Genomic DNA, 72,089 nt, shown 5'->3' on the forward strand with positions numbered 1-72,089 from the left:
AATACATTACAAAAGAGAAGGAAACGTGTGTGTGTGTGTGTGTGTGTGTGTGTGTGTGTGTGTGTGTGTGTGTGTGTGTGTGTGAGGGGGGTTGCCACTCCTCAAACAATGAGCTGTGTTAAGCTCCAGTTAATTTAATCAGTGTGTGAGCAGGTCAAAGGTTAGTATAGTTAGTTGCATCAAGACTGACTGTCTGTATAAAGCAAGATTAACATACAACTTTGATCGTAACACGTGTGTCACATAAATATACTTAAAACACACATATAACCAAATCATTAATCACAGGTCAAATCCTAGTTGCTAAAGTCCTTGCTGATTTCTTATCTAAGCCCAGTTACATTACTCACGAGTCCGGTGAAAAAGGGGGGGAAAGCCTTTTCAGCAGAAGAGTGGAAGAAGGAAGTTGAGTTCAATAATTTGCCGTCTTGCAAATTAAGTTGCTGGTTGTCCTTGTTGTTGAATTCGAGCTTTCTCTGACAGATGCAATGAACTTTGTGTTCATTTAATGCAACTTTGGTGTGCAGAGAAGGTCAGAGTTGCAGTTGTTCAGGTCTGTTAGGCCTAAATAGGCAAATAGGCCTATGTATGCCTAACAGACCGTAGGCTGTAGGCAGTTTGACGCGCATATGCAATTAGACCTAACCCTAACCCAAAGGGTCCTATGCTCCCCGGTATGTATTGCTACAGGGGAACATAGGACCCTTATTGGGAAAAACGGGGAACATAGGTCCCAGGGAACATAGGGAGGACCCTGCTGGGGGAGATGCACGTGCCCATCAGTCATAGTTGTACATTAAGCTAGCTGGCTAGTTAGCAACAATGTCTAATTGTTGGCAGCGTTTCACTTTGTGCAAAAATAAGTGACTAATTGAAGCAAAGACACTGTCCAAGATTGTGTAACTTTACATTTCAGTCAGACATCTAATAAACCTGTTATGTCATTAAACTTGTATGGCAAACTTTACAAACTAAAATTATACAATATGGAGCCAACTATGGGGTCGAGTATAGTAGATCATTTTGTCACACCATGGCGAGGTTGTGTTTTATTTTGTTTTCTGGTCTCGTCATTTCCTGTTTTATTTTGAAATAGTAACTCTCCTCTCGTTTCAGGTCACTTGCCCTTCCCCATGTGTCATCTGTCTGATTGTCTCCCCTAATCACCGATTGTGTTCACCTGGTGCTCCCTTCCCTCCATGTGTTCCAATAGTCTGTGTTCACCTGGTGCTCCCTTCCCTCCATGTGTTCCAATAGTCTGTGTTTTCCCTTGTCTTGGTCCAGTGTGTTTGAACCTGTCACCATACCAGCCATCCTACCAGTTATCTCCTTCTTGCCGCAGTCACAGCTTGTCTTGTTTTTGCCTTTTTGTATTCCTCGCAAGAGTGATTTCTCTTTTATTTTATTTATTATTTAATTTATTAGCGTAGCGCAGTTCTTAGTTTCATAGCTTTTCTAGTCAGCCGTTTGGTTTTTCCTCCCTTTGGAGCGATTTTGTGTTCATTTTTATTTCCCCCCCTTTAGTCCTGATCCAGCTTTTCATAGTGTTTTGTAGAAAGTTTTATTTTTTGTTTTGTTTTGTTTTCACCATGCGAGGATTATCTCTGCTGCCTTCTTAAATAAAGAGACTTTAAGTTCACCTGCTCTGCATCTGAGTCCTGCCTTGAGCCCAGCCTGACAAATTTGGCCTGCTAGCTTCGTGGGTATCACCATAATGTAGCTATCCATGCTGTGATTAGTAAAGACACTGGGTACAGCAGGTTCATGCAGCGTTCGCCTGCCGCCTGTGGCTCCTCTCTGCCAGGATGTTGGTCTCTGTGTGCTCCTTGGAGCAAGTCATATCTGCAGCAGTGGAGCTAGGTTTTCTGGGGACCGGCCCTTTCCAACAGTCACTAAAACATGGAATCTCAAGTGTAAAACTGCTCACTGTTCTTCTATGATGTAGCTGCATCTACTTCTTCGTTCTCTTTAAAGGACTGGAAGCTATAGTGACTCATTGTCGCCTCTTGAGGAACAAATGGTATTACAACACAGGATGGGCTAGCTTGATAGCATGCTAATTTCAGTAAATATATCTGCAACACAATACATAATGCCAACACCGTAACTTCTTCACATTTGTTGATAATGTTAGTTCATTTTGAGGAGCAGACAGTTGATTCAAAGAAGTATTTGTACCATGTCTCTTCTGTGGAGCAAGACAAAATTGGGCTTCTTACAAGATGAACCCTCTCATGACTGGATATTTCATCGTCTGATTCCAACCGAGACATTTAGTGTTCAGTGATTGTCTAAATTGTGTTTCAGAGGTTTTACTATTTTGACAAGACCAAAACTCTGACAATAAAACTCTTGCAATGCACGTAATATCATCTTTCAGCTGCTTCAAAGCAAAAATCTCAGCAAAGCTTTCAAAAGCAAGCCTCTTTTTTTTTTTTTATGGCTGTTGATAATCAGCCAAAGACGAACACTCCATCAACACACCCTGCAGTCTTTTAGTGCGTTGATCAGGCTCAGACAGCACTGGTTTGGGGGGGGGGGGGGAGTGGGAAATCCCCCCTCACCGAGCAGCTCCTATGCCGCCGACTGATGTCGTAATTTCTCACTGAAACCTTAACCAAACAATAAATATTCGACAGCTCAGTTGTTCTAAAAAGCAGCGCTGTTTGCACAACACTGCCTGCCAGAACACGCTCGCATCACACACAACTGTGTGTGATGGGGTTAGATAGTCAGACACCAGGGTGGAAATGCACAAGCTTATGGAAATCTTTTGACTTACAGAAAACAACATTTGCATTTGTGGTGGCTAATAAACACAAAAATGCCTTAAATGTTCGTACATGGTAATTTATATCTCTTTTCCTAAACTTTGTTTGTGTTCAAATGTGTCTTTTTTGGTCATTTTGTGATGTTATTATGTCTTCTTTTAGTTATTTTGTGTCTTTTTTGGTCATTTTGTGTCTTTTTTTGGCCATTTTGTGTCTGTTCTTTTTTTGACGTCATTAAGAAGTTGTGCTCCGGCGATTTCGTGGACTCCAGAGGGTTAAAGGAACAAGAACCAGTTCAGAGGAAGCGTAAAATCCCCCTTTATTTTGTCTCTGTGCTTGAAAATTTGACTTTTTTGATAACAGCTTGAGTGAAATGGCAACAAATGCCAACAGTTTGATCGGGAAAAGGGAAAAGTTTGAGGCCTGGATGGTGGAAATGACATTTTATGGCCATTTATATCTCTTTTCCTAAACTTATTGTGTTCAAATCTCCGAAAACGCCAAGATTGAATTCATTGCATGTGGAGGGACGGACCATATTGTACTCATTAATGATTGGCACACATAAAGAAAGTATGAGTTAATTGCTATGACATTCCAGCAAACATATAAACTGCAGTTCGTTCCCAGAGAAACTATTGGAAATCCAATTGGGTTGTAGGCCAGTAATCAGCACAAGATGAAACTTTTGTTTGGAAGTGTTACTCCCCTTAGTGAGACTCAATGTAGCACAGCAGGTTTCACAAACACCATTTGGCGGCTCTGGGTCTCAGTAAACAGTGCTGAGGTTCACTTATGAAAACACTCACACCCTGTTATCAGATTAGGTCTCTACAAAGAGCTCTCAGCATCAACAAAAGAGGGGAGATATTTCTCCTTTTTAAAGAATGAGGCTCGATTAGCACTGTGTCATGTTAGTCTTTCTCCTCTCCGTTTCCCCCTCCGTCCTCATTCCTTCCTTTGCTTTCATTTGTTCGAGCTGTCGACAGCAGGCTTGGCCTGAAATTAAAAACCTTTGGTGTTTGTTTGCTTGTTGTCAGCGCGAGGCTTTTTCCATCATTCCCAGGGACAGCATCGCTCACGCCTTTTGAGAACTACTTTTGGTGGGCTGGGTGCACTGCAAAAAAGGTGTGTCTAAAAACAAGATAAAAACACAAAATCTTAGGGAAATGATCTTGCTGCATAAACAGATATTTTCACTTGACAAGATTTCTTAAATTAAGATTATTCAATCTAGAAATAAGCATGTTGAACGCTTAAAATAAGAAATTAACTCTTAAAACAAGATGAATTAAAGCTGCAAGCAGCAATGAACTGGCCCTGAGCAGAGTGCACTGACAATTATTTGTTTCTTACCAGGATTTTTTTTAAATGGTGTCTTTTTATGGTGTTTTTTTTGTTTATTTGTGTCTTTTTTTGTGATTTTACATCTTTTTTTTCTTTTTTGGTCATTTTATGTCTTTTTGTGTCCTTTTTTTTTTGGTCATTTTGTGTCATTTTACATCTTCTTTTGGTCACAAAATGACCAAAAAAGACAAAAAAAAAACATACAAAAGAGATAAAATTAAAGCTGCAAGCAGCGATGAACTGGCCCGAGCAGAGTGCACTGCAAATTGTTTGTTTCTTACCAAGATAAAAAAAACCTTTAGATTTAGAAGTGTTAGATAATTTATCTTGGTTTAAGAGTTAATTTCTTATTTTTAAGTGTTCAACATGGTTATTTCTAGATTTAATAATCTTAATTTAAGAAATCTTGTCAAGTGAAATTATCTGTCCATGCAGCAAGATCATTTCCCTCAGATTTAGTGTTTTTATCTTGTTTTTTAGACAACCCTTTTGTGCAGTGTGCTAGGCTCCGAAAATATAAGAAGTATCACAATCTATTTTTTTTTAATCCCCTATGAGAGAGAAGCTGCATTTGCTGTTCAGCACAGTGTTAAAATAATACATCAGGCCCTTTATTTAAAAAAATAATAATAATTTAATTAAATAATGTACCTTAAATGTCAAACGAAGATTTTAGACCATTTTAAACGTTTTTTTACATTTTTTTAAATAGATTTTATTAATTTTTTTTATCAAAACATAAACAACAAATAAGTGCTCTCTATATTCACAAAGATATTACAACAGATAGGAAAATAAACCACCATCCAAACCAAGATGACTTCAAGTACCTCACGACTGACCTCACTCCAATAAATAAATAAATAAATAGATAAATAAATAAATAGTAAGAAAGAAAGGCAGCAATAAAAAAAAGGGGGAAAGGAGAAAAAAAAGAAAAAGGGGTCTCAGTCAGCCCCAGCTGTTGTATCGAAGTAAAATTAGAAATTATACAAATACCCAAGATAATAAGAGGGTGGATGACGTTAATAATTTAAAATATTACATCAGGCCCTTTATTGAAAAAAATAAATCATTTTATTAAATAATGTATTTTAAATGTCAAACAAAGACTTCAGACCCTTTTAAAAGTTTTATTTCTACCAATTTTTATACTTAAAAAGGTACACTCTTAAAGCTAAACAAATTATTATTATAATGATTTGCTAACAGGAATTTATATCATATCAATGTTGCAGTTTAAACCTCTGAAGTCCAGGAGATTTTGGTTGAAATTTGTCAACTTCCATTGCATTCATTTCTGTCTCTGTTTAGCATCTTTCAGTCTGTCCTTGCATCACATGCATGGCTCCTTTTTCTCCACACAAACTTGGCTATCAGTCAGATTTTTCATTTTATTTTAATTAACAAAGTATAAAGCTGCCAGGAACCCAAAATACAAACAAAAGATTTTTTACCATTTATACACACAAAAATAGCTGAAAAAAATAATAAAACTACAAAACAGTCTATTTGCATGTAAATTAAAAATAGTAATAGTTTTGATTGTAGAAAGAAAATTCACAATTTGAAAATGGTCTAGAAACATAAATGTCACACTGAAAGCTCCTATGATTGCACTTTCAACTGGCTTTCTCAGCTTGTATATATAATAAAGTTATTACTGTAAATAAAACGTGTATTTTAGATAAATAGATGGACTCCAGAGGTTTAAATTAAAAAACAGTTGAAGAGGGGTGTAAAACAGATTTATGAATATGTGTGTGTCATGGCTCATTGTCGGGGTCAAGCATACCTCAGTGCCAGTGTGTTTGACCCAGGAGTGTCTGAAGTGTTGATTCTCCAAGAGGTCAAAGGTCAGGTGGATACTGATGACTGAGACTACTCACTCTATTTGGTCTGGTTTCAAAATGTGTTTTCACACATCTGGCAGCTGTGAAAGGTATATTTTTAATATATGTGTGCACCACAAAGTATTCATTTACACGTGTTGCAGATGTTGACATTTATACTCAGTCTCTCTATTTGCTGTCATTGTTTGCTTCTGCAGTTTTCCTCCACAAGGATCAATACAGTTTGTGCAATCTTTTTAACCCAGCTTCTAGCTGCTGCCAGCAGTGTGTAATGACTGCTGATGTTACAAGAAATGTTTGTGAGACATTCAGGGTCTGTGAGGAAAACAACTTAAAGTGAGCCTATGTTACTTTTTTTTTGGTAATTATCTTTTTATTAGGAAATTTCACAACAATTGACAAGTACAACAGTTGTTAGTATCAAAACTGTACAGAGCCAAGGGTTTTGTATCAATAGCTTCTTGTTCCAAATGTTCATTGTCCATTCCCTTTTAATAATATGTATATGTAAAGAAAAACAAAAACAAAAACATACAATTTAACTGTTTACATCCAGAGGAGTATAGAGGCAAAAAGTATAACATGAACAAATAAATATAACAAAAAAAAAGGAAATTGGGAAAAATGACAAAAAAATTACTTTTAAAGCACAAAATAACACAGTCTTCTACTTAAAGAAATAACAAGTTGAGTTTAGTGAACCATATTTTAGAACACAATACACAATACAATACAGGTTTTATGTATGGAGAAACACAGTGCTGTGTATAATTTGATCACAATGGTAGCTGTTCTGTTGTTTTTACTTTACAAAAATGAATTTATGTTTAGGTAATTGGAATTTGTAGATCTTTAGTTGTGGTTTACTTTAGCCTCTTATGGTGTGTTCACACCAAGCCACCTTTTTTGTAAAGTGTGATTACATACAAAGTCAATGCAAAGATGCTAAAAGATGCTGATTCTCCCTGGGCAAAACCAAAGCCTGTATTTAAATAATGGACGTAGTTACTGTGACGTCACCCATTGGTTTGTGGCCCGTTGGAAGCGTCGAGTTCAGCGTTACGATCGTCGCCATCTTGTGTCGCCATCTTGTTTCCAATGTGGGGAGAAGACCATATTTGGACTGTGTGTTAGCATTAACTGGAGCATTAACTGGGATGTTAGTTTTGGCTAGCAAAAAAAATTAAACAAAGTATACGTTACTGACCTCAGAAAACTGAACAGCAACTCCTTGGAGTGTCTGTTTGTCCAACCAAACGCTGAACAAGACATTTTTACTGGAAAAAATGTTCAATGAAACTGTCATTAAGTGAAAATACAGTGAAAGGGTCAAAGTTATTAGACCAAACCGCTAAACGTTCCTTTTTATATCTATATAACGTTATATATAACTTTATTGACACGTTGCCATGGATACGCATTGTTCTGCTTCTCTCCTGATGACGGCTCACCTTGTTAGTGACCTGTCAATCAAAGGTTGCCACGCCCCAAATCATACGATTCTTTATCTTCTATTTTCTTCTAAATGGGGCCATTATTTGAACTATTTTTTAAAACATTTTTACTAGCGATTGATACCGTACGTAGTGTTGTCCTTAAAAAAAATTCTTAAGTAATAAATCAAGTGAGAAATTTTCAAATTTTGCATTGAAATAAACGGACAGATTTTTGTTTGCAGCCAAACTTGCGATCTTGCAAACTTTGCGCCCCCTGCTTCAACTTGCCAACTTTTTTGAGCTGTTTACCACAATTAAATCTCCACAAAATCGATTTATTTTTGCATGCATGTAAGGCGATTTAACAGAAATTATCCACCAGTCAAACTTGTGCAAACGTAAGGCATTTGCTTGCTGTTTCATGTGAACACACTATTAAAGTTCTTACAATAACCTCTATCTGTTTTCATGTACGTTTTCACTTGTGTTGCTACCTGTGCATGTCTTTATTTGCATCCTGTCTGACAGAGCTTTCCAGAAGCTGTCAAACAGGCTCAAACTAATTGAAAAGATAATTGCAGGCTGCCAACAACAGCAGCCACCATGTCACAGCTCTCTTTGCATCCAGTGAAGGAATGCAACAAGGCTGGAGCGTAGATCGTGTTGACAGGATGAGCGGAAACCACCTGGAGTTTAAACTAAACTCACAAGGTCACCTTTCCTCATTTTTCTCCTCCCATGGCTCGTAAAAATCTCCGGGGTCAACGCTCCGTCAGCCTGGACTCATCCAGGCCGAGAGTTTGACTAAAGACACAACAATTTTCTCCTTATTGGCAATTTGTATGGGATTACTTCTGAGGTGTTTGACAGTGGAAACAAAGGCAGGTTTTCTAAAAGTAGCTATGTGCAGCTACCACATTCCTGAAAATAAGTATTTGAGTGACAATATGTAAAGCTGTAAACGTAAAATGAAGAATTGTTAAAGTGTCCCAGGTGCAGGCAAACAGCTTAGCCTCTGGCGGCGTGTTGTCAGTGTGCTCATAAATCTCTACTCAGCAGTACAAGCTCCAATGCTTCAAAACACACACTAAAAAATACCCCAAATCTGTAAAGCTGCCTGGACATATACAGTCATGGAAAATATTATAATAATAACAACAAAAACAGCTCATAAGAGTTTAATTTAAGAGCTGATATCTCAGAGTCAGATTTTCCTTTATTGTCATTGCACAGAGTAACAAGTACTAGGACAACGAGATTTGCCATCAACCCGTCCAAACGTATAAAACACACATACAATATGACAGAGGTGGACAGGACAGGAAGACAGAGATGAAAGAAAAGAAATACAGCACAACGTGAGGAGAGGAAAGGAAGAAAAAACAATGAAAAAAACCTCAGCAACATAAGCCATTTTCCATGGGTTTCTTGATAAAAACCAAAATCATAAGAAAACCATGTAAAATGTCTAGATATCAGCTGTTAAATTAAAGTCTTATGAGCATTTTTTGTTGTTATCATTATATTTGTCCAAACAAATGTACCTTTAGTTGTACCAGGCATTAAAATGAACAAGAAAATGTAGGGTGGTCTCATAATTTTTTCCATGACTGTACATGTATCAGTATGAATGGACTTTGTTCTTCTACTGAGCATTTAAGCATTTTTAGTAGCTCATTATTTTGGTTTCACAACTTTCTTGCATTGATTTCAATGGAAAAGTTAAGATAAAACCACGTTGCACCATCTGCACAGCACTAAATAGCATATAGACAAAGTTAGCGAGTAGCTTGTTAACGAAGCATTTAGCTCATTTAGCTAAAGAGCTTCATATTTCCCCCAGAAGTGGGTGGAAACTCTAGCAGAGCTACTAGAAGAGTGAATCCACTAGGGGGAAAAGTCTCAGGCCACACCCTCTCAAATGTTCTCTCACTCTGCGTGTCTCCATTACAAGTTAGCCTCCAGAGGGATTTAGAGACTCCGGAGGTGATGTCTGGTTTTCGACCATCACGTAATCGATTAGCGACAGTTTAGACCGTTAAGTCACATACCCGACGGATTAAACACGGGAGACTCAACTGTGGCCGCCGTCGCTAACTGTGCACAACATCAGCAGCTGATCATAAACAAGGCAGCATGGCTAATTATGCACAGCGTCCCTGCTGATCATAAACATAGTGATCGTGAATTAACGGGCATCGCTAACTGTGCACAGTGTCTGGTGCTTGTTGTAAACAAACAGAGATCGCTAAGTGAACACCTCCTGTAGCAGCAGCACATACACACTGTACTGCTACAGAGCTAACTGTTAGCCGATTAGCAATTTGCAGTCTAGACGCTAAGGGGTTAACATCCCCTCCGGCTCTGCAGCTGGGAGAGACTGCTGCAGGAGGACTGTGCCGTTTCGACTCGTTCTTACTCTTCTTAATGAGCCACCGGCCTCCGCTAAAGGGGTCTGAAAAGTCGCTATATAGCAACAAAGTCGCGTAGTTGGCAACACTGCTTTGCCTGCTTCTACAAATGGCGCTGTTGTTGTCGTGTAGAGTACTACGTCAGATCCTGCTTATTGTTCTATCCAATCAGCAACCAGGCTTTTTTTAAGGGGAGAAAAAAGGCCCTGCTGTTCTACAGGGATGAAAAAAGTCCCATCAAAAGTCTGCTCCAGACAGCTCATATTCAAATTAGGGCTGTTTCGGCGAGTGAGACCCGCCTCATTCCGGGTATTGGGCGGTAGTGGAAACAGCCCTAATATTGAACAGTTAGTGTTGTGGTCACAGGTAGAATGGACCCACCAAGCAGCTGCAAACCGATATGTTCAGTTCACCGTTTATTAAAAACACGAGCATGTTCATGCACAACACCACCTGACACCAGATACAGCACACAGGAGTTGTTTGATCTTCTCATCTTTCAAAAGAAAAAAAACTTTGTTTGACAAAAATGTCAAACTTCTGGTGCTGGATGATTCTAATTCTGTACAAAAAAATATTAAACTTATCTCTCATATATATTTGCCTTTGACAAGACTATACTGAGACCCTTTCCTGCAGCTTTGTTATTGCATCATTTCAACTTTTGCATCAAACGTTTCCTTTATATCAATCCCAACAGGCTGATACAACCTGCAGAAAAAGCTAAATTGGACTTCGACTGTCCAGCTCACCCATCCCTAATTGGCTTTTGCCCCTTTCTGTATCAGTCTGAAACTTTTTCAAAGTACGAGGGCGAAGATTTGAGCTTTGAAAGCGCCTACAGACAGCATCTTTCTCCAGTGCCTCAGAGACCGTGATTCACAGCCCAGTCTCAGTCTCAGCCATTATGGTTGTGTGTTTTACAGGCGTTGGGGTGTCGGTTACTGCCGTCCACAGACACACAAGCAGCCTGACTGATTTAGCTCTTTAGATTTGTGTGGAATTAGTCACAGTGGAGGGCTGGCTGGGACAGCGGGGAGTTTAAGACATTGTTGGGAAAGAGAAAGCCTGGAGTGGGCGGACTTTTTTCTTTCTGCTTTTACGACCCCTCAGGTTTCCACCTGTGCTGACATGGCTGAGACTTTACAATAGTCCTGAAAGAGTTACAAGCAGACGGGTAGGAATTCCAGGCTTTTTTTCTTTCTCTTTTACTCCTTTTCTTTTTTCTCTTTTACTGGAAGGGTGGGGTGGGGGCCCCAGTTATTGTGGAACATTTGTCAGGCAGCCAGTTGCAGAGGCAGGGCCAACCGGTGATTTATGGCAACATCTGCAAGATGCAAAGCCGTTGTATATGCTTTTAATCATACAAAGAGCCCTGGCTGGATTGGAGATTGAAAAGAGATGGTCTGATAGGGTCTGATGGGGTTTTATGGAGTCCGTGCTGGGATTCACACTGATGGCAATATTATATGACCGTGGGATTTCTGCAGCTCTGGTGCTTCCAAGATGAAGTTGGCTTCAGCTCGTGTTTGCACCAATGCTTTTTCTGTGATTCGATATGGTCAAAAGATTCTCACCAAGCTTGAAGATAATCTGCGAATGATCGAAATTGTTTTGTCACATAAGAAGAGAACCCGAAGGATCAGCCAGAGAGAGCGAAAAGAATCCGTGAAAGCAACACACAAATCTTGCTGGATTTGTCTGTCAACAGATGGGAAGTCGGACCCAAAGTGAGTGTGACCTCACATACCGAAAGCTGGGGTCACCTCATTTTTAAAATCTGTATTTTAACACTGACAAAGCATATCTAATGTAGAAACAAGCTTAGCGGTCGTAAAAGTCAGACACCCATCCTCCAAGAGATTTCCTGAGCTTCATAACAGAGGAATAATAATTTCTGAGAGCCGCCTTTAGCTATTTAATATAATAAACATCTGTCTGCATGTCACCACATCTGGCAATAATGAAGGCAAATTAGCTACAAAATTCAGAGTGTCTGGCAATGAGATAAGGCCATGGCATGCTAAATTCATTTTCTTGGCTCAGTCTCTGGGGTGTGGAGAGCAGAGATGGCCTGAGGAGCTGACCCTGGATCAGTGTCTGACTGCTAACGGGAACACACCGGGGTCAGAAACTGGAGATTAGAAGCTGATCTGAGACCGGGGGGGAGCGCACTCCATCAGCCGTCTGCCAGTCATTGGTGGTCTGGAGGAATCGTCAACTTCCTGTCTCGTTTCTCTGGACGCAGAATCAAAGAGGGGAAATTATTCTGCAATCTGGCCGGTGTTTTCTTTTTCCCCCCGGCTGGAAATGTGAAGGTTGTCGCTGGCTGCAGACTCGGCAGGAGACTCCTGGATCCACAGCACCTTTTAAAAAGTGGAAACGTTCTACGCCTCAGTCGCTTGTTAGGCCACAAATTGTTTTTTGGTTGCAGCAATTTCAGAGACTTTCCTTAAGGAGTAAATAAACCATTCTGAGGGGAATTACATCCACCCGCTTAATTGTAACATGCATAGTTTAGTGAAGTGTAAAACCTTGCCTACAAAAAAAAGGAATCACGTATTGTTGAGAAGAGGGTTTGAATCCACCACACCAGCTGCTAAACTCTGAACGGGAAAGAAACTTTCTTCCCACAGTTGCAATTAAGTGACCTTGGGCAAGTCAGTTCAAGGAAAAGTTCCCCTCAGATCCTCTTACATGGCTAACTATCACTGATCTGAGATTTAAAACACAGTCCAGGAGTCATTTTCAATAAAACATATCACTTTATCTGCTTTCCCTCAACCTGCCTGACCCACTTCTGCTTCAGCCAGAGATTTACTTCATTCTGTCTACTGACAACTGGTGTAAAACATGTGTGAGCTTGTTGTATTCAGCATGTACATATGGCTCTAGAGAGAATAATACTGTGTAATGTCTGGAATTCTTAGTCGATAAAGAGCGATAGTTGCAGTAAACACTATAAAACCCAACCGGCCGTCATTCAGGTCCATATTCTTCTCTGTTGGTGTAGAAATTGGTCTCACTGTCTCCCCACATGATTTTGAAATGCTAAAAGCTTTAAATAAATATCTTTTATTTATTTACTAGACCAAATGATTTTTTGTTATTTGAAAATGATTGATCAGTGACAAACCAACAGTGGGTTATAAGTCACCAGTTCATCTTGAAAGATTTTGCAGCATATTGTTTTAGTTTTATGGGATATAACTTGACTGTTTTGGTACCATACAATGGACAGACACAGTTAGCATCTAGCTAGTGAACATTGTGGAGCATTTAGCAGCTAAAAAGACAGATATTTTGCTCAGGAGTTGGTGGAGAGCAAAAAGAGAGTGAATATTGAACACGACACCAAATGAATCCTAATGTTGCTACATGCTTACTCAATGTGTATACAAGACATTGTTTCCTAACATGTTAGCCATATTAACTTTATAAAGTATGCCAGGTTTGTCCCAAGTTTTCAAGTTAACCTTTAAACTTTACCCAGACTATGTGGACTTGTTTCGGACCAAATTCAGCCCTGCCTGCATTCAACGTCATGAATCTGCTACGCTAACTGGACTTCCTTGATGCTATTTCATGTTAGCTTGGCAATGCCAGACAAATTCACAAATGTGAATTCACAAATGTGAATTAGTCTGGAACTATCAGTTAAGTTCCAATTTCCAAGGGGTGTTAAAGGTCATTGACCAAACAATCAGATAGATCTTTTATTAAATCTGTTGCTGAACTTATGCCGTCCAGTTTGTTTTATACTGACTTGATAGTGGCTTTAGCAGAACATTCCACATCAGCGCAGTCATATTGTTTTTTTGGTAAACCTTTACAACATTTATAAATGGTAAAAAGGTAATTTATTAATGTTTAATCATCATTTATAAATCGTATATAGGCCATTTACAAAGGTAAATACATATTTTTATGAATGTTTAACTAACTAAATAATTTATAAATGGTAAATAGATGGTATATTAATGTAAGTTTATAGTTACTTTACCATTAACAAACAATTAAATTATAATTAATAGTTTTAGTTGCAGTCATTATAACATTTTTACCACCATATTAAGTATGTTAATGATTTTGAAATGATTCATATACCTTTAAGAAATTGAAGAAAAACATGTAAAGATTAAATATGTATAGCACTTTGTTAATGGTTACTAATTGGTCTATAAACCATCTACAAACTTCACTTAGTTGGTTATTGTAAAGTGTTACTGTTTTGCTTTTTTTTGGACAATGTCTCAGTGCAGTCATTGTCTAAAACCCCACCCACATTAGATAAAAGGTTGTGACTGGCCAAACCAGGGCCTGGTGGGAAGGCAATCTCTCTGATTGGGAGGGGAAACAAGGAACAACTGACAAATGAAATATGAGCTTTCAGATTTGACTGGTTCCCAGACTACTTTCATGTTGCATGTTTAGCAAATTATCTGCAGGAACAATAAACTATATGGACAATGGGTTGCACAGTGCATGATCAATAATACAACAGCAATGTGGTATTAGTCATAGCAATGCTAAGTATTTTTGGTTGGCCCCAACTGCTCCACCAGAACGATTGTGAAGCCCAAAAACTACAACCACAACTTCTAAAGTAGCCCTTCCCGTTCTGCTTTGACATCTGTTTATATGGATCTTACACGCATCATCAGCTCATCATACATCATTTCGTCCTCAGTAAGGTTTGAAAATTTACTTCTGAACAATACAACATGTCAGTCCTGTGAATATCACCAAATTATGCTGAACAAGAAGTGCAATCAGACCCAAGTCAGTTGATCATTAATCCTCTGGGGTCTATGATGTTTTTGACGTTCCGAGGTCATGTAAAACCAAAGAAATGATCGTTTTATTTGACAGTTCAAAATTATTTATTCAAGTATAAAAGTAGGATGGGATGAGGCAGGCGTGGCATTTTGCAAAAATGGAAAAAAAAGGGGGTCTAATCATCTAACACTGCTCCTATAAATAAACATGTTTTTATGGTATTTTTTTGTTTATAGTTTTATTATATTTGAATTTTACCTTTATATGTTCATATTTGCAACCTATGATTACATTTTTTAGGTCCGAAACAGTTCATTGAGCATATTTGTGGTTTTTATTGTCTTAAATAGTATAATTTTATTTCAAATTTCATGATTTTTGTGTATTTTTGGGCTCAATATATTAATAAAGTGGGTTAAAATGAATAAATAATTGTCAGATCATGTTGAAGTTGTGCTGAGAAAATAACAAATACCAAACATGGGTATAGTGAATATTATGTGGTATATAAAGAGCAAATAGGCTCAGACCCCAGAGGGTTAATCACTCCCAGGCCTCACGTATCCATCCTGGAGGATCAGGTTTAACCCTTTGATGCACAACATGGGTCTAAAGTGACCCGACAGTTTTTATGTTCTAAATCTTTGCAATAAATTATTTTCATCATTCAGTATTCCAGGTTTTCCTCAATTTGTTTGTTTTTGATCATCATACATCCTACTTTTTTATGTTTTCCTTTTTGAATAAAATCTTTTTCCCTTTTTGTGTCACTACCTTTCGAATGCAAAACATGGGTCAAAATGACCCATATCCATCTAACTTCTTGGCTAAGTAATTAGCTAAGTAACTTGCTAAGCAAACAACTTAGCAAACTTCTTGGCTAAGTAGTTAGTTTAGCAAGCTACTTAGCCTAAAGTATGAGAAGCAAAATGGAAATATAATGATCTGTTGTTATCAAAAACAAGATATTTAAAGAATTATTGGAATATTCAATCATAAAATAAGTTGATATCAAAAGATAGAGCACAGAAACACACAGCAACCATTAAATAACATTGGAAATGAATGCGGGTCATTTTTGACCCATGTTGTGCATTAAAAGGGGCGTCAATATGTTGTGCATCAAAGGGTTAAGACATGATTTCTGCTCCAATCAGAAATGACTTAACGCTGAGATAAGGTTATTAGGCAGCAGTGGACTGGTCCTTGAATGTTGCCTCAGCAGCAGAAGCAGCAGCAGCTGTTTCCCAGGTGTTTGGATGTGTGTGGCTCCACCATCTTGTCCTAATCGCAGCCTCCTCAAAGAACTGGCAAGACTTCCAACAAACCCCCTCATTCCTTTACAGTGGGGTAAAGGCACAGAAAGCAGCGCAGCGTAGCCAACAGCCAGGTGTACTTAAACATTAGTCAGCCAGAAGGATGGGAGCGAAATAACACGTGCTATGAAAGCAAATCTCATCCTCAGCATTTCCATACACAAACTGAGTGAGAATGGGAGTCCGAACTCAGACCTTTTAGGTGCATATTGTTATAACAAAAAGTTAGTTTTACTACTTTTCAGTCCAGTTTTTTTCACGCTGACACATTAAACGCATGACTGAAACAACTGTCTTTGAATAGGGGATCTGACTAAATCCCCTCTGAACTGCTGGCACCACCATCGTGAATCTGCCATTTCGTAAACACAACTCCACTGTGGCAGGCAGGGAGCCGCAAGACGCTTTCCAAGTGCAAGTTTCAACAGCTAGACCCGGCGCACAAGCACACCTTTTTCCCTCATGTTGGAGAGGAGAGGCCTGAAACAACAAACCACCAGGCAAGGAGGGCTGGGGGGGATGAGAGAGGAAGGGAGGGAGAGGGGGTGAGTCATCCAGCAAACAGAGAGAGTTTAGTTTGGGCTAAGCTACATTTTGCCATTCTGTTCGAACAGCAATTTGTGGGTTTTGCATGAATTACATACAATTATTTTAAGTAGTATTTAATTAGAAGCATTATTAATGATAGTGGTTGCAGCAATTATATTGAGAATGGTGGTAAGTAATTGGCTGCAGAAGTTGCAACGTGCATATGGGCATGTGAGTATTAATACAGACTTGAACATTTGCAACCTATATTATCTGACTCTACTCTCTTCTTTACTACTCACACTCCTATGACTTCACTTCTGGTGAAAAAGCATCAGTGGCAGTGGTCCTACTTGTAGTTAAACTAGTGCAGTGCCTGTAGGAAATATTTAATCTTATAGTGGGAGATTAAGTAGATTTTTCAATTATGGCCAAATGTGGTTGTGTGTGAAAGTGGGATGTACAATGAGGTGTAATACCCTTGCGTAGTGTTAATATACAAAGTGTATATTGGGTAATACATGGATGTACATTGAGATATAAAGAGACACAGAAGTTATTTTAAGAAAGAGAAACTTAATCATTCAACATGGTTAGGCATACAGACACAGATATAGGGGGGAATAAGTTTATATGCAGCACAAACAGATGGATGTGAATAATGTGAGTAAGAGTTATTAGGTGTGTTGTGGAATGTGTAGATTGATTGATTGATAACTATTGTGTTTCATATGTTGTGGCTATGCAGACCACTGCAACGTCTGCAACTCCATAAAACACTAACTTTTCATAAGGTACGCACACCATCCAGCACGTACACATTGAACATTGATATTTGCAAGAAACTATTGGAAAGTTATTGCAAAATCAAACCTTGTAGCGCACTTTAAAACTCCTAAAGATAGGTAGGCTAAATAGACCTACAGATGAGATGAGTCAAGGTGTAAATCCAGAGTGAATTGTGTTACTGACCAGGTGTAGGCCTAATGGGGTGGAGCTCCCCTAAAAGGCGTCCAATCAGAAACAGTGCAATGCCGCAACACGTCCTACGTAAATAATGATATTTTGAAAAATGAATTCAAAAATCTTCAAAATCAAGGATGCACACCTCCTTGCCATGCACAAGCCACATACGAAATCTGAGGTCAGTCTGACTAACAGTCAGAGAGATAGTCCCTAGACACACACACACACACACGGACGCTTCTTACTTTATAGAGAGATACTGCAATGCTGTGAACCCTCTCAATGGAGACCAATTAGTAAAGTCTTCAACAACAAAAAACAGATATATGTGAAGGCAGCTTTTAACGACCCATATCTAATTTGCTGATAGGGCAATCTCTAGTTGCAGCAATAGTTATGACAGGATCATGGGAGAAAGTCAGGTTATGGAATATAAAGAGCAACAAAGTTTTAGACCACATTGTGTCTAGTATGTAACCAAGAGTAATTTCTTAGTTTAATAACTATATATAATTATAGCCGTATTTCCACTAGGAGGAAGAGTGGCCACCGGGAAAGTTTCAAGCCACGCCCTCTCAAAAGACTGGATACTAAGGGGATAACATCCCACTGCAGCTGGGAAAGACTGCTGCAGGAGGACTGTGCCGATTCGACTCATTCTTGCTCTTCTTAACGAGCCGCCCGTCCCCGCAACTTGTTAAGAAGAGTAAGAACGAGTCTCCAAAAGTCTCCAATAACACCAGAAAAAGTCTCTGGATTTGTCACCAGTCGCTTTTTTTGAAAAATAGTTACTAAGGGGGTCTGAAAAGTCGCTAAATATCGCTAATAAGGAACACTGCTTCACTGGCTTTTACAAATGGCGCGTTGTTGTTGTGTAGAGTACTACATCACATCCTGCTTAGCGTTCTATCCAATCAGCAACCAGGCTTTGTTCAGGGGAGAATAACGGCCCTGCTCTTCTACAGGGACAAAAAAGTCCTGTCAAAAGTCTGCTCCGGACGGCTCATATTCAAATTAGGGGTGTTTCGGCGAGTGAGACCCACCTCATTCCGGGTATTGGGCTGTAGTGGAAACACCCTTAATATTAGTGGTAGAACTAGCATGTACTGTGTTTAAGCAGTACTGATATCTAATGTCTTACTTGCTTTTAACTGCAAAATACTTGCTTAATAAGAGGAACTCAATCGGTAGTACAGAAAAAACTAATTAAATAAAGCATTTTTTAAAAAGTATATCCAAATAAAAGCATATCCAAAAGCATTCCAACCTAAGAACATGTTAAACTTAAGCATTTCCCAAACTTTTAAGACCTTATATGAACCCTGTAAGGATATTTTCTTGTATTTATTTAAATCACAATGTGGCAAATGTATGAACATGTCTGGACAACAGTAAATTTAAACCACATGCTGCTGAGGTAATAAACTATTATTTGTGATCATCACTCAGACCTACATGGAGCCAGATCGTGATATCAAACAGTTAAACATCCTCTCCGTCTCTCTCTCGGTGGGGGGGCTGACTGATGACAGAGCCGAGGCGTCCTTGGCGGTCTGTGGTTGTGCTCCAGAAGGCCAGAGTCTAACACCCACCACCAGCACCACGTCCGCTAAATCTCTAATACATTTCCTGCATGATAAAGATGATGACATCATTGAAGACTCGTAACACTTCCGTGAATGTAGCAGCACACATTAAGGTGTTTTTTATTGTTTACATATGTGCAAAACATTGCTTCATTCAAAGCTGGGATAACTGAACAGGCTGCAAAATACTCGTACACAAAAGGTAAGCAAAAATAATGAAATCTGTATATATACAATTTACAAAATACAATAAACTTTATATAAAAATGTATATATTCATCTATATTATTTAACTGAAGCCATGTCCTTAAAGCACAGCTGCTAATATGCTCCTTTTTACTTTTCTCTTGGAACATCAAATTGTCCGTTACATTCACTCGTTGCACATTTCAGGAGTCCATTATTGCAAAAGTGTCCATTCAGTGAGGTAGAAGTTTTTTTTTTTTTGGTCGTCCTCTTCATGAAAAACAAGAGTCCGTGAGCTAAGTGCTCGTCCTGCGCTGTGGGAGAGGGTCAGTCCTGCGGCTGTCAAACGGCTGTTCATAAACGCTGTTGCTGTGCTTTAATGCTGAGTCCTTGGTGAAACTGTTCTCCTCGAGGTCTGAATCAGCGTCTGGAGCGGCGTACGGATTCTCATGCAGAGTTATTCCATTATGCGTCACTGGTGGTGGGGTTGAGCCTGTGTACAGGTCTTTATGAGGCCTCCAGGGAGCTTTCCCAAATGTTCCTAAGTGAGAAAGGCGCAAGAAATCAGACCAACATACAGGAAATATTTGTAGAAATTAGGGCTGGGACTTTAACGCGTTAATTAAGATTAATTAATTACACAAAAATTAACGCATTACAAAAAAAACAACCAACCACGGTGAACATGAACGAAGAAGCTGATGAGACCGCTTTGGGATGGAAGTATCGATAAGAGAATGGTTGTGTGCAAGCTATCACCGCAGCACATCGAGCCTCAAGTATCACCTCAATGCAAAACAAATAGCAGCTAGCGTGGACGCTAATGTGGTCCACTTGCTACACTTAATGGCAAAAATTGCACTGGTCTGTTGGACTTGAACAAACATAAACAATATTTTAATTGCTTAAGCTTATGTATTCAGTCATTATTCAATGGTATACTAAAAATCCATGTGAAAAAAATTACTTCTCACTGTTCTCAGGTCAAATACTTATATGCGATTAAAATGTGATTAATTTCGATTAATTAATTACAAAGCCTCTAATTAATTAGATTAATTTTTTTAATCGAGTCCCGGCCCTAGTAAAAATGTTTAAAAAAACTGATCAATTTAAGACGTACCCATGAAGGTACTGGAGGGGGGAAGACACTCGTGAGGCCTCCCGTAGTCGCTGGCTTCTCCCTCCTCCATGGATGACCGGCGTTCGTTCTGCTGGCCAGAGGGGCCCTGATGGAGACCTGCGTTGGGGAGCTGCATCAGTACAGAGGAGGAGCACAGGTCGAAATGCTCAGACAGGAAGTAGTCCCTCATTCTAGGGTTGGTCAGGCTGCCGTTGTAGGAGTCAATGCAGACAGGCTTTTGGTCCATTGAACAACCTGAAGGCAAAAAATTTAATTATTAGTTCCTTTAAGGCTACATTTACATGATGGGATTATATTATATTGTGTGTTTTTCCATTATAAATGATATCCCTCCCACATTTGTGCTTTCGGGTGAAGTTATACACTGAAGTTTTGGAAAATAGTTCCGGCATCAAAAGAAGCACTTTGGAGATAAAGAAAGGTGTTTCCGCCCAGTTTCGAACCGGGGACCTTTCGCGTGTGAGGCAAACGTGATAACCACTACACTATGGAAACCGATGAGAGTGCCCTACCTGCATGTTCCAGGTTAAATGCAGCCGTCGTATTTGACTACAAACGTTTCATAGGAATGGTGTTGAGTGCACACAATTCCGCAATGTTTAATTTTGTGGAGGAAACACAAAGAAAACTGTTTCCACCTGGTTTTCGAACGGGGAACCTTTCGCATGTTAGGCAAACGTGATGACCACTACACCACAGAAACCTAATTAAGCTTCCTTGGTGCACATTCGGCCCGAAAACCACCAGTCATAGTTTTCTACAAACAATACAGAATAGAAGACGCAAAAGTGGCGTTGCATCTTCACTTTTTATTCCGCGTTTAGACGAGCGTTTTCAGGAGGAAATCTGTGTGCATACGGTGACGCAAAAGTGTGTGAATTGGATTGGGTATGCATGCCAGGCAGCATCACTTAAAGCGATAAGAGCATCTTAGGGCATGTGGAAGTTTTCACGCCACGCATTTTCATCAGCTACTCCTTCTACAAAGTTCTCCACCATCCACTAGATCTCCCAGGTCTCGTCCAAAGCCGTCTGGCTCGCCTCCGACCAATTGTTGCATCCAAAATGTGATAGAGGTAATTACAGGTCCTTCTCTGTTCACTAATACTATCTGTACATATCCTGTACATTTGGTGGAAAGACTCCTGTAAGTTTATTAGAGCTGCCAGAGCAGCTTGAAGGTCCGACGCATTGAAATAATCCCACATGTTTGCTTATCTCCCTGTACTGGCACATGTATGTGACGTAAACGCGTATGTGACGTGTTTTGTGTCTTGGCAGTGTAGACGGACACGCTACGGAGGAGCGGATTACAGTTTTACACTCTGGAGGGTTGTTTCAGATTTCTGTGTTTTTAAGCCCCAAAAACAGCGTCACCATCTAAACGAAAGGCACTTCCGATGAAATATTTGGTTTTAACCCGCAATCGTCCTCGTGTAAATGGGGCCTAAGTGAAAAATTCCTGATTAATTCAGGAATAACTTGACATAATGATCTTCAACAAAAACAGTATTGTTGTAGGAACGTTTTCTATTTGATGGAAGATGTGTACTGACCCGTGAAGACCTCTGATGGGTCAGTGGAGTACATGTTGTCTCTGCGAAGCAGTGAGCTGATTGGACCTTGATAATGGCAGAGCAGAGGATCGATGACTGCCTCCATGTCTGTTTCACTGCCTGTGTCCAGGTGACAAAAACCTGTGTGGGTGAAGGAACAGTGTCATGTAATACTCAGGGTTTCTAGCTTTAAAAGTGAAAAACCTTTCCCAGGCCTGATACTGGAAATCTGTTATGAGACCAAGTCTGCAAGCCTGGTTTGCAGGACTGTCAAACTCTCTTGCACTTGAAAAACTTACATTTACAATCAAGGGCAAATATTCCACCTTTGATAAAATATGGGGATGCTTTATTGCTTTTCCTTTGGTCGGTCAGGATTTTATGGGTAGCAATTTCTGAGTATTTATTTCTGGCCTTGTGTGACAACTCAATGTGTAGTCCTGTTTTGGACATTTAGATTTGTATACTATGATAATGTCTTGCTGTGATTGTTCTTTATTGTACCTTGCTTGTTCTTTGTCTATGTTCTTTTTGTAATACTTGAATTATATCAAAATGCAATAAACACATGTTAAAAAAAAACAAAAAAACCTTTTCCTGTAAAGACCCAGTGAGTTTCTATAAGGATAAAGTGACGCTGTAGTGAGATTAAATTCTAAGACAGAAGGGCAGGTATTTTACCGTTCATGTCTTTAGGCTGCAGATAGAAGCCGCTAATGGACGAAGCCATGTACTGATGGCTGCTGCCGCTCTCTGATGGGATGTAGCCGTCCTGTCGGTCAGCGAGAGTTCCCTGGGAGGACAGGTAGCTGGGGATGTCAGCAGGCAGGTTGGTCTCATCTGGAGAACAAGGAGATCAAGTTATATCATACACTTTCACTGAATTACAGATACTAGTGTGGTTCAGTTGATGACCTCCAAAAACCATCATGAACCAACCTGTGTTGGTGACGCTGCAGTCCTCATTGCGTCTCCGAGTGTGGTAGATGATGACCACCCACACCAGTGACGTTCCCACCACGCAGCATACCACAGCTATGATGACGATTCCCACCGTGGTCCATCCATCGTCGTCCGATCCTGCTCCGCCTACTGCGCCGACCACCACGCCGCCCTGCACTCCAGAGTCGCAGTTGGGATTGGGTATGACCGCCAGCCGGACATTTCCCCTCTCTGTGCCCAGCGTGTTGGACATCTCGCAAGTGTACTTCCCTGCGTCAGCCTCTGCTGCATCAACGATGATGAGGAGCTGGTTGGCGGCGGCGAAGAAGTGGCGCTCAGTCACTACCAGCGGACTGTCGTCTTTGGTCCAGTTTAGCCTTGGGGGAGGGCTGCCGCCGGCTATGCACTGGAGGACGGCGGTTTCGCCCTTGGCCACAGTGCGATCCATGAGTGGTCGCAAGAAGGAAGGTGTTTCTGAAAGAAGGACCACAGTTATTAGAACAATTCATCTATATATAAGGTTAGTCGGGGGGCTTAGGACCAGGTTTTAGAAGGATGGGGACACGCCGGACAAAAGCACCAATTTTTTCCCATATACTCTCTATCGCTATAAGTTTCAGTTTTTGGTAGGAGCCAAAATATACATTTTCTGTCGGGAAAAATGTATATACAGGATCTGACATGAGATGAGAGCGTTCCCTTGATTTGTTTGAGCACTGTACATGGCAGCTAATCCGCACTCTCCCGTGAACACAGATTCCAAACATTTTCAACTCAGGATTCCCTGCTGCAGGACAAGTTGCCTACCAGTCTGGGTGAAAATGAACATATCTATTTGATCAAATAATCATCTAGTGATATTGTCAATAGCTTTAAATAATTTTTTGACCCAGAAAATGTATATTTTGACACCAAGATTGACCTTCTGAGTGGCTTGGAAGATATATTGGTTCTCATAGACTTTATATGGCTGCCATCTCCGATCTGCAATCTTGATGAAGTGGCTCCTACCAAAAATGTAAACCTATAGTAAAAGACAGCATGTGGAAAACAATTTGGTGCTTTTGTCCGGCATGTCCCCTTTATTTAGCTAAGCCTCCTGACTAGGTTAATCTATCCTTCATACAAGCCTTAAAATGCAAGTCTTCCTGTTTCTCACCTAGAACAGTTAGCGTAGCATTTGCGGAAATAGCTCCAGCTGTGTTCTGAGCTGTGCAGCTATAAACGCCGATGTCCTCGGTCTTGACATCCACTATGAAAAACACGTCATCCTCTGGCATGACGTGCATACGGCGTTCCCGGGCGGCAGGGAAGTCGGTACCTCCGTCTTTCTGCCAGGCGATCTGAGGGGAAGGGTGACCAACAGCGGCACATTCAAGCCTGGCTGTTGCTCCAGCACGGATACTCAGGTCCATTGGCATCTTGGTGAAGGAAGGGAGCACTGGATAGGAGAAAAGACCCTTAGTTAGAATCAGTTCTAATACCTTATTAGGGCTGTTTCCACTACCGGGCAATACCCGGAATGAAGCGGATCTCACTCGTCGAAACGCCCCTAATTAGAATAGGAGCATTCTGGAGCCGGCTTTTGTCTGGACTTTTTCCGTCCCTGTGGAAGAGCAGGGCCTTTTTTCTCCCCTGAAAACAGCCTGGTTACTGATTGGATAGATCGCCAAGCGGGATGTCACGCCATTTGTAAAAGTTGGCGAAGCAGTGTTCCCAACTAATGGACTTTGTTGCTAAATTTAGCGACATTTCAGACCCCTTTGCAACTATTTTTCAAGAAAGCAACTGGAGACAAATCCACAACTCTTACTTACTTACTTCTTACTCTTCTTAACGAGCCAGAGGCCTGCTTTTAAAGGAGAGACACTTTTAGCTACAGTTAGCACCAGACACTCTGTGCACAGTTTTGCGATGCCATTCATTCACAATCACTATGTTTATGATGAGCCAAGACTCTGTGCATAATTAGCCATGCTGCTTTCAGCTGCTGACGTTGTGCACAGTTAGCAACGGTGAAAACCATACGTCACCTCCGGAGTCTCTAAATCCCTCTGGGGGCTAAATTGTAGTGGAGACACGCAGAGTGAGCGGACATTTGAGAGGGTGTGGCCTGAGACTTTCCCGGTGGCCATTTTTCCCCCTAGTCGAAACACGGCTATAGAGACACACGGGCAAACCAATTGGTTTCTTCCATCCCAAACTTACTGTTGACAGTGAGTCTGGCCTTGGTGGAATAGGACGATCCAAAGTGGTTGGAGATGACGCACTGGTACTTTCCCTCGCTGGAGAATTCCACATTACGAAGCTGCAAGGAAGTTGTATACTCCGTCACCTCAGTCTCGCCTCCCATGCCTCCCTGCACACGCAGGTGGGCCTGGTTGTGGATCTCGGCGTCATTCAGGACCTCATTGTCTTTCTTCCAGGCGAAAGTCATGGGCGAGTCACTGGAGCTGGCAGCCGAGCACACAAATGTCACGTTGGTGCCCTTGAGGGCGGACTGGGTCTCTGGCTGCACGGTTATTTGAGGCTTTGGGAAGTCATCTGGGATTAACAAAAGGTAGAATATTTCTATTAGTTTCAAATCTAATTTTTCTATGATGATAACCAGGAAAGCTGAAACTTAACCCAGTACATTTCCACAACATTCTCTTCATGACCCTCATTAGCTTGTCCAGGAGTTGTGGAGGAAAATATTGGACAATCTGGGTCAGTTTGTAAATGGAAAACCTGTGTGTGTTCATAAAGGTGTTACACCGAGAGAATGCATCACTTACCACACACAAACTCTTCCTGGCTGACGGCGAACACGCTCCTGCCCTTCAGCATCTGTGGGTGGGCGCAGCTGGCGTTGACGCAGGGCAGGAAGGTTTGTTCTGCCACCCAGACGGGAAGCCACTTGAGCTGGCAGTCACACAGCAGGCTGGAGGTGTTCAGACGCCTGCCGGGGGAGAAGATACCACAAAAACTTCATTCACATTAAAATAATATCATTTAAAATGGTTGGTTTTAGTGATTTGTGAAGTTAAAACTCGGTTTGATCAGTGCAACATTGCAAGTCCAACGTTTTTGTTTTAAGAAATATGAGATTTTATTTGTGTGATAACTTTGCCCTTTTACGATGTATGTAATGTCATATTAAAAGTGTTATAATGTCTGATAATATGACCATTTTCTGATGCTTACAATAAATAGCTGGGTTTAGTCTGTGTGGTTACATTTTAACTCATTTCCCGACATGATCAGGATAGCACAATATGAATTCTACTTCTGTGTTTAAGCAATTTGTCTCATATACCAGTTAATAAAGTTGCAATTATTTTGGGAAAAGTTTCAAATTCCATTTTACATGAACCCATCCTTAGTACTGCCCTACAAAGTCTAACTGCAGTAACTACACAAAGGGTAAACCTGAGGAAAACTGCTTTAAAATTTTTTTTAAACGTTTTTAACTGGCCAGGACATGGGTTATAGGTAGGTAAGTGATATGACACTTATTTCTACGTGTATTGATGTCATTTTTTGACCCCAAAAACGCAGTTACTGCACTCTGGTTTTGCTGTAAAAGGTTCTAATAGTAATGCAAAGCGTTTAACAACTCTATTTAAAGATTTGTGTATTTTAGACTTAATATTATAAAGTAATGTTATATTTTAGTCTTAATATAATTGTATCTCACTTTTTTACTTCACCACTATCTAGATGATAATTTCCATTTCAAATAAACTTATAATTTCTATTATCTTTATGTTTAAATTAGTATATATATCCAAAGCAGGCCGTGTTAAGTGCAATTACTGCTTGGTTTTGAGTTGGATTTTGTGGTTTTTAGATCATTATTTCTCTGAAATTAAGCAACATTCAAATCTAAATCTTTGTCACAAGATAAAAAAGACATCAAGGGGTTTATTTTTAGTTATAACTCAATTTTTTACCAAAAATGTAGTTACTGCAGTTAGGCTTTGTAGGGCAGAAAAGTGCTATAATGTCTGATAATATGACCATTTTCTGATGCTTACAATAAGCAGCTGGGTTTAGTCTGTGTGGTTACATTTTAATAATTTCCCGACATGATCAGGATAGCACAATATGAATTCTACTTCTGTGTTTACGCAATTTATCTTATATACCAGCTAATAAAGTTGCAATCATTGCATCAAAAGTTTAAAATACCATTTTACTTGAACCTATCCTTTAGTATATAAGGAGTTAAAGAACCTGTAAACCACTGAAGAAAATGCTGTTTGCTGCTAACTTTCCCAGCCGACCGTAATGAGTTTCACCGGGTGCTCTGTCTCACATCAACACAGAAACACTAACTAAAGCTGTCCTTAAACATGGTCGTACTTACAGCTCCTGCAGGTTCTTCATCTGAGAGAAAGCATTGGCTTGGATTGACATAATGGCGTTATTGCTCAAATCTCTGTGGACAGAAAACAAAAGAAATTAGCAATGGTAAGATCCGTGCAGAAAGATGGCAGATTTTTCTGCCAACATCAGCTGTATAGAGTGAAGGCTGCAAAAACTTCAATCAGGAGAAAAAAAGGTCTGGGCTCCAGAACAATAAAACTCTGGGCAGCAGTTTGCTGTGTTAATCAAGAGAGGCCCAACTCTGGGCTGCTTTGAGCTCTGGCAACGGCTGGGAAAAAACTCTAATTAGAATCAAATGCAGCTGTTGTACACACACATTCACACACACTCATGGAGTCCCGTCCACTTGCCTTGGTGATCGATAGAGTCTGGCACAAACGTAAAGACACTAATAGGAGTTTTTTCATGATTCCACATCAAAGTGCAGGAACGGGGAGAAGACAGTTTGGGTGCTCTAACAAACAGCCTCTCTGTCTCAGCGTGATTCACCCTGCTTAGTTTACAGCTCAGACTTTTGGAAACAATCAGTGAAACACGAGGCCGACTCACAGGTGCTGCAGTGCGTCCAGGCCAGAGAAAGACTTCTTGGTCACTGAGCGGATCTGGTTCCCCTGCAGAAATCTGGAAAAACGACAGAAATGTAATCAATTTCAAACCCCTTTTACTCATTTTGTTCATGTTCCATAAAGTGTCAAAATCCAACATAAAACATCATGTTATGTTTATCATGAACTCACAGTTTTTTCAGCTTGTCCAAAGCAGAGAAAGGGCCGTTCATGTCTTCAATAGTCCAGGAGATTTCATTATTTTGGAGATCCCTTTCCGAAGAAACAAAGACAGACCGTAATGTAAAAAAAAAATCCACACCCAGAAAACAACTGCACTTGCGATGTTAATAAAACTTTATGCGGCTTTACGTTTCGTGTGAGGGGGAAAATGTTTGAGACTTTAGAATTACATTCAAAGCGGCTCCATGCCTTACAGGAAGTGCCTTCCTGGCCATTGCGGCACTTTTAAAAGTCTGCCACGGATGGCTTTTCTGTGTTGTATAGAGAAAAAACTTTTACAAGGAAATGCTGCAATATAACATGTGTGCTGCATTTTAAACTTGATTTGAGGGGATAAAAATACTCTGCATGCAATTCAAATATGTATGAGTTACCCTCAAAGGAAGTGTTGCTACAGATCTTCCATCTACCATTAAATACTAATGAAGCTGTGATATTTTACACATTTTGTGGGTTCTTCCATGAAAAAGAGAGCTTGGTAGACTTCAATCAAATTTACCCAACAGTGAGAGCTATTCATGTAAATCTGGAGAGAAATTCTCCTCAATCAGAGCAAAACCTGTAAATAAGTTGCTTATCGAAAAAACATTCTCTAGTAGAAACTTAACTACCAAACTACTAGCTGTTAATAAATATTTACACCCAGTAACTGCCGGGGGGAAATTACTGGGCCCAACTAGCAAAGCTAACATTAGCTTGTTACTGTATTACCAATTAAAACACTTGCATTTTTAACTGGATACCACATAATAAATTATAATAATAAATCTGAAGTGAGCTTGAAGCAGTGAATATGCGATGAACAGCTGTAATGGCAGCTAATTAGCATTGGCTAGTAGCCTACAAACTGTTTTATTTTAATAGGCATATTGTTACAGTTAAATGTCTCATCATAATCCTCTCTTACATTGTCATCTTCACTTATGACAAGCTTTTGCACGAGAGGCACTACTTTTGTATTATACATAGATAGGAAAGTTTGAATACAGTTCAAAAACAAGATATAAAGTTAAAAAACAGAAACTTTTTGTGAATATACATCATTCTGTATTTGATGCATTCAGTTTCTATTTAAGTTTTACACAACATCCCTCCTTTGGAGTTTGGGTTGTGAGTTTATACTAAGTTGAAACTGAAGAACTGTTGATGCAAACTTGTTCTCACTACTGTGGGTAGAAAAATCCCCCCACCTCCTACTACTAAACTTTTTTTTTACCATTGTTTTATTTTTTTATGTCTATTGACTATGTACAAAAACACTTTCTGCTGCTACACTACTATACTATTTTTTTTATGTATAACTGAATGACAATATTCTGTCTAGGTCTAAGTCTAAATGGGTACCTCTGCCTTTCCTTTAATGGATTTCTCTTTGTATAATCTTTGAACATATGGAGGGCAAAGTAGCAGCTCTGCAAGGAAAGTTGTTAATGTTTGATTTTGAGTGAATGACACCAAAACTGAAACAGCTGAAAAAATATGGACATGTTATACCTGCTATGTACAGAAATAAAAATACACCAAACAACAAAATATGCAGCTTTTGAGTACTAAATCACTAAAAGCCAAGAATTTCCCAGAGAAATTGCCTCCTTTGATCCCTCAGCTGCTCCAATGCTTTCAAACAGTTATTTTCCTCCTCAACATGCCTGGCTGATTGAGATTGAGGAAGGGTGTGTGTGTGTGTGTGTGTGTGTGTGTGTGTGTCTGTGTGTGTATTGGAGGGGGTGGCGGATTTGAAGCCCATGTCCACCTAGCTGCACACCTGCCCTACGGTGACCTCAGCAGCAAAACTCACATTTGGTTCCAGTTAAGAAGTCCCAATGAGGGGGAAATGTTACGGAGCCTCTCTGTGGGAAAGGGGGGATGGGTGGATGTGGGCGTGGGAGAGGGGGTCTGGTGGAGGAAGGGGAGAGATGGGGGGGTTGTGGGGTCGGGGGTTGTGCCTCTCGGAGGTTTTTTTATGTGTGTGGAGAGACCTCAACACAGTAATCTATTTCACATCCCCAAAACAAATCAGGCAGGATATTTCCACACAGGCAGAGGATTGATGGTGGGGGTGGGTTTATAGAGGATGGGAGGGGTGATAGGGCAACATATGAAGTACCTTTGTTAGGAACTTGGATTTATTTGTGTTTATTTTATTTATTTTTATTTGAAACGCTGAATCCCCGAAAAATATCTTAATCTATTTTATTTTTTTTGGAACCAGTGGAGTCGCCCCCTGCTGGTCATTAGAAAGATTACAGTTTTATTGCAACAATACTGAAGGTCTTCCCTTGAGGTTGCTACTTGATCATTAGCCATGTTTCCACTAGGGGGAAAAGTGGCCACCAGGAAAGTCTCAGGCCACACGCTCTCAAAAGTCCACTCACTCTGCGTGTCTCCATTACAAGTTAGCCTCCAGAGGGATTTAGAGACTCCAAAGGGGACGTATGGTTTTCAACCGCCACGTAATCGCTTAGCGACAGTTTTGATCGTAACGTCACATACGCGACCGATTAAACACGGGCGACTCAACTGTGGCCACCGTCGCTAACTGTGCACAATGTCAGCAGCTGATCATAAACAAAGCAGCATGGCTAATTATGCACAGCATCTCCGCTGATCATAAACATAGTGATGGTGAATTAACCGGCATCACTAACTGTGCACAGAGTGTCCGGTGCTTGTTGTAAACAAACAGAGATTGCTCCTGTAGCAGCAGCACAAACACACTGTACTGCTACAGAGCTAACTGTTAGCTTATTACCAATTTGCAGACTGGATGCTAAGGGATTAACATCCCCTCTGGCTCTGCAGCTGGGAGAGACTGCTGCAGGAGGACTGTGCCGATTCGACTGTTTCTTACTCTTCTTCACGAGCCGCTGGCCCCCGCAGCTCATTAAGAAGAGTAAGAACGACTCCAATAACACCAGAAAAAGTTGCTGGTTTGTCTCCAGTCAAAAAATAGTCACTAAGGGGCTCTGAAAAGTCGCTAAATATAGCAACAAAGTCGCTAAGTTGGCAACACTGCTTCGCCGGCTTTTACAAATGGCGCGTGTTGTTGTGGCGTCAAGTACTATGTCACATCCCGCTTAGCGTTCTATCCAATCACTAGCCAGGCTTTTTTCAGGGGAGAAAAAAGGCCCTGCTCTTCAACAGGGATGAAAAAATGTCCCTACAAAAGACCGCTCCGGATGGCTCATATTGAAATTAGGGGCGTTTGGGCAAGTGAGACCCGCCTCATTCCGGGTATTGGGCTGTAGTGGACACAGCCCTATTAAGTATGGAGTTAGACTTGGGACATTAGCTTAGATTAATACAACAACTAGCAATCTAACTGCTAGCTTAGATCTGCTTAAAGTTACAAAAAAATAAGAAAGAAAATCCCCTCCCTGCAGTGCTCAACTTCATTAATTTTGACATTATGTCATTTGGTTAATCAAAAGCATGAAAACGTGCTGTGGTGTTGAGACCAGTTTTTTGGTTCCACTGTTTTATTGTTATTTGTTTTTTTGGTATTTTAAAACTGTGACTACACCAAGTATATTTGAATTCATATAAAGTCAGATCAGATTAACACACAAAAACATGAGTAAAACCTTTCACACGGTGTTGCATGTAAAACTTTTGAAATCAACTCACAGCATCTGCAGGTTGGAGAGGCCACGGAAAGCTCCATCTGCGATAAAGCTGACACGGTTGTTTCCTATGTGGAGCTCGTCCAGCAGGCTGAGGCCTACGAAGCTGGATTCCTCCAGTCTGGACAGATGGTTGGAGGAGAGGTTGCTGTAGGGCACACAACAACAACAACATGAGTAAAAACTTGAGTTACCTACAATCAGTTAAAAATAAAATACATAGTGGTTTCATTTTATGATAAGTTTCATTTTGTACGAGTTTCAGCAGAACAGATTTTACAACAAAACAGAACTTGTGAAAGAAATAATTCTGAGAAGCCGATTTTTAAAGTAAACTCAGATGAGAAGACATCAGATAAACGGGCATGTTCCCAGCAGACAGGCGGCTTGTTTACTCTCGGCTTCGGGTGATAAGAGAGAGGGAAACGGAGGAAAAGAACAACAACCTATCTGTGAAAAAACCCTCCAGACACTGCAAACAAGGAACTGACCGCTGCTGTAAACAACAGCCACAACAAAGGAAATTCTATCCTCTTCCAGGAACTTGTGTTGATGTGGAGGAAATCACCGAAGTTTGTGGGTAATGTAGTGTTTAAAAAAAGGAAAGAACTTCAACTAATAATGGAATTTTCAATCGGAAAATAAGTGGGACTTCCGGAGGCCGATGTTTTGGCTTCAGTGACAGCAGAGAAGAGAAGAGGCAAAGGGGTGTGTAATATGTTGGCAGTGCTTTGATGCTGGCAATCACTGGCAGAGCATAAGAGACACTGCTTTGTCTGTGTGTGTGTGTTTTTGTATGGGGGTACTGGCGACAGGAGGACCTGGAGTGTGAGGAAGGGCAGGCTGGAGTGCCAGAGGGGAGGAGAGGGCGACACAGAGAAGTGTTGGGAGTTCAGAGTGTGAATGGAAAGTGAGGAGGGAATAACGAGTGGGAGGGGGAAAAAAGAAAGAGGGTGCAAAGGGAGGGGAAAAAAGGAGAGTAGAAAAAAAAAAGTGGACTCACAGCTCGCTGAGCTTCTGGCAGAACTCCCAGGCGTCAGGTCGGATCCTGCTGATGGCGTTGTGGCCGAGGTGGAGCTGCTGCAGAGTCAGCAGGCCGTACAGCCAGCCCTTACTCACCTCCGTCAGGTTGTTGTAGTCCAGCTGCCTGCAGGCCACACACACAGAATGAGACTTTGTATTACATTAACCCTTTGACGCACAACATATAAACACCTTCTAATGCAATGGTTCCCAACCTTTTCCTTGAGGCACCCACATTTTACCATTGTTAACTTCGGCGACTTCCCATTGTCCATTGCTTCTATGAAGCCGAACTCAATGTGACTTTCATAGTACCCTCTCTTTTTCTTTTTGAGATATTCAGCATTTCCGTCTCCTGACACGTCACCATTTTCCCATTAGATCTGTGTTTCGGTTGTTAGGCGAGGTTACCGCTAGGCGAGGTTATCGCTAGGTGAGGTTACCGCTAAGTGAGGTTACCGCTAGGTGAGGTTAACGCTAGGTGAGGTTACCTGTGTATACTGCAGTCCTTATTCTCGCGATATAGCCTTTATTTTTCACAACAGATTAGAGATATATTGGCCAACCGATATATATCGGCCGATATTTGCGTTTTTTACTTGTATCGGCATTGGCCGATACGTGCGTGCGTTCGCAGATCAATTAGCCCATTTCACTGAGCCAACACCAGGCAAGGCTCGGTGCAACATCTGCCACTCTCTGGTGAGCTGCTGCTGATACCAGAAAAAAAAATCAAGTTTACACACATGGGTCAAAAATGACCTTGTGCATTAGAAGCATAGCGATACAAAAAGTGATACACTATTGAGTGATACACAATTTGAGTATATGTGTAACTATGTTTGTCTTATTTTAAGGTTTAACTTTAAAAGAGTTGTTAGAACCACCAGATTACATCGGAATATCACATATTTTAACATTTGAGACTTAATACAGCCACTAAATTAATAATTTCCATTGGAAAAAACATTAATTTAACAAAAAGGGATAGTTAATATTTGTGTCTTCTTTGCCAGATTTTAAATTGGTGCAACATGGGTTAAAAATGACCTTGTGCATTAGAAGCGTAGTGATAAAAAAGGGGTTTTATTCAAAAAGTATTAAATGAAAACAAAAAATGAAGATGCATGATGATCAAAAACAAGTTATTTGAGGAAAACCTGCAATACTGAATGATGAAATTAATTTATTGCAAAGATATAGAATATAAAATCTTAGTCAGGTCACTTTAGACCCATGTTGTGCATCAAAGGGTTAAAGTCATGTTGGAAGAACAGAACGTGATGCACATTTCTTGTAAATTTGCTTACAGGACTTCCATGTTGCTGAGGCCCCAGAAGGCTCCGTCCATTAGGCGGCTGAGGCCGTTCCTCTGCATCTTTAAGGATCGTAGAGCGTGCAGGCCGTGGAACGTCAGGCCCTCCACCCTGCGAACCCGGTTCCTGCTCAGCTCCCTGAAACACACACAGAAGAGTCAACGTGAGGGCACAAGCCAGGAAAATGTGCAGATATTTGACAGTGTTTTGTAAAATGTAGCAGTTCCTTAAAAATGGTTCCACTTGCGCAAAACAAAACAAAACAAAACAATAAAGTTTTGGGAGGAGTTATATATAGAATGTCTGAAAAGTCTTAAAAGGTATCAAGACATTAGTTGTGTTTCCATGAGCAATTTTTGAAGATTTGCATAAGAAAAGCTTGATGGAAACACCCAAATTCGATAAAACTTTCCAAAAAATGAGCATAAAAGTTTTGACGCTCACTTGAGGTGTTTTTTTGTCTTTTTGAAAAACAGTTAAAACACTAAATCGGAGATGGTAACTCTTTTACTTGAACTTTTCTGATGCAGAGAACATTTAACCCACATGACTGATCAGCTGTTTCTGCCGGTCAAGACATGAAAGAACAATAATAAGTTGCCCAACTGAATCTAAATCCTGAAGAATTCTCAATTTTCTCTTGTGGATGGCCAAAGTTCTCCAATTAACAAACTATTTGTTGTTGTTGTTTTTTCTTTCTTGCACAATCTCTTCTTCTACCGTTTACTGACAGATTAGCCAACAACAACACATCACACTGCCATCTTCTGGCGAAAGTATGTTTATGCAGCTTGGTTTATTTACTCTAAAACAGATGATGGAAACATCCTTTATTTACATTTTCTTTAATGCAATATTTCAAAATTTTGCTCTAAAATCTGCTTCAGCTTCAACTTGATATAAGACACATCACAAATTGTGATTGAAATATTTCTCTAATACCAAAAAAACCTCAATAAAGCTTACAGATGTTGGAGGTTGGGCAGCTGGAAGATCTTAGCCGGGATGGTGGAGAGGCGATTGCGGTTGAGTCGAAGAACCTGCAGGCTGCTGGACAGGTTGGTGAAGCAGCCCGTCTCCAGAGACGAGATACGATTGTTGTTGAGGAACCTGAGAAAGAAACATTTAATGAATAAGTTGTATTAGAGTAAGAGCAACATGAGGTTGGTCTATTGTGATTGAGATGAAATGTTCTCCAGAAGGCACTCACAGGTTCTTGAGAGGCAGAGCGGGGAAGGAGCTGGCCTTTATTTCCACGATGTTGTTGTTGCTGAGGTCCAGCGTTTCCAGAGCGAGGAAGGGCCTGAGCTGCTCCACAGAGATCCTGGTGATCCTGTTGTTTGCTCTGAAAATACAGACACCATCGCTCCAATAAATGACAAAAATACTGTGTATTTGACTAGTGGCGCACACCAGTTTCATGTTTCCAGATATGCAAACAGTCAAGTCCCTCAATTAGCCTGTGGTATTAAAAAAAGACAAACTCTCACGCGCTTGTAAAGCTAAAACTTACCACCCAACACGAAACACTGTCAGAGGGTTTTTTTTGCTGATTCTGCATGCATATTTCAAGTATGCCAACAAATTGCTCAGTATGATCAATGTCGCTGCTCTTCACACCAAGTCCAAACAACCTTTCGGTTTAGTGATGTGTGATTTTGTTTATAAGGTAATTACCAACAAGGTATTTAAAAAAGTAACCTGCCAATTACTTGACTGATGAATACCATTCCCTCAGTGAAAGCATGCCTCGGCAGAGGCCAGCAATTTCCTGAGCTGCACGCCTCCTAAATTGCAGTGCAGGGACTGCTTAGTTATAAACAGAGCCTGTACAGTGCCCTCTTTGTGTATGCGACTCGGCAGTAGAGAGAGAGTGAAGGGGGGAGGCAGGAATTCCCTCCAATGCACCAGACTACAGGCCTCGTTTTCAGTATTCATTGCGATGGTTACAGTCGCCCCACCAGCTACACCTTACTGACCAGAGAGTTGTTAGTTTTTCTGATTCTTTTTTCCAGCAGCCCTCGAAAAAACACTGAGGACAGTTTGCTAATGTGGGTTTAATTTGGGTTGTGGTGTCATTAATATTTAATTGTTGGGGGTTGTCAATCAACTGACCCACAGTACAGACCGTTTCATTAATTTTTTGAAAAATACCAAACATTCCCAAGTCCAGGTATAAATAAGCAAATATTATGACCTGTAGGGTTTGGGAAATATGTTGAAATTTCCAAACCAGCCACCATGAGGCATCAGCCATACAGTGTGTGGGTTAGCTCGCTGAATGAGTCTTTTGGCCAAAAACCCAAACAACCGCTGATGTCCTCAGCCAGTTGCAGATTTTTGTGCCAATCCCCCAGCTCTAATGACCTGTCTATTCACACCCAGCGAGCCCTTGCTGCCACAACAAGGGCTACAACTCACTATTATTTTCATTATCAATTAATCTGCCAATTATTTTCTTGCTTAATCGATTAGTTTATAAGATGTCATGACATAGTGAAACATACCCTGCCTTAGGGCTGGGCGATATATCAATATAAAAGGTATATCGATATATTTTTAAATGTGATATGGACCATATCGCATATATCGATATAGTTCAAATTGTGCACTGTGATCCTTGCTCCAGGCAAGCTGCAGCTTTTATTTAAGATAATTTTTTATTTAAATGTGCTCTTTATGCTTTAAGCTTTGTTTTTAAAAAAGAGGTTCTCCTGTTGTTGTACAGTATTTATGTTCACTTAAATAAACTGTTTCAATAAAACTACTTGTGACATGTCATATTTGACTTTGACTGAACATTTGCTCTCACTTTGCTATAAAAATATCAGGATATATATCGTATATCATTATTCAACCTAAATATATCGAGATATTACTTTTGGTCCATATCGCCCAGCCCTACCCTGCTTTTAAATGTCTTGTTTAGTCAGTCCAAAACTCAAAGATATTCGGTTTAGCATGACTTAAAACAGACAAAAGCAGGAAATCTCCACAACAGAGAGGCTTAAAACTGCATTTTCTAACTGATGAGTCAACTTATCATTGCAGCTCTACTCATGACTCTCTTAATCTTGATCTTGATGAGAGACTCCACACTGCAGTGAAACTGAGTTGTCTCACCTATTCACTGTGTGGTAATACTGAGAGAACTCTGACCCATTTTCCACATGTGCTGACTCTTTCAGAGCACATATTTCCATAGAAACAGGCTTCTCCATCTGGAAAGTGCAACACCTTTTTGTAAATCTTCTTATTCAAACATACAGAAAGGAAGATTCACCAGTCAACAAAGTTCTATGATTGGTGCAAGCTGGAGAGTTTGGCGTTACTGTGTGCAATGCTGGAATAAAACAAGTCAAAGTGCGTCTGAGCTAGGGCTGGGCGATATATCGATATAAAAGATATATCTATATATTTTTAAATGTGATATGGAATTAGACCATATCACATATATCGATATAGTTCAATTTTTTTTCTTTCTTTATATATAAATGCTGCCCTAACTAGGGTTTGCCATATTTAGTTCTTTTGTAAAGTTTGTTATTCTTTTTTCATATAAATATATTTATTCCAGAAAAAAGATTGGCCTATTTAATAGTCTATAGTCTATTTTTTAAAGATACTTTTTATTTAAAGATGCACTTTATGAAGCTTTATACTTATACAGTATTTTTGTTCACTTAAATAAACGGTTTCAATAAAACTACTTGTTTCATGTCATATTTGGCCTTGACTTTGACTGAACATTTGCTCTCACTTTGTGATAAAAATATCAGGATATATATCCTACATCGATATTCAGCCTAAACATATCGGGATATGACTTTTGGTCCATATCGCCCAGCCCTAGTCTGAGCTTAATGCTAGAGTCAACCTTGGTGCTGGGGCTGGCAGGTTGGAGGTGCGGACAAACTTTCTTGAATTGGACAAAAATACTTTTTATGATCCACTGAAACTGCTGAAGAATTAAAACTGAATCTCACTACTCAATGAAATTGTCATATTGGTAAATGGAGTTTGCAGCCAGCAGAGCCATGCTTAATGGAAACTCCAAAGCCAAAGTAAAACTTTCCTCAGCATTCTTCATATCCTGCAGGGCCTTTTCCTATCCTACCCCCTTCCCCTTACATCATCTCTCTAACCCAATGTACTAAAAACAAAACACCCAAAAATCTAAAGAAAGTTTTTGGTGTGCAGTTACAAGACTACAGTAAAATACAGATCATTGTCTGGAATAAAGACGGCACAGGCAGCTCTTTTGTTTGGAGATTTGCAGAGGGCTTTCCACGCACCACAGCCCCCAGGTTCCAAACAAAAGCGCCGCACACCACCTGTATCTCAGTTTTCATGTTCCCCTGACTGGTTGCTGAGAGAGGGAAGGCCGCCTGGTGAGAGAGAACCAGTCTTTCCAGTTTCTCTCAGGGGGAAAGGAGAGCCATAGAGGGGGTGGTGCACACTTCCTGTCCAAGGACGAGGACACGGACCCTGAAGTTTTGACTGCTGGGGATCCAAAATGTGCCCAACTAATGATTCCGTAATCCTATGAGCCCTCTCTGATTCATTATAGTTATTTTTACAGTACTCTTCTGTAGTACTGCAGGGGCAACATACTGCTACTTTTTTCTTCTTCTCCCCTCTCACATCTCAACAACAACTCAATACGCTACACCTCCGTCTACTCCACTCACAAACACACTTCAGTTACACACTTCAAATTTGTTCATCCACTTTGCTCTCAGATAACATGATTATAGAGCCATTACAACTGTGGTTGTAGGGCTTTGCTGCTGTTAGCGGAAGTCAATAGAAGGCCAGCCGTGTGTCAATAACAGCCAGAGGCATCTCAAGTATTGACAGAATATGTGCTCATTATTAAACTGAGGCAAGTAGCAGATAGACACTAAATCAATGCTGTTGTGCTGCTGTGATTACAACCACAAAATGTTTCCTATGCATAAAAAGTCAGTGTTGCACTATTTTTTGAGAACTTAAAAGAAAATACGTGAGACCAAAATATGGGTCTGCACATTTAGAGATATTCCAAACCTTCATACACCTCTATACGGTAAAATTCAAGCACTTTTCAAGGTACCTGAACCTACAATTTCCAGACTCTTGAAGCCCACATCTACATTGTTACTATAAATGCAATGAAAAAAAGTTAAGTTTTCAGAATTCAGCCATACCCTCAGTAGGGCTGGGCGAAATATCAATATAAAAGATATATCGATATATTTTTTAATTTCATATGGAATTAGACCATATTGCATATACCAATTAAATTTTACTTTAATTACTTGTGACATGTCATATTTTACTTTGACTGAACATTTGCTCTCACTTTGCAATAAATATATATCGTATATCGATATTCAGCCTAAATATTAGAGGTCGACCAAAACATCAGCTGGCCGATATTTGCGTTTTTTACTAGTATCGGCATCATCATTCCATCATATCATCAGCATCATTACCATCATCTTGCCAACCTACCAACTGATCTGCTTTTTTTTAACTTGTGTCCTTTAACTTGTGTCCTAGATCTATCTATCTATCTATCTATCTATCTATCTATCTATCTATCTATCTGCCGATACGTGCATGCGTTCGCAGATCAATTAGCCCATTTCACTGAGCCAACACCAGGCAAGGCTCGATGCAACATCTGCCATTCTCTGGTGAGCTGCTGCTGATACCGGAAAAAAGAAAAACACATCATGTGGATCATCTGCGGCGCCACCACCTTGAGGCCTTGAACAACATATACATTGTTTGATATCCAACTGTTAATATGTTTTGTTTGTTTTGTTAATAAATGTTTCTTTTTTTGTTTAAATTGAGACTTGTGTAACATTAGTTATCATTTAGTCATTTTTATCATGTAAATGGAGGGAGAAAAGGCAATATCGGCTTCAAGAATCGGCCCAAAAAAAATCGGCAGCACATATCAGGGATTGGTTAAGACCGATGTCAAAATATTCGGTATCGGCCTTAAAACACCCGTATCAGTCAACCCCTACTAAATAAATCGGGATATGACTTTTGGTCCATATCGCCCAGCCCTAGGCCACAACAATTAATGTATATGGTGACTTTGATTTTGCCAGCTGTGCATTTAAACTTTGATTTTTATGTTGGAAAGAAAGGGTGCACTCTGTATCTGGTGTAAAACGCCAGGAGACAACAAATAAGACATTTTTCCTTTGAAATATTACAAACGATTTCTGCAACACGCCATTAATTGTGCACATTAAATCCCAGATAATCCCGCAAAATCAAGCATTTTGTAAGAAAAATTCAAACGTATTCCTTACCATGAAAACGTAGTGGTTAAAATTAAGAATTTTCCATTACTTTGTATGAACCCTGTATTAAAAACTTGAATTCATAAAATGTTAGTGGGTAAAGCCTTTTTTTTATTACACACTTACTGCATAAACATGATGTGGGTTTCACACAAGCACATACCTGCCAGCACTCTATGAAACTAGTATTTTGGGCTGTCAAGCTTTACCACTTTACACACTGGAAAGTTCTGTTGTTATGTAAGATTCAAAGATCTATGATGAAGTTGTTTTTTTTGTTGTTGTTTTGTCTTTTCAGCAAAGCTTTGTCCACTGAGCAGCAACTAATGCTTTTAATGGTCTCTTTAAATGGAAAGTTGCTTTTTTCTAAAACTGTCTCGCTCGTAGTGTGTGCGTGTGTGTATGTGTGTGTGTGCATATGTGTGGTGGTGCGTTTGTGTGGTATTTCCTATTGGAAAAAGAACAGAGTTTTGAGAAGCCATCTGATGACTCCCTCTCTCTGCAGTGGTGCCTGTAATGAAAACCAGGGCTGCGTTCGCTGTTGAGACGCCATATTAAACTCTGCACATATCTCATTCAGATGGCTGATCATCTTAACACGTCGGTTCCCAGTCGGAGTGGAGAGAGGCACGGATCGTATTAAGAAGTGAACTGAAGGACCTTCATATAAAATGACAATTGAGCTGTAAAATTCTTGATACATCAATGTGTTTCAGTATCGCCTGCAATACTTAAAAACATCAAATTATGGGTCTTATATAAGTTCATATTTTACTGTGGTGTTTGTGCACTGCAGGTCCCGGACATTACCTGACAATCAAACTATATGGACGGGACATTTTATTTAAATTTCCTGTTCATTAAATGTAAGTTTCCACAGCTGACATCTTGAACTTTGGAAGCATTTTAAATAGGGCTGGGCGATATGGACCAAAAGTCATATCCCGATATATTTAGGCTGAATATCGATATACGATATAAATATATATCCTGATATTTTTACCAAAAGTGAGAGCAAATGTTTTATTTCTTAATGCCACGTTTATATTTCACGACAGATATTTAAAGCTTAATTTGAGAACCTCTATAAAAAATTTTTTTAAATGACACTTGGTTCAGCCCTATTGATTCATTTCCATTCCGTAAATCAATCACTTTCGCTCATTCTGCCATATGCAGCACTGATTCAAGAGAACATGTCAGCATCGTAAATTTTTGTCATACTTAGAATTTTCTATTGGGTACAAACAATTTGAGTAGTAACCCTAGGCGAGGCGAGATGGACCAAAAGTCGTATCCCTGATATATTTAGGCTGGATATCAATATACGATAAATATCCATGATGACACATGACATGTTACAAGTAGTTTTATTGAAACTGTTTATATTTGAGTGAACATTAATACTGTATAACAACAGGAGTACCTCTTTTTTCAAATCAAAGCTCCATAAAGTGCATATTTAAATAAATAAAAAAATCTTAAATAAATATAGCCTATGAAATAAAATAGGCCTATAATTAATGAAATAATAATGAAATAAATATATTTATATGAGAAAAGAATGACGAACATTACAAAATGAAATAATTGTGACAAACCCTAGCAAGGGCAGCATTTATATATAAGAAAAGAAAAATACTTTACTATACTAACTATACAAACTGAACTATATCGATATATGGCCTAATTCCATATCACATTTAAAAATATGTCGGTATATTATTTATATCGATATATCGCCCAGCTCTAATTTTAAATAGACTGTGCAATTATCTATTTATCCTTTTTCATTATTGACTTATCAAAAGTAAGATTACGATTTTTTTTTTTAGTGACAGCCCTAGTTGAATCTCTACTGCACATATATCTATTCTGAAAATGTCACGGATTACTACTATAATCGCTCCTGTTTTGGTTTGAAACTCTCAACTTCAACAAGGTTCCCATTTCCGTAGACATACCAAGAGGTTCACCTCTAATATACCTAATCAGACCTGGAATCTCCAGGTCATTTGTTGAACCCCCCCTGAACACAGGCAGAGGGATTTAGTGGTGGTGGGGTTTAACCCCTCCATAAATTCCTGGGAAATTGTTCAATTAATTAAGATGATCTCGACTCAATTACTACCAGCTGCAGGGTTATTGCCGTTTGTTTTTACTCGGAGCTGCAGGGTCAAAGAAGTCGGCGAGAGCTGCCGCTATGTCTGACTGGCTGTTTGAATAAGTGGTATTCGATACCCCAAGGTTTTTTTTTTTCTTTACTACCCTCCCAGCTCGGAGAAACTGAAGGAGGGAGAGAAATTCTGGAAAAATCACACGCCTAATCTGAAGGAGGAGGGCGGCAGCCAACACTGGCAGAGGAAGAGCAAGTGTGAATTTCTTCTTCTTCTTCTTCTTCTTCTTCTTCTTCTTCTCTGTGCAATCTTTCCTCATACTGCTTTGACTAATTTGAAATTAATTATGCTCCTGACTTCACTAGCCAACAACAGTTTCATGAATTCACAATGTGGTGAGGGCAATAGTGATGTTTTAAAACCAAAGCCGCTAATAACCATAATCCAGTACAGTTAAATTTGATCCTTTAACACAAAAAGGCAGTGATCTTTTGTTCTTTAAAGGGCTGAAAAGAAAAAAGTGATTCTCTTCTAATCAATTTAAAACTGATTTTATTTATTGTGACATTTTTTGCTTTGACAAATAATCTTTATCTGGAGTGTGTCAAGGCAGCCAGATGACACAGAATTGACCTCAGAAAGTGGAGCCATAGCAAACTAAAAAAAGCAACCTTGAAAATGACAGCATAAATATGAATGTCAGTGATGGCTCTTTTTAGCCTGGCTAACACCAGACTAATCACAAATGAGATTAGTCTGGAAACCAGCCGTTCATTTCTCCGTAGAGGAGGTGTGGTTTACGATCCTCCAGAGCCGTTTATTGGGCGCTTAGAATGTCTATCAAAAGCATCTGTAGGTAGCTCTTAGCCAATCGTATCAGTTATACCAGATGACGTATGTAGAGCGACAGAAATTGTTTGTTGTGTGTGTGTCTGTGAGAGAGTGTTGCTTGCTGCTTTGCTTCTCCAGTTCTCGCTTTCTGCAAGATTATTTATTTTCACGCCTTATTCCCCCTCATGTCATTCAGCCACACACATCCACTGATTTTATGGGAAATAAACAAGCTGCTGCGGGTCTCTCGGCGGCTCCGCTGTCCCCCGGCTCGTAGCGAGATCACCGCCGTTACGGTAGCGGGGCTAGTAGCTACTTTTGCAATGTTCGTTATTCTTACATAAATATATTTATTTTGGAAAAAGATTGTCCTATTTTATTTCATAGGCAATTTTTTTATTTATTTTTTATTTAATTTAAATGTGCACTTTATGGAGCTTTGTTTTTTTTTTTTTTTTTAAAGGTACTCCTATTGTGTACAGTATTTATATTTAACTTAAATAAACAGTTTTCATAAAACTGCTTGTGACATGTCATATTTGACTATGATTGAACATTTGGTCTCACTTTGCGATAAAAATATCGTGATATATATCGTATATCGATATTCAACCTAAATATATCACGATATGACTTTTGGTCCATATCGCCTAGCCCTAGCCATGACACAAACTGCTAGGATTTCTTATTTCATCAACCTCACACATTTCCTGTCTGTCCTGGCAGAACACACCCTTATTTAGGTCAGTTAAATCACACTTTTTACTGCTGAGTTGGTCCGGTTTGACCAGAAGCTAACGGTGGCTAATATTAGCAGAGTTAGCAAGATATGTCTGTGTAAGTGACCTTACTGGACCACTTTATCAGTACCCTCTTATCTACATAATCAAATGTCTCTGATAAATGTTGGCAATACTAACCGTAAGACTACACAATAAGACATCTTATTATAAGATAGGAACATTTTGAGATAAATAAGTGCCTGTTTCATGTTATCCTTTAACTCAAAGTTCAAAGCATTTATCTGGAGTGGGTTAAGCCTGAGTTAACATGGATGACATGACTTCTGGTAAACCCAACTGAACAACAATTCAAATAAAGAAATTATGGTTTGGAAAAAGCCTGGAATTTTTAAAGAGAATCTGTGCAGGAACTCTGTACTTCAATCCAAAGTTGCCCAAGGGTTACTTGGACAACTCCCATAGCAGTTGTGGCAGATGAGCCTGTGACCTCTTTCTAACCATGAGGGGAACAATGCAGCCATTCACGCCAGGTGTTATTTGTATGTCAGAACAAATAATGAAAAAATTATGTTTTCTTTTCTTGGGTCAGGATAACAAATCCACTCGTATTCGTATCAAAACAGGGTCACCACACAAAATAACCCTCAAATACTGCAGTGAAACATGACATATAAAGTGTAAAGAGCTTCCCTTAAACAAAGAAACCACCCCGCCTATTTCCCTGTGCTGAAACTAATAGCTGGAGGTGACACTCCTGCGCTAAACGTGCAAACAAATTGTCTGACGGCCTGCGGCTGCCGCACCACATCGTGTCAGGGCTTGATGAGGAATACGCCTCATCAAGCCGAGGGAGACAGATACATTCTTCCACAGTAACTTCACGTCGGTCGGTTTTTGGAGAGACATGCCACAGAAAGCAAATAAAATTGTTGAGGTTTCACACACTAATATCTGGCGCTCTTCTAAAAGCACGTATTGCACAACAATATACCAACGGGGCTTCTGGTTAAAGTCTGAGCAGGATGAAATATGACAAGTCAAACGCTTTCACCCTGAATAATCTCACAGAGTCAGCCAAGCATTTTCAGACACTGTTGGTTGTTTCTGCAGCATATATTTACACAAAAATCAGGATTAATCGACTTCTTAACCCTCTGATGCACAACATGGGTCTAAAAGTGCTAAAGTGATGTAGTTTTTATGTTCTATATCTTTGCAATAAATTATTTTCATCATTCAGTATTCCAGGTTTTCCTCAATTAGTTTGTCTTTGATCATCATACATCCTCATTTTATGTTTTTCTTGATTAATTTTCAATAAAATCCCTTTTTGTGTCACTACTCTTCTATGAAAATCCATTTTTAGCTAAGTAGCTTGCTAAGCTAACTACTTAGCTAACTTCTTGGCTAAGCATTTAGCTAAGTAGCTTGCTAAGCTAACTACTTAGCTAACTACTTGGCTAAGTAGCTTGCTAAGGTAACTACTTGGCCAAGAAGTTAGCTATGTAATAATACAAAAACTTTTTTCTTCATAAAGTATGAGAGGCAAAATGGAAATAATGATCTGTTGTTATCAAAAACAAGATATTTAAAGAATACTTGGAATATTCAATCATAAAATAAGTTGATATCAAAAGATAGAGTACAGACACACACAGCAAGCATTAAATAACATGGGAAATGAATGTGAAAGTCATTTTTGCCCCATGTTGTGCATCAGAAGGGGTGTCAATATGTTGTGCATCAAATGATTAAAGTAATGTACCAAGATATTGTTACACTGCTTTGTTTCCTGATAAACTACCATTCATTTTGGAGCCCCATTAAGGGCCACACAGAAACAGGCAATGCATCCACATAAAAATCACCAAATTTGGATTTTCACATGACAGATTTTCTTTCTTTCCAGCGTCACGTCACTGCCGCCAGGTTAAAAATACACCAACAGCAGCAACCGCCACCAAACAAAACATTTCCATTTCTGTTGATGGCATTTGTCTTTGACCACGTGACCCGTCTGGGGCTGGCTGCCATGTCTCCGACTGCCCCGTCTAGGAACGGGCTCAGCCAAAAGGGTTTGCTCTCGAGAGGGAAAGCAGGGGGGAGGAACCACTTCCCAGCTCGCTACTTTAACCAGCAATGAAAACTCCGGGCAGAGGATTACCCTCCAGAACAGGCTGAAGTGAGAAATCTTCAAAGAACTTAAGAAAAGTTATACTTACAGAATGAGTGTTGTGATGTTTGAAGCGTAAGGGCCCAAATCAGGGATCGCCTCCAGTTCGTTGTGGTTCAGCTTTCTGTACACATTGAGAAAAAGATATAGTTTGTCACATATGATAGGAGCTATTTGGAAAATCCTGTGTTTACTCTAGAAAGTGCCGAGAACACAAGGCATACTTACATTTCACTTAAATGTTGTAGTTTGGAAAACAAAGTGCCATCGAGCACCTGCAATTTGTTATGGCTCAGGTCCCTGTGAAGAAAAAAAAAAGGCAAAAATTAAACGAAAAGTATACACCATCCACTGTGTTTCTCAGCTGCTGCAGTCTTACATTTGGGTCTACACAGCAAACATAATTACATACAAATTTTCATTGTTATTGTGCCTTGACACAGCGAACAGAGGAAATGCATCAAAGAAAAGTCACTGTAATTAAAGTGTGAGATGGTGTAAAACTGTTGGTGATGAAATAGAAACAGAATGGGCGGAAAAATAAGCAAGAGTAAGATTTAAAGTAAGATTTATTGCTGACGTACTGAAAAAGAAGATATGGAGAAAAAACTGAAAACAGTTTGATATCATCTTAAGTGATTATGAAGTAGAGCTATGATCAGGCCCATTAAATCAGGTCAGACCCTATGTGAACTAGGGCTGGGCGATATATCTTCTATAAAAGATATATCGATATACTTTTAAATGTGATATGGAATTAGACCATATCGCATATATCAATTTAGTTCAAATTGTGCACTGTGATCCTTGCTCCGGGCAAGCTGCGGCTTCTATTTAAGATTTTTTTAAATTTAAATGTGCACTTTATGGAGCTTTGGTTTTTAAAAAAAGTACTCCTGTTGTTATACAGTATTTATGTTCACCTAAATAAACGGTTTCAATAAAACTACATGTCATATTTGACTTTGACTGAACATTTGCTCTCACTTTATAATAAAAATATCAGGAAATATATAGTATATTGATATTCAGCCTAAATGTATCGGGATATGACTTTTGGTCCATATCGCCCAGCCCTAATGTGAACCTGCATAGTTTCTGTCCAAGCCCGACGCTGAACCACGCCAGCAGGTTTGGACCCCAGATCCCAATAAAAACCCAAATTTGTGATGTAAAAAAAAAAGATAAAAACTTTTTCAAAGAATATGTGACAAAGCAGTTCAAGTGGTTCTACATTCAGATTAGTCAGGTTTTAAGACTATCTTTAGTCTTAAGTTTGGTCTTTCACACAAGATATGTTTTAGGGATAAACTACTGAAATAGAACCAGAATGGGAAAAGTTATTTTCTTTCAAGTCTTTCATATTTAGCCAATTCTGCATGAGTAACATCTGAAAGCAACTGAAAAAAGTTCCAAAACAAACTGCTTCCCACTGAAGCCCAAAAAAGGCTTAAAAAGTTGAAAAATGGCTTTTGGTCCATTCCTTATAACACAGAAGGGAACATCCATGCCAAAACAGCTCACTTCATATCTCGGGCACAGCTGAGAAGCAGAGCCAAAAGAGACAAGCTGATGAGTTATTGCAGGGCTGGATTCTCTTTGTGCTGAAACGAGGCCGAAACCTGGCGAAGGAAGTCGATAAAAATGGTTTCAGTCCTGGCCAGGGCTTGGACCAGACACTTTTCTGGTCTTTGGACTTGTATTAACCACATTCCCATTTTGCCTTTAATATTTACAAACCTTCAAACTAAATCTAGCAGATTTAAAACATGTATTCCCATTGACATCTGGTTTAGTATCTGTCTAGCATTTCACACATTTTAGGGTATTTCGCCTGAAGAAGGGTACAGGACCTCGAACCTCCAGCTATATGTGAACTCCTCCAGAATTTTGCATATTTTTTGGAAACTTCTTGCCAGTTGTCTTGAGTGGTAGCTCTGGTCTATGTCTTGCGTTGTCTGAATCCCCTTTGGATTGGAGCCTGACTAACTCAACTGAGCCTGGTCTTGGACTGAAGCAGTCTTGGCTGCAGCTCACTGGGGGTGAGACTCTTGTTTTTGCTGCCTGTTTGGAAAAGGAGCCTGAAAACCAGCTCAAGGAGTCTGGCAAGCGGAGCCTCGTGCGCCATAAAGTGGTGGAGTTATTGACGCTGCTGCGCACGATCAACGCTGCGGTGCCAGACACTTTTTTACACCCCCTCACCCTCTACCCTCCCTCCCCCTCCTTACCTCCCTCATCTGGAATCCATCAAGGAGCTCTGGGAGGAGGGGTAGAACCTATCAACTGGTAATGTATTCACAATGCCGGGAAAAGTGAGAGGGACGCCTTTCATACGTCTAAAACACCCCGGTTGAATTTTCTGGGGCCTGTTTTTGTTCTTTGGTAGAAAGTTTCATGAACCACTCAAGCAGAGTTTTACTTCTTACCCCCCCCCCCCCCCAGTCCTCCTCCTATTCTTCCCAAGCACTGAGCTGTGTGTTGTTTTTGTTGTTGTAGTTCCAGCGCTGGGGGCCATATGGGAAAGGTGTCCTATCATACTCCCTAGATAAAGCCTAAGTAGCTCTGACACTTCCACTTCCCTCACAAAGCAGACTCTGAGCGGAGCAAGATAACACACAGTGGTGCGTACAGGCTCCAGCCTGTTTCTGCTGCTCCGCTCAAAATGCACCACTCTCTTATCAAAGACTGGGAAGTGAATAACTGAGCCGCTCTTTAGACTGTCAGTAACCTTTTAGATTACAATAATGTGACATAGCAGCAGATTTAATTAAGTTACAGAAATGTTTCTTTCATCTTTGTGCCTGACGCCAAAGACAAGTGCTTTTAAACACTGAAGTTAGCAACAAAAAAAAGTGCAAACAAAGTTGTAGTTATGCTTGTTGTTTTTCATTTTTTCATTACTGACCATGACATTTGTCTCTTTGGAAGGTCAGGGTGATAAACTGTGGCTTGTTAGATTAGCTGTTAGCTAGAAAACAGCCAGGAAAGTAGTAGGGCTGGGCGATATATCGATATAAAAAATAAATCGATATATTTTTAAATGTGATATGGAAGTAGACCGTATCGCATATATTGATATAGTTTTAAAAAATAAAAATCTTTATATATAAATGCAGCCCTTACTAGGGTTTGTCATATTTAGTTCTTTTGTAATGTTTGTTATTCTTTTCTCATATAAATATATTAATTTCCGAAAAAGACCATTTTTATTTAAGATATTTTTTTATTTAAATGTGCACTTTATGGAGCTTTGATTTGATTTTTTAAAGGTACTCCTGTTGTTATACAGTATTTATCTTCACTTAAACGGTTTCAATAAAACTACTTGTGACATGTCATATTTGAGTTTGACTGAACATTTGCTCTCACTTTGCGATAAAAACATCAGGATATATATCGTATATCGATATTCAGCCTAAATATATCGGGATATGACTTTTTGTCCATATCACCCAGCCCCAGAAAGTAGCTAACAAAATCTATCTCAATAGCTGTGATGCAAACCACTGAGTTTGCTAATGGTATCTACCATCTCTTGGACTTCTTATCTTTTTTCCTGGTCATTTGTGTTACTAAGCCAAATAAAAGTGCAAAACACATCAATAAATGTTGGTTTACTTATATTCTTGTGGTAGTTTGTAAAATTCTTCAGAGGTGTGATGTGTTTATTCACAAGTAAAAAGTGTCTGTCCTTCATTTTTATCTCTAACTCTGTTTTGGATTGAGTTTTTATTACTATTTTATTCTATTTTATTTTATTGTTTTACTGTTTTTAGTATTTTATTCTTTTTTTTATTGTTTTTATTTATATCCAGTTGTGTATGATTTATTCTATTTTAATAACTGTACAGCACTTTGGTCAACTGAGGTTGTTTTTAAATGTGCTCTATAAATAAACTTTGACTTGACTTGACTTAATGGCTTTCTGTGTCTCGCTTAATACTTAATTTATTAAAGAATTAAATAGAGTAGTATTTTGCCCTTAAGGTACATATCTTTTAATGACACAGAGCACAAAGATTGCCAGAAAGCTTTAACCTGGGAATGTCTGGTGGTAAAGAAACTAACATACTGTAGATTAGCATTAGCTAAACTGCAAGGTTTCCTTTTAACATCCACCTTTTACTGAGTATTACTGGTACCTGGCCAAACCATTACATTTTTTTTATTATATTAATGGATAAATCTTTGTTATATTTAAATTCTGGAGGATATGCAGATATTATTTGATGTCAACACATGAGAATTGCTCGGTAGCTTCAAGCCAGGACTGTTAACAAGTAGCTAACGTTCCAGTGAATTAGCATGAGCTATAAGACAAACCCCAAGGATTCCTATTATCAGCTACGCCCTGCTTCAAAACTTTTCCACTATTAGGGCTAAGTACGGTTTGTGTTAGTGGCACCTGGACCAATCAACAGATAAATGTCATTCTATTTAAAAAAAACTAATACATTCTAGGGCTGGGCGATATATCGATATAAAAAATATATTGACATATTTTTAAATCTGATATGGAATTAGACCATACCGCATATATCGACATATTGTTTCAAATTTGACGTGTGGTTCTTGCTCCAGGCAAGCTGCGGCTTTTATTTAAGATATTTATTTTTATTTATCTTCACTTTGTGGAGCTTTGATTTAAAATAAAAAGGGTACTCCTGTTGTTATACAGTATTTATGTTCACTTAAATGAACTGTTTCAATAAAACTACTTGTGACATGTCATATTTGGCTTTGACTGAAGATTTGCCCTCACTTTGTGATAAAAAATATCAGGAAATATATCGTATATCGACATTCAGCCTAAATATATCGGGATATGACTTTTGGTGCATATCGCCCAGCCCTAATACATTCCTCTGATAAATGTTTGTAAAAGTCTCATACACCTCAAGAGACAAGTGTGTTTCATGTTATTATGTGATTCAAAGTTCTCCATGTATTAAAATGAATCCAAATATTGTTTTCAAATTCCAAGAGTCACTTTTAAAGCTTAAAAAGTCAGGGGGCTTTACATTTGGGCATAAATCTGTAGCATATTCACCTCCAACAACCTCCCAGATACTCATGGCTTAATCCCACTTCTTCTTGCTCTTCTCTTCTTCTCCCTCCTACTTTCTCCTTCCCCCTTTTCTTTTTGCGAGTTTGTTTCGAACTAATCCTACACACTCCTCCTTAATCAGTACCATCGCTGGCTCTGGAGTTGCTAATTCAGCAGAAATAATGGGGTGCTGGAAAACAAAGGGTCGGGCGGTTTAAGGGGTTTAAGATGTGCTGGAGAGCCACTCGTAAATTAGCATGCCAGAGTGAAAAGAATTTTTCCCCCCATGTGGAACTTTTTTTTTTTCATTTTCTTTGGAAGGCCGGCCTTGGTTATGAGGCTCAGGCTGGGTCTGTTTTCTCTGGCAACGGCAAGTTTCCAGAGCAGCACATTTTAGAAAGAGAAAAACTAAATCCAACAGCAGGGCAACGGCTTCAACCAGGCAGTGAATCAAGCAAGCGCCACAGCCTCACACAGTACAATAAAAATCAAGTACTGCAGCTTAAACGCAGGGCAATAAAAATCCAGTAGGAATAATTATCTGTAAAGGAGAACACACTAAGGAACATGCTATTAAAGTTGTGTTTGGTGTTTCTGCTTCGACAGGCAGCCTTGTTTCATCTTATGGAGCCAGAAGGCAAACAGGAGAGTAATGGAGATATTACTTCAGGAAGCAGTCCAAAGCTGCACACAGTCACTGCATCTGATTTATGTCTTTATGGCTTTGAAGGCCTCAAGGTCTGTGAAGCTGGAACCTGAAGACTGAACCAACACCAATCACTGCAAACGCAACGAAACCATTACAAACATTAGGTTTATTATCTTTTAGTTGCAATTGTATGCACTCTGGGAGACCTTATTGGAGTCTGTCTGTTATTACTGCTAATACCTACATCATTGCTGCTGCTGCTGCTGCTATATCTAACTCCCATCAACCAGAAAACCTGATTTCAAAGCACTACCTGCAGGCACTACCTGGGAGGACTTATTCATAATTATTTACACTTTAATGAGGAGGTTTGGAGGGATTGACAATAGCACATTGATGTGTAAAAACACACTGAAAGGCTGCCTGTGCTTCCCTGCTGACCTCCAGCCTGGAAGCCTGTCATGCTGCTGCAAGGTAGGGCTGGGCGATATGGACCAAAAGTCATATGCCGATATATTTAGGCTGAATATCGATATATATCCTGATATTTTTATCGCAAAGTGAGAGCAAATGTTCAAGTAGTTTTACTGAAACCATTTATTTAAGTAAAATATAAATAACAACAGCACCTTTTTTTTTTTAAATCAAAGCTCCGTAAAGTGCACATTTAAATAAAAATATCTTAAATAAAAATAGCCTCTGAAATAAAATAGGCCAATCTTTATCTGAAAAAATATATTTATATGAGAAAAGAATAACGAACATTACAAAAGAACTAAATATGACAAACCCTAGTAAGGGCAGCATTTATAGGCCTATATAAAGAAAGAAATATATACTATATATAACTACATCGATATAGGCGATATGGTCTAATTCCATATCACATTTAAAAATATATCGATGTATCTTTTATATCGATATATCTTTTATATCGATATATTGCCCAGCCGTACTGCAAGGAACAATACAATAAATAAAACCTATTAAGACACATAAATAGATTCAGGACTAGGTGTTAAGTTGGATAACAGGGTTTCCAGTCCTGATGTGAGCTTTGCAGACATTTATAGTCTGAATTAGATATATATAGTAAAATTTGTCAAATTTAAATCAAAGGAAAGCAAAGGCAATCAAGTGGTTTTCTTCTTCAGCAGCAGATTCTTTAAGTGGTTTACAACCCGTTCTTTTTTCACTACTACAGGAATGTGGATCATCCCAACGGTGCTGAAGGAAAACACAACAGTTCTACAAAGTGCAGAAAATATGTTAAAAGATTAAATAAAATTTAAAAAACATGACAGTAATAGGGTACACAAAGGGGTTTTTAAGTGGACTCACAGTTGAACTGTCCATTCCGGGATCGTGTCTGGAATTTGGCCCCTTTTCAGCCGACTGCAGTCCAAAAGCTCCCCAACACACACGCAGGGAGGGGGACACGTCCTTGTGTTAGCACCAGATCCAGATCCACGCTGGAGCCTCAAAAACAGTAGAAGAACCACGGCAAACCTCGCAAAACTGCGAGCCTGCGTAGAGGAACACATATTTCCCTGGCCACACAAGAGAACACCCCTCTTTAGTTTTATCTTCGGATGAAGCGCAACAGATCCAAAGTGTGAGAAATCACCAAACAAATCCCAAATCTGGAGCGGTTTATCAACACAGTTGGTCCTTATATCCAATCCCGAGTTGTTGTGAGGATCGTGGAGGTGAGATTTAAAAGAAAAGCGGGGTTCTGAAACTTGCCCATTCCTGTGGAGAAACTTTTGTGCCGTGCGCCTCGCTGCTGCTGTTGGGGCAACTTGTGCTGTGCAGGATCCCCACAGCGCAGCGTGAGCACACAGCAGAGGTATGCGGGGGGAGGGACCACAGGGGTGCATGGGATATGTAGTCCATGCTGCTGCCTCTGGATCAGGGATGAGCAACTTAAATGCTGGAGGGCAGTGGTGGAGTCAGACTTTTAGAAGGGCAGGGGCGAAAAAATAAAAAGGGCACATTCTGCACAACATGGAGCCCCACCAGCGCGCAAAAAGCTATGATGCATCATGTATGATGAAATATTAGCATTAAGTTAAAGGAGATCCAGATCAAAGTAATTAATTATATGGTACTAACAATTAAAAGTATCGAACCAAACAATCTAGGGGGGTCCAGGGGCATGCCCCCTCCAGGAGAAAATTTGTGCATTTTTAAGTAAAATGCATCTATTTTGTGCACTTTGAGAGCTAAATGAGAGCAAACATCTCACATAACATTCATGGACACTACCACAGGGCCACATATAGGCCCTACTGTGCAATTAACCAGATATGATGAAACTGCAATTTTAAATATGTTTACAGTGCAGTAACTTAACATATTTCATGCTCAAATGCATGTTTAACAGTATAAATAGGAATACAAAAGGTTTGAAGCAAATCAAAAATAACCACTTACTGTGATTTCTTTTTTTCAGTGCAAAAACTGCAGACCAACATTAATTGCAAGAAGTAATTTTGTGCATTTTTACACTGCACTTTTAAGATTTCATGCTCAAATGCATGTAGTTGTACTGAGAGCCACTTCAAAGGGTGTGGGCCGTATGCGGAACCCGGGCCTCCAGTTGCCCATCTGTGCTCTGGATCCTGCAGAAACCAGTCAGGAAAATGTCTGGAAAAAATAAGGTTTGCAATAATACGATACAGTGATATGGACAGACAGACAAATAGTGCAATAATACAATACAGTGACATAGACAGACAGGGAGTGAATATTAAACAACAACAATAATGGGACCCCCTGAGTGTGTGTGTTTGTGTGTGTGTGTGTGTGTGTGTGCGTGTGCGTGTGCGTGTTTCAGTTATAGATCTAGCAGTTAAGTATTAATATATGATAATAAATATTATGTATCATTATTAGGCAGAGAATGCGGTACTACTAAAATTTAAATTGAATTTTATATATATTAATGCAATATATATTAACGCATGAGTAACAATAATACTAACTAGAAAATTCCTAAAGAAATTTTGATTGTGTGCTTGCCTCTGGACCGTGACTCTCGTGGCTTATCAAAAGGGGCAGGGATTAAACAGGGACTTTCTGCTGAGTACACTCACACCTCATACAAGTCTCTAGGACAAACGGTTCACTAGTTAGTAAAATGGGCGTGTCTTATCAAAAGGGGCGGGGTTATCAATTACCAGTTAAACAGGGACTCTATGCTGAGTAATCGGACATCTTATACAAGTTTCTAGGACAAACAGTTCATTAGTTAGTAAAAGGGGGCGTGGCTAATAAAAAGGGCGGGAATTTATGAATTATTGTTATGTAGAACTGAAAAGTGATGAACCATCATCATGCATGACAAGTTTGAGGCAGATTGGACAATGTATGGTCAAGTTATAAGGTCTCGTGTTTTATGAAGAAAGCTATGTCCGTTCACTTAGAGTAAACTGACAGTTATCAGTTAGAATGTCTGTGTTGGAGGAGGGGGGGGGGCTTTGGTAGCTAAGCAACCACGTGGCCAGGTGGAGTCGACCAATCAGAGCAGAGCAATCAACTGAAATTGACTGACGATGGAGACAGTTCCGCAGACAGAGGTGGACAAACTGAAAATTCTGGCCTCGAACAGAAAGCATTTTCGGCAAAACCATAATAGCTATCATTGATCCGACTTCACTTTGAGCGTCCTGAGTTCTTCCTGAACATCTACATATGTTTTTTTTTAAGAAAAATGAAAAAATAGCTTTGTTAGAGAGATTTTAAAAAACTGTTAAATTTTTTTTTTTTGAGAAATCTTCCTGCATTTTTAATATGGGAGCCGATGCGGCAGTTGGTGCATTTTCTTTGAGCATCTCTGCGTCCTGCGCCCAAACTATAACTCTGACAGCTTTACCAGAGGATTGTGAGTGAGAGGACAAATTTTCCTACGTTTCTATGTATAAATTATTTCTGTAGAGTGAAATTTGCGGCCTGGAGCGCAGTTTTCAAATTTATTTTTTGACAATTCGTTCTCTCCCTCTACACTCTGTTTGATGACATCACCGCTCTAGACTCTCCATAGGGTTACATTGGGGGGATTTTTTGACGTGTTTTTGCCCAATAATTTGAAAACCGTTTGTCGAAACCCTTATAAAAGTCATAGCACACTTGTCATGGGCGAGCCGGTCGATTTGATACCTTTTTCGTGTATGTGCGGCCAAAACTCTGGGAGGAGTAGTCGACCGAAAAATGACACGGAAGAAACGGAAGAATAATAAGCCCGAGGAATAACAATTAGTGTGCTTTTGCAAGCAAGCACACAAAATAATGATAATTACAGGAAAGAGGAGAAAAATAAGGCAGAAAAACAACAACATGGTGATGTGCTTTCTTTGCGAGGATAATGGGAAGAATGATAGCAGCAAAGACAACAACAATAATTACAATAATAATTATAATAATAATAATAATAATGCTAGTATCAATACTAGAAACAACAATGAGTAGCAATATGGATCAAGTTTTTCCAAATTTTGAACAGGTACAGGTAAAAAATATCATATTCCAAGGTCACAGTTTTATAAATATTTGCAGATAAGGAGTTTTGTTATTCAGAATAATCCATCATATCCAAATTCTCCCAACCGATCTTCAATGGAATTATACTACTATATACTATAATTATATAGTGTTACTTATAACTAACACAAACTCATAGCTCTTCAATATGTGCAAGACATTGCCTCCTGCAATTTAAAATAATACATCGTTTACATTGGTCAAAACAAAAGCTTGATAAAATATTTCCCTCAGTAGATCCTTCATGTGGCAGATGTGGACTCAGACCAGCAACACTGGCTCATATGTTCTGGAGCTGTTAGAAGATATCAAATTACTGGGACAATATCTTTCAGACTCTATCAAAAATCTCACATAGACCTATTAACGTAGATCCATTGGTGGTGGTTCATAAGTTTATACAACTTAAATGACCTTTTTATGTAAACGTGTACTTGTAAATGTGTACGGCAGGGGTCTCAAACTCAAATTACCTGGGGGCCGCTGGAGGCAGTATCAAAATGACCAAAAAAAGACACAAAATTACAAAATAAAAGGCACAAAATGACAGAAAAAAAACGAAATTACTTAAAAAAAGACACAAAATGAGCAAAAAAGACACAAAATTACTAAAAAAAAAGACACAAAATAACCAAAAAAAGACACAAAATACAAAAAAAAGACACAAAATTATTGTAAAAAGACACAAAGTGACCAAAAAAGACACAAAATGACTAAAAAAAGACAAAACGACAAAAAAAACACTAAATCACTTAAAAGATGCAAAATTATTTTAAAAAAGACACAAAATTACTAAAAAAAAAGACACAAAATGACAGAAAAAAACAAAATTACTTAAAAAAGACACAAAAATTACCAAAAAAAGGACGCAAAATTACTTAAAAAGACACAAAATGACCAAAGAAAGACACAAAATGACTGAAAAACACAAAATTACTTAAAAAAGACACAAAATTATTTAAAAGACACGAAATGACCAAAAAAAGACACAAAATTACTAAAAAAGACAAAATAACCCCAAAAAGACACAGAATTACCAAAAAAGACACAAAATTATGAAAAAAGACACAAAATTGCCAAAAAAAACCACAAAATTATTTTAAAAAGACACAAAATTACAATAAAAGGACACAAAATTACATCACATAACATTTCCACTTCTGCCTTTCTTTTTGCGCTCGATATTCATGTCTTTCATGATGATGTGAACATCATAACATTTGTAGATGATAGAAAGTACCGGGATAGCGAGCTGTTGTTGTTTTTCTCTCCCTCTACACTCTGGCGATGATGTCACACACTGTGACACGAACATTCCGTGCAATACACACCCATTATAATCTATCATCTATCTACCATTCATATAAAACTCACATTAAACTTTCATGTCAAGGTGGGGGCCACAAAATATCGTCACGAGGGCAGCAATTGCCCCGCGGGCCGCGAGATTGAGACCCATAGTGTATGGTGTCTGTAGTGTCTGATATGTTTTATGTTCAAAATAAGGAAAAGCAATAAAAAACTAGGCCTGCAAGCAGGACTGAACGGGACGGAGCAGAGTGGAGCCGTCGGAGGAGGCCACGTCGGGCGCGGCACTGTGGGCTCAGTCCCTATGCGTCCCAAATGGCGTGTCTGTGTAAAACATGTTACTTCCTGTAGCCAGCGGGGGGCGCTATGACTGTGTGTCAATAATGACATGTGGGTGTGGTCAAGGCTGGACCCTCATCAGGTGTGGGAAATTTGGGACAGATTGGACAATGTATGGTCAAGTTATAGAGTCTGGTGTATTATGGCGAGATGCCATATTTTGCCGGCATGCCACGCCCACATATTCGAAGGTCAGTAAAGGTGTTGATATGTTATGTTCCCAAAGGGCTTGTAATGGTATTGACCAACTTAGAAGTCAATGGGATTAAATTTGTAGGCGGAGTTTGGTAAAGTATGCAACATGGTCATTTTATGAAAGGGGGTGTGGATTAAGCATAAGGGGCGGGGCTTTATGAAATATTGTTATTTAGAAGTGTTAAGGGCTGGACTCTGATGAAGCATGAGAAGTTTGGACCAGATGGGACAAGACTGTATAACTTGACCATACATTGTCCAATCAGTCACAAATCCTAAATCTTTACTGACGGTCACACTATGTGGGCGTGGCATGGCGGCAAGATATGGCATCTCACCATCTAACACCAGACTGGCTAACTTGACCATACATTGTTCAATCTGTCCCAAATTTGACACACGTGATTAGGGTCCAGCCCGGAACACACTCACATGCCAATATTGACACACAGCCATAGCGCCCCCTGCTGGTAACAGCAAGTAACATGTTTTACACCTAGCTCAAGCACAGTGGTATGAGACACGCCATTTGGTACGCATAGGAACTGAGCCCACATCGTCGCGCCTGACGTGGCCTCCCCCGACGGCTCCACTCTGCTGGGTCCCGTTCAGTCCTGTTTACAAGCCTAGTTATTAGGGACCGAGCACTGAAAGTGCGAGGATCCTATTGTAATTGGTCCGTCTATTATTAGGGACCGAGCACTAACGGTGCAAGGACCCTATTGTAATTGGTCCGTTTATTATTATTCCGGAACTAAAATCGCCTTTTTGGGGCCTTTATCATATTCAAAAACTCACAATTTTTGGAATATACATAAATCTCCGCTGAAATTTACATATTCTAGTGGTCCTGGGAATGGGCGTGGTAAAATGACTCAACAGCGCCCCCTTGAAAGTCAAGAAAATTCAGCCCCTCGCACAGGAATTTCGTAGAGACACGAAATTTGGTACATACATGTATCATGACAAGACGCACCAAAAAGTCTCAAGAACCCATACCCTAAAACGTACAGGAAGTCGGCCATCTTGGATCGAAATTGGCATTTCTTGCTGTTTTTTGCCATTTCCACATCGCATACTTTAACAAAATATGGCGTCTCGCCATAAAACACGTGATCATTATAACTTTCCCATTCTTTGTCCTATCTGCTCCAATTTTCTCATGTTTCATCAGAGTCCAGCCCTTAACACTTCTACATAACAATATTTCACAAAGCCCCGGCCCTTATGCTTTATCCACGCCCCCTTTCATCACAGGACCACGTTGCATCCTTTAACAAACTCCTCCTACAAATTTCACCTTATTGCCTTCAAAGTAGGTCAGTAGCATCACAAGGCCTTTGGGATCAAAAGTTATTGAAAGCTTTACCGACGGTCACACTGTATAGCCAAAATTCTTACACGTGATGAGGGTCCACCTCTGAACACACCCACATGTCAATATTGACACACAGTCATAGCGCCCCCCGCTGGCTACAGGAAGTCACATGTTTTATACTTAGCCCTAGCAGTGGGCTCCACGTAGAGACACGAAATTTGGTACACGCATGAATCATGTGGAGACGCACCAAAAAGCCTCTTGGACCCATACCTCAAACCCAACAGGAAGTCCACCATCTTGGTTTGAATATCGCACAATTCATTGTTTTTTCCCATTTCCACCTCGCATAATTTAACGAACTCCTCCAACAGATTTCACCCCATGGACTTCAAACTTGGTCAGTACCATCACAAGGGCTTTGGGATCAAAAGTTATTGAAAGCTTTACCGCATGTCACACTATGTGGGCGTGGCATGGCGGCAAAATATGGCATCTCGCCATCTACCACCAGACTGGATAACTTGAACATACATTGTCCAATCTGTCCCAAATTTCACACAGGTGATTAGGGTCCAGCCTGGAACACACCCACGTGTCTATATTGATACACAGTCATAGCGCCCCCTGCTGGCAACAGCAAGTAACATGTTTTACACCTACCCCCAGCACAGTGATAGGAGACACACCATTTGGTACACATAGGGACTGAGCCCACAGGCCACGTGGCCTCCCCCGACGTGGCCTCCCCCGACGGCTCCACTCTGCTCGGTCCCGTTCAGTCCTGCTTGCAGGCCTAGTTATTATTTTTCCGGGTAATCAATCACCTTTTTGGGGCCTTTCTCATATTCAAAAACTCACCATTTTTGGAATATACGTCAATCTCCTGTGAAATGTACGTATTCTGGTATTCGCGGAAATGGACCTTGCAAAATGACTCACTAGCGCCCCCTTGAAATTTTCAATTATTCTTTGTCTTCCTTTTTGGGGCCTTTATCATATTCAAAAACTCCCCATTTTTGGAATATCCATACAAATGGATATTTACGTATTCTAGTGGTCCCAGGAATGGGCGTGGCAAAATGACTCAACAGCGCCCCCTCGAAAATCAAGAAAATTAAGCCCCCAGCACAGGAATGTTGTACAGACAAGAAATTTTCTACGCACGTCTATCATGGGAAGCCGCTCCGAAATGTAAAAAGAACCCATACCCTAAAACATACACGAAGCCCGCCATTTGCCATCAAACATGCCATTTCCTGCTGTTTTTGCCCATTTCCACCCCGCATACTCTAACAAACTCCTCCTGCAGATTTAACCCAATTGACTTCAAACGTGGTCAGTACCATCACAACGCACTGTGAAGTCCTGTTTGAGCAATACAGTATATAACTAGAAAATTTCCTCTGGGGAAATTTTGAAAGGGCCACGGGGGCTACTGCCGGTGTGTGTACACTATGATGAGATTCTTCAGAGATTTCAAACTATGCCCTTTAACCTCAAAATGTGTGTGTGTGTGTGTGTGTGTGTGTGTGTGTGTGTGTGTGTGTGTGTGAAACGTGTATCTGGAGGAGTCTGCGCGCTTATGCGTGCATTTGAGTGTGTGTGTGTGTAGCGAAAATCGCAAAAAGTTACCTGTGTGTGTGTGTGCGCGCCTGTGTGTTTGAAGCATGTGTATGCATGTGTGAGGAGTGTGCGCGCTTATGCGCATGTGTGTGTGTGTGTGTGTGTATCTGTAACTGTAATCACATCAAAGATAAAAGGCAATCAGATCAAAGCAATCAACAGAATTAACTGACACCTGTTCCGGCACAGTGACAGCAGAGGTGGACAGACTGGAATTTCTGGCCTCGAACAGAAAGCATTTTTGGCAAAACCATAAAACCTATCATTGATCCGACTTCACTTTGAGCGTCCTGAGTTCTTCCTGAACGTCTACATATGTTTGTTTTTTTAAGAAAAATGAAAAAATAGCTTTGGTAGAGCGATCTGTTACATCTCGCAATCTAAAAAAACCTGTTACATCTCGCATCTGTTCGTCCTTCGCCAAAACTATAACTCTGACAGCTTTACCAGAGGATTGTGAGGGAGAAGACAAATTTTCCTACGTTTCTATGTATAAATTATTTCTGTAGAGTGGAATTTGCGGCCTGGAGCGCAGTTTTCAAATTTATTTTTTGACAATTTTTTCTCTCCCTCTACACTCTGGCGATGATGTCACACACTGTGACACGAACATTCCGTGCAATACACACCCATTATAATCTCAGAATTTCCCCAAAAATGATCATGGTCATTGAACAGGGATTAATAAAAAACTATATAACCTATCGAAACGTGGATTACTACACCGATACACAACACTTGTGTCTACTGTTTAAAGTTTAAATGGAGTCTCTAGGTGAAATTATGCCGGAGAAGTAGACGTTTAAATATCTCCAATTATTGTTCTTTTTCGCTAATTTTATTTTGGCCGTCCCATTCATTTCAATGCAAAATTTTGGTCAATTTTCCGCGACTTATGTCGCGAAAAATTCGTATTCTGTAGAGAAAAGTAATAGTACACCGATCCCGATCAAACCGCACGTTTTGATATATAATTTGTCCTGCAACTCTTCAAGTTGTAGGACTAGTAGCAGGACGAAATTGCGTCCGGAAGAGGAAGAAGAAGAAATCCTCAGTATAACAGTAGTGGTCCCTGTAGTAGGTAGGCCCCTGTAGTAGTAGTAGGTCCCTGTAGGGACCAGTGCTCGGTGCGATTGCGATTGAACAACTTTAATTTATATAGCGCCTTTCAAAGGACCCACGGTCGCTCACTGACTACATTGGATTTCCTTTTGGAATAGATACATTTTCTCTTGTCTTACATTTAGGGTGTATGTGTCTTCATCTGTAAAAAAAAAGATAAACAATAGCTACACGCAATATAATTAAGTAAATCGAACTACATTACAAGTTCAGTTAATAATAACTTAACAGGAAGTGCCTGTCAATTAAAATCGGACTAATTCTATTGTGTTGGATTCATTCAAAATTCTCTTGATTTAGAATTACATACAAATCAAGATTATATTTAATGTGATCAAAACAAGCAGATTCTATCCCAAACATTTTTATATTAAAGTTACTTAAACAACTGCCTCAAAATCAAGGACACATTTATATTTAATACATTTGATCAAATATATTAAGTAAAATGAAATGACTACAGAATAATTTATTACAGTGTCCTTCCCTGGTCACAGAAGACTCTGTGACATCAAAGAGGAGTTCTATAGGATTGCAGGTGAGAAAATCTACAAATTACAGGAAAACTGTTACCAGTCATAGTAGGATACTCATTACTTTGTGTTACAGGTTTCCCCAATGTCACTGGTGCACTGGACTGCACACACCTCAGGATAAAATCCCCCCCAGGGGCCCATGAGGTGGATTTTGTGAATAGGAAATAATTTCACAGCATTAATGTTCAGGTGAACATAACTTTTTGATATTGTCAATTGATGAACACTGTACATTGCTTGTGATGTGCATTGATTGGTTTAATAGTCCTCATCTTATGATTTCAGATGGTCTGCAATGCTGACTGTCTGATCAGCAATGTTGTGGCAAAATGGCCTGGCTCAGTCCATGACTCCAGAGTCTTTGGGACCTCTGAAATCTGTCAGCGCCGATCACAAGGTGAGCCACACAACCATTAATAACCACTTTTTACATCATGGCTGTGTCAAGAATGTCACTCTGTTTAAGGTTGTAATGATGAGATTTAGTGTTGACAGGTGAATTCTCTGGTGTGTTGCTGGGAGACAGGGGGTCTGCCTGCCAGCCTTTTCTCCTGACACCATTCACAGACCCCCAGGAGGCACAGCAGGCCTACAACCATGCCCATGCCAGGACCAGGCCTATGGTCCAGCATATGCATGCTTTAAATTTAAGTTAAATATGTCCTGCAGTGGCAGAGGAATTTGTGTATTTTTTTTTTTTTTATTGATTTGGCCTCTTATGATGATTGTGCTGTATACTGTGTGTATACAAGCTTGCAGGGAGGCTACTGCATCATTCGTCTGTTCATTCCATGTGTATGGATTTGTCCTGCATTTATTTCAGTGTGCAGACATACAGGGTGTATTATATTCAGACCTTTGAATGTGTATTTATCCTTGTGTTGTATAATATACTTTGATTCTGTGCTTTCTATCTTGTAGAGTCACTGTGACTTCAGTTTTGAAAGCTGATGGTTTACCTGTTTTGATTTATCCTTATTCAATAAAGGAACATAATGTTACACTTTGTGTATACATTTATTTATATGGGATGTGTATTTTATACGACCGAGTTTTAGGGCCACACTGAGGAAAACAACAAAAGTCATACATTTATGAGACTGATTCTTTCTGCAGAAAAGATGTATTGTCTTGCATCTTTGCATCTTTTTAAAGTCCTGATACTTCTGACAATGTGATGCTGGCTGATGTGCCAAAAGATTAAGTATCTCCTTGTTGGTGAAACCTATACTGAAGTACAATTCCACAAAAAGCTCCACGGCCCTCATTTTAACAACTCTCCTCCTCTAAAACAAGTTAAATTAGTAATCTGTCATTTTATATATAGCCTTATAGTCTATGGGAAACTGTAAATTATCTAATGATTGCAACATCATCTTAAATAAGTAATTATCCAAAATGACTGAAATGAATGATCACAAACGTTTAAATAATGACGGTGGGTCTAGTTCTATGTGATACCATAACATATCCTACTGCCCCCTATCCTGCTTTTGTGCAACCGGATCATGGATAAATTGAGCCAGGATAACCAACATATCCCAGCTTAATCCCTTATCCTAGTTTTGTGCAACAGGCCCCAGGTCTTCTCTAAAGTATTGGCTTGAACCTCCAGTGTTTGTTTAATGATGATAGAACAAGTAAAACCAGAGATAAGGTCAAATATATTAAGTATAAAATTATAGAACTTATAAGTTATATTTGCAACCTGTGATCACTATTGCAACATTTAAAATTAATTTGGTGTAAGTAATGCATCTAACAGAGCTCTGCAACACCTGCATTATACTCCAATATTTTAAAAACTCACATTAACCTGTAACCTGCAATTTATTTCTAATTTATTTCCTCAGCTTTTGCTATATTGCAGATGATTCCAGGACTGGAAATATAGGCGATGGGGCTAATTGGGGCTAATTAAGACTGTTTCCCTTCCAGTCACTGAAGTTGCACAAGATGATGCTGATGGAAATGATGACCCTGATCCTTGTTTTAAACCCTTTATTTCTGAGGGCTTTGTTTCACTGACTGGGGATCCAAAAGATCAACAGTCCGTAAAAGTTCTTAGGGATTCAGGAGGCGCTCAGTCCATTATTCTGGAAGGCATCTTACCTTTAACATCTGAGTCATCATGTCACTCAAGTGCAGTTATTCGGGGTGTTGAAATGGCTTTTGTACCTGCTCCTCTGCACAACGTTCATCTTCAGTCTCCCCTGACCAGTGGATTATTTAAAGTTGCTGTTCTTCCCGCCTTGCCCATTAAAGGTGTCGATTTCATTCTTGGCAATGACATAGCTGGAGACAAGGTTGTACCTGTTCTCGAGGTACTAGATAGACCCGATCTGAACCTTGAGTCTGACAGCACAGCCCAGAAATCTGATATCTTTCCTGCTTGTGTGGTAACCAGAGCCCAGTCAAAGAAATATGGTGTTGACTTGTCTGACTCTTTTATGGTTGTTGAGCAGGATCCTGATTCTGTGATAGCTGAGTCCGAAAGTAAGGTAACAGTCAAACGTACTGACGCTGCGTCATCCTCTTCCAGTTCGGAGGTGATGGACCTGCCAGCCACCCGAGAGGAATTCATTGCAGCACAACAAGGTGATAGCACACTTACAAAATGTCATTCTTCTGTTCTCGGCCACATTGAAAATCAGATGAAGAAAGTGGCCTATGTTTATGATGATGGCCTGTTGATGCATCGCTGGGTTAGCGATTCTTCGGAAGAAGATGCAAGCTGGAGTGCAGCATACCAGGTCGTTATGCCTATGGCCTATCGTTTGCAGGTGTTGTCCTTAGCTCATGACCATCCGTGGTCAGGACATATGGGTGTAACCAAAACCTACAATAGAGTCCTTAAACATTTCTTTTGGCCAGGACTTAAATCTGATGTTGTTCATTATTGTCGTACTTGTCATGTGTGTCAAGTTACTGGGAAACCAAACCAGGTTATCCCCCCTGCACCCCTTTGTCCCATTCCAGTTATGGGACAGCCATTTGAGAAAGTCATTGTTGATTGTGTGGGACCATTACCGAAGACTAAGGCTGGAAATCAGTTTCTTCTAACTGTGATGTGTGCTTCCATCAGGTTCCCAGAGGCAATCCCACTCCGGAAAATAATGGCTCCAGTTGTCACCAAGGCTTTGTTAAAGTTTTTCAGTGTTTGGTCTGCCAAAAGAAGTTCAGTCAGACCAAGGCACCAATTTCAAATCGAAAGTGTTTGCCCAGGTGCTTAAAACTTTAGGCATTAACCATGTAACCTCAAGTCCGTACCACCCTGAAAGCCAGGGGGCACTTGAAAGGTTTCACCAGACCATGAAATCCATGTTGCGCAAGCACTGCCATGAGTCTCAGAAGGATTGGGATGATGGTGTCCCATTTGTTTTGTTTGCCGCCCGTGAGGCCGTACAGGAGTCACTAGGTTTCAGTCCTGCTGAGTTAGTGTTTGGACATGAGGTTCGGGGTCCTTTGAAGGTCCTTAAAGAGCATCTGGTCACGTCAGAAAAAGGAATCACAATTATTCCAGAGTACGTTGCCAAGCTCAAGGACCGCCTTCAACTAGCCTGTTCTTTAGCTAGAGAAGCCCTGACCTCTTCCCAGGAGAAGATGAAGAAACACTATGATCGGAGAGCAACTGCCCACTCATTTAAACAAGGTGACAAAGTTTTGATTCTCTTGCCTGTTTCTGGTTCTACCCTCTCCTAAATTTTCTGGTCCTTATGTTGTAGAGAAAAAACTCAGTGACACAAACTACGTCATCAAAACCCCTGACCGCAGGCGGCGGTCCCAAATGTGTCATGTCAACATGATGAAACAGTACTGCTCCAGAGAAGCTCAGAATGGGTCATCCACAGCTCAAGCTGTACCGACTGCCGTCTCACTTATGGCCTCCGTCCCGAAGGTGAGCTCTCTTGATGATGAGTTGGTGATGCGTAGTGCTACACCACAGGGGGCGAGGCTCTGTAATACTGAGGTGTTGTCTGATTTGTCCCAATACTTGTCTCATCTCTCTGATGACCAGCGTTGTGATGTTGAAAAACTAATCTATGATTTTCCAAGTCTGTTCAATGACATTCCTTCCCAAACTTCGGTCATTGCTCATGATATTGTTCTGACAAATCCAGCACCAATCAAACAGCATGCATACCGGGTTAATCCCACTAAAAGACAAATCATGAAGAAAGAGGTTGATTATCTCCTACAGAATGGCTTTGCAGTACCAAGCTCTAGCCCATGGAGTTCCCCTTGTCTTCTGGATACAAAGTCTGATGGAAGTCCAAGATTCTGTACTGACTTCCGCAAGATAAATGCTGTCACTGTTTCTGATGCACATACATTACCATTAATTGATGACTGTATTGATGAAATCGGTCCAGCACACTTTGTCAGTAAACTCGACATGTTAAAGGGATACTGGCAGGTTCCTTTAACCGCACGTGCTTCTGAGATTTCAGCCTTTGTGACCCCTGACAGCTTCTTCCAGTACACTGTGATGCCCTTTGGTTTGTGTAATGCACCCGCAACTTTTCAGAGGCTAGTAAGTAAGGTACTGGGAGGGGTGTCAAACTGCAGGGCATATCTGGATGACATTGTAGTGTATTCAGATGACTGGTTTAGTCACATGGCAACATTGAGGGAAGTTTTCACCCGTCTGTCCAGTGCATCTCTTACACTCAACCTTGCCAAGTGTGAATTTGGAAAAGGCACTGTGCTTTATCTTGGTCAGCAGGTTGGTCGAGGACAGGTGCGTCCTGTGGATGCTAAGATCTCTGCCATTACTGCGTTTCCCATACCTACGACCAGAAGAGAGTTGCGCCATTTCCTTGGAATGGCTGGCTATTATCGACGGTTCTGCAAAAACTTCTCCTCTGTAGCTGCTCCGCTGACTGCCTTAACCAGTCCATTAAAACCATTCAGTTGGTCCGGTGAGTGTCAACAGTCTTTTGAGAGTCTAAAAAGTCTACTGTGTTGCACTCCTGTTTTGTCTGCGCCAGATTTCTCTTTGCCCTTCAAGCTCGAGGTTGATGCCAGTGCAGCTGGTACTGGGGCTGTTCTTCTGCAAGAGGACCACCAGGGCATCGCTCATCCTGTGAGTTACTTTTCACAAAAGTTTAACAAACATCAACTTAATTATTCGACTATCGAAAAGGAAACTCTTGCACTACTGTTTGCCCTGCAACACTTTGAGGTTTACCTTGGGTCCAGTGTAAAGCCTATTCAGGTATTCACGGATCATAATCCTCTTGTGTTTCTCTCCAGGATGCAAAATCACAACTAACGTCTCATGCGTTGGTCCCTGATTATTCAGAACTACAACCTTGAGATCTGTCATAAAAAGGGGTCTGAGAATGTCCTGGCTGATGCCTTGTCACGTGCATTGTAGTTGTATTGAGCGGTATAGTTCCAAACGTTATGTTTGGACTCATAAGGGTGGGGGTGTTACGTGTCAGGCAGCAATGTGTGTGTTTCTGTATTTTTCCTCCCTCCTTTTCCTGTGTTTTCAGGTGATTCCTGCACAGACTGTCAGTGACTGGGATGACAACCTGCAGGTGATTACTGATGAGCTGCTACCTGTGGAACCAGGCTGTGCTCCTATTGGCTCCCTGCATCCCCAGCTGGCCAATCATAATGGAAGAGACCCTTTTAAATGGACGACATCTTGGGCCTTCATTCTTTGAAAATTGGTTTGTGTTGTGGGAGGTTGGGACTAGGTAAGTTTGGGGTACCCTGTACATTTTTGCATCACGTAGGTTATTCTCTGTTACTCCATTAGGTTATTGGTTGTGCCACCCCTGTATTGTTTTGAAAGCCTTTTTGTAGATAAGTTAGTTAGGCCTTTTGTTTGTTTGTTTTTTTCTTCACAGCTGATTTAGATAGGCCTTGTTTTGTTATATTTGTTTCACCTTTCTTTTGGCACAATCACTTGTCTCATCCTCCCCACCTTAGTGTGTCTTTGTTTGGTTTTTGTAAAATAAATCATCATTGTTCATATATCACCTTTGACTTTGTCTAATTTTCTGATTGTTGTTATTGTCTGCTGGCTGGGTTTAGTCAGTGGACGTAACAATACTATCTGGCAACATGCACAACTAATGCTTCAAACAGCCAAGCAGCCATCATGCCCACGCAAACACTTACTTAACAACAAGTATATCTCCAACCTTACTTATTATTTTTTATTCTTTACTCCTTATTCTTAATATTTTCACACTGGAGCCTCTGTAACGAAAGTGATTTCCCCCTAATTCTGATTCTGGTTACTGTTAGAAAAATAGCTTGAGGAAACCTTGAAAATTGAATAATCTGACACCAACACCAAAATCCTCACCTATTTTCTCTGCGCAGATCGTTGATGGGGAATGATGAGCAGGAGACGTCCAAGTTCTCAATTTAACATAGTTTTATGACAATACGTCAAGAAATGTGCCATACAGAGATCTCCGGGTCCAAATTTCATGTCCCTGATACACACAGACGGGTTTCAGTTCGTGAAGTCTGAACCCCGTCTCTTGCCCTCAGACCCATTATTTATCCTAACAATTGTTTACTAAACATGATGGTAGATTTCTTCCAGGAAGTTCCGCCTTCTTGATCCGTTGATTCGTCAGTTTTAATCAATACAGGGAAACACCATGTCACCGGGCAATAATCATTTCTGCCCTTAACACTGTGTTCTGACCTGCTATTTGTTAGGACAAACATTCTGCCTTGTTATGTCTTACAGAGATATAACAGGAGCCAAAGGTTTTTCACTGTCTTACATGGATTCTAAAGTCTAAAAAATATGGAATACAATATATTCTTTGTGATTGTAGGATCTTAATCAGTTTAAGCAAATGGAACATATGTAATCAAAGTAATCACAGTTTCTAAACCAACATTAACACACAAACATAATCATTGTATCAAAATCATATTGCCTGATTAATACATAAATGCATAGAGAGAGAGAACCTCTCCGAGGTTTAGTGAATTACGCATACATAGTGTCCTTTGCTAGTGACCTGCGTCACGAGCAGAGACAGACAACAGAGACAGACACATAAGAAGCAGCAATCTAGCAATCAAATCACTTAACAAAATAGCGAATCAATTTATTCTAACATTACTAATTGCTAAGCCTACGTATTAAAGTGTGTATATGTAATTTTACATGAAACATGACATTTGCTCATGCATATTGCTCTTGTCAGGGGAAGAAGATCATATCTCTCAGAAGGTTAAACGATGACAAAATATGAAAAAATAAACTATTGTTTAGTTTGTGACTACTTAAACGACTTCAACCAGGGCTTCCTTCTACTTCTCATAAGTATCCTTAAGCAAAACGAAAATTCCTATAACTGCAACGAATTTAGACTGAATGTCCCTGGTTCGAAACCTGGTGGAAACACATTATTTGTCTTTGCTCCACAAATTTGCTTACTGCAAATTAGCCAACACAACATGTATTCAGAAAATGCCACTAAACCCTTAAGAGTTTGCCACTATTTTATTGTTTTTTAACTATGTTTCATTCTGCCTGTATATATCACATAAAAATGTTTCCCATGCCATGTTGGTATCATTTTTTCACCACAACCTCACCTATATGACCTGATCATTATTTTTTTTTATTTTGACTGACTGGATCAACACAAAAACACACTTTTAAAAAAAACCCAAAAACACACAAAACTAACGCATAAAAACACAAACAATTTTTTTATTTTTTTTTTAACAAAAAACTAAAAATTTACAAAAAATCCCTCAAGAGTTGATGAGCTAAATGGGACATGGAAACTTCTAGAAAAGCCAGAACTTTAGAGAGAAGCTGACAGCAGAGCTCCATGCTGCTTCGTTTTTGAACGAGACGTGACGTCATGAAGAAGTCGTGCTCTGGTGCTTTCATGGACTCCAGAGGGTTAAACTATAATAGTCGTAATAGTTGAAATGTCTCATTTACCACAGCTAAAACATATATTTCTGTATGTAGGACTGTAGCACTGCACACTGACTAAAGTCAATTGTCAACCAAATTAAAATAATTACTTAAATTACTAACACACAAATTAATGTTTTTTTGTTTAAATAAACAAGTTAACAAGTTAAATTATCACTTCAAATTAAATTGAAAACACTCAGCAAATTAAGTTATTATTTAAAGATGTTTAACAATTAGCTTTTTTCATTATAGTACTTGCAATTCATCCCCATTTCATTAACGGATTACAGTTTATTTTTATTTTTAGAAAAGTAATTTAAATGCACTTTTCCTCACAGCAGGAAATATTTTGCACATTATTCATGAACAGGGCTAATTGGACAGAGGACAGAATCCCAACTAGTTATTGATCACAAAACAACCTCATTCACCTTAATGGCAAAGTCACTAACAGAGGCTTTAATTGACATTCTGCTGTTGAAAGCCGACTGAAAATTTCTCATTTGCAATTTAAAAGGTGTGTGCTCTTTTTTCATTTCCACTTTAAAGGGCCCTTCATGGGATATTCATGTCTAAACAGATGTGTCAGGTTCCCCCCTGGCTAAGTATTCAACAATTTCCTGTTGACCAAGGTCATACTGTCACCGTCCACTGGCACTTCCTCTTCGTAGTGAGGATACAAGCTCATTAATCTGTTGACACAAAGATGAAAGTCAGCCTGATCTTGATGGTAACTGAATAAAAACTAAATGTCAACAAGTTACTTTGTATGCTATATTCTTATCTCATTCACCAGAGCCTGCATGTGTCTCATATCTCTCACATATGGACAGACATGTTGAGGTATACAGTGACTTTTCACATGATTTGACATTTCCAAACATTTAAGGATACTTTAATGACTGATTTGGTCATACATGATTTTTTACAGCTCAAAAAAGGCATAGTATTCAATACTTCAAGCAGGACTTAATCATTCTAGCCAGCAATGAAGATGCATTAGTCCATTCCTGGAAGTAGCCCTGCTGTTAGAAGAGGACGGGGAAATAAGAGGCTGCAAAAGGTTCTCAGGTTCATAGATGTTCCTGTCCTGTCCACCTCTCATATTGTATGTGTGTTTTAAGTATACGTTTGGACAGGTTGATGGCTAATTTAATTGTCCTTGAACTTGTCACTTAGTGCAATGACAATAAAGGAAAATCTGACTCTGCTCTGAAGTTAACCTATGTTGTGTACATGAGATAAGTTAGGCTAAGCATGTAACGCCAGTTAACGTAGGTACGTAAGTTAAATTATTTTACGTACGTGACTCAAGTTAGTCGAAGTTTTGTTGTATTGTTGTGTTATTTAACTTACACATGTAAGTTTACCT

At 39.7% G+C, this 72,089-nt stretch overlaps 1 protein-coding gene and 1 non-coding gene across 2 annotated transcripts; both read right to left on the reverse strand.

The window, feature by feature from the left end:
* Positions 1-19,373: 19,373 nt before the first annotated feature.
* Positions 19,374-53,631, reverse strand: lrig3 (leucine-rich repeats and immunoglobulin-like domains 3). Its single transcript, XM_059326236.1, has 19 exons — positions 53,152-53,631; positions 46,343-46,414; positions 46,164-46,238; positions 35,153-35,287; positions 34,909-35,052; positions 33,937-34,080; positions 32,607-32,750; positions 31,608-31,751; positions 27,930-28,010; positions 27,742-27,813; positions 27,173-27,244; positions 25,599-25,762; positions 25,030-25,365; positions 23,981-24,262; positions 22,819-23,295; positions 22,561-22,719; positions 21,880-22,020; positions 20,303-20,557; positions 19,374-19,720 (listed from the first exon to the last, which is right to left on the reverse strand). Exons 1-19 carry the CDS (start codon positions 53,352-53,354, stop codon positions 19,476-19,478), a joined length of 3,345 nt encoding a protein of 1,114 aa, XP_059182219.1. The 5' UTR covers positions 53,355-53,631; the 3' UTR covers positions 19,374-19,475.
* On the reverse strand, positions 20,746-20,818 carry trnav-cac (transfer RNA valine (anticodon CAC)). The gene has a single exon. It is a non-coding gene; the product is annotated as a tRNA-Val (tRNA).
* Positions 53,632-72,089: the final 18,458 nt, after the last annotated feature.

The sequence above is a fragment of the Centropristis striata genome, chromosome 22, assembly GCF_030273125.1.
Source record: "Centropristis striata isolate RG_2023a ecotype Rhode Island chromosome 22, C.striata_1.0, whole genome shotgun sequence".
NCBI lineage: Eukaryota > Metazoa > Chordata > Actinopteri > Perciformes > Serranidae > Centropristis > Centropristis striata.

Bases quoted from the DNA above. Each gene is read 5' to 3' on its own strand.
- lrig3 (XM_059326236.1), bottom strand. From the start codon at position 53,354: ATGTGTTCCTCTACGCAGGCTCGCAGTTTTGCGAGGTTTGCCGTGGTT. The intron at 28,011-31,607 runs GTGAGTTGATTT...TTCTTCGGAAAG, and splicing joins CTCTCCAACCTGCAGATGCT to GGATCTCCAAAATAATGAAA. The intron at 23,296-23,980 runs GTGAGAAACAGG...TCCTTCTTTCAG, and splicing joins TGCTACGCTAACTGTTCTAG to AAACACCTTCCTTCTTGCGA.